Raw genomic sequence first — 70,673 nt, forward strand, 5'->3', positions numbered from 1 at the left:
CTCATCAAAAACATCACCACGACTAATGTAGACTCGTTCAGTGGATATATCTAAGCACTTATAGCCTTTGTGCAAGTTACTGTAACCAAGAAAGAGACATTGTAAGGAATGGTATTGAGGTTTGTGGGAATTGTATGGCCATAGGTTGGGCCAACATGCACATCTGAATATTCAAAGATTGGAGTAATCGGGAGTGGCACATGTTTGATGAAGATTTTGTTCCCAATCCTCGTGTTGCTGCTGCAGTCACCAATGTTCAACAAAATGATCCTAATTAGTACCTAGATATTGGGGCTATATACCACATTACCGACGAGTTAGAACAACTAACCACTCATGGGCGCTACAATGGTGTTGATCAAGTCTGTGCACCAAATGGATATTAACCACATTGGTGAATATGTTATACCCGCCTCCTTTCGACTCTCCATCTTAATAATGTTCTTTATGTTCCTCATACACATAAACAAATCATCTCTATTCATAAATTCACTCTTGATAATAACATCTTCATTGAATTAAATACTCATTTTTCCTGATCAAGGACCAGGTAACTAAAGAAGGTCCTGCTGCGCGAACCATATAGGCTGGTCTGTATCCTTTGCCTCACTTGTCGCCACATGCTTAGAAGCTCCTTCTTCCAGTAGTCAAGCTGACTCCTGATCGATGCATCACATATTAGGCCACCCCTCTAGCGAGATTCTATTTCGATCCATTAGGTAAACAATCTTCTATGTTCTTCTTTAGACAATAAAGAGGCAATATATATGTGATGCTTGCCTTCGTGCCAAGGCACATCAGCTACCATATCCTATGTCTATAAGTCATTCTAAAGCTCCTTTGAAGCTAATCTTTTCCCATGTATGGGGTCTAGATATTGACCATGAGTCAATGACGGTAACTACCTGTGTATTCGGTTGAAGTAAGAAAAAGCTGATGATCACAATGTTTACGGAGAGAGAGAAAAGCCAGCTACTGCAGCTTCAAGCTGAAGCGAGCGGGGAAGGTGAGAGTTTCTTAGAAAATTTTCGGCAAACTCACTGTCTTACCTCCTATTTCAAACTCTAATATGTGAACAATCTACAATATAAAATAGTTACGAGCACAGGCGGGTACGATTATGGGCCGTTCACGGAGGCACGAAATAGCCCATTTATAGGCACGAAAAGACCCATATTCATTTGGTCATTCGCTTCTAATCATGGAAATGGTTCACTCCAATTTAGCTAGCCGCATGTTTAATCATGGAGATGAGTTGTTAACCACCCATTGGTTTTGTATTCTTTGGTTTTTTTAATTATAAAGCTTGAAATTTTAATATCTACTAAATGATACATTTGTTTTGAATTTCGGGCTTTGTTGTGAATTTTAGGCTTTGATGTAAATTTTGGGCTTTGATAAGAATTTTGGACCCTATGCGAATTTCGAGCCAAAATTTGGATTTCAGGTTTCTTACAATTTCGGGCCGCCAGAAATAAGCCCGACATGTTTAACCAATAACGTGCCGGACCACGGGCTAAGCCCATGGGCTGGGCCGGCACGACACGTAATAGTTACAGGCCGGTCCGAAATTCAACTGTGCAGGGCTTTTTCGGGCTTGGACCGGGCTGGACGGCTCGAATATACACCTATACTTATAGCTATGGAATTAAATAAACAAGAATTTCATATAATCACATAATAATAAAAAATTTCTTTATTTCCCCTAAACTTTGGATATTACAACCAGTCATATCATCAACATAAATTTTCATCTTGGTATAAAATTCTGTCCTAGTATAAGCACCTTCCTTGGTGGTTGCCAGCGTGATGCGCATGTCGATAGATCTGGCTCGCGTTCTTGACACATACGTTGCGGCGAGAGCATTCCATACTTCAGTAGACGACGGGAGCGTCGCAACTCCAATAAGCACCTCTCTTGACAAAGATGATAGGAGGTAGCCTACTAGCATGGCTTGATCTCGAGTAATCCAACGAGCGAACTCCGGATTCGGTGTAGTCGCCGGTCTTGGTGCCAACTGTGGGCGAGAGGCTTCTTCTCATCGCCGGTGAGGAATCCTTCAAGTTGAGCAGCGGGAATCGCAGGCATAATCTGAGCATGCCATAGCACATAATTTGTGTGGGTAAGCTTCTCGGTAATGGGAATCGAGGAGGAAGGAATGATGAAGGAGACTTCTTGCGCCATTATTCTCGATGTGCTCGAGGGTAGTATGTGAATGTAATTGGATTGAAGCGTTCGGCCCCTGACGCCTCTCTCGCCTCCCATTTTGAGGGAGGATAACATTGTCTCAATCCTTAATCTTAAACCAAACATCTTATTTGAGAGATCGTTCCGTCCTGTCATTACAACCAAACACATCAGAGAAAAATTTAATCTTATTCTAAACTAACCACCAAAAGATAGAGATCAAAAGAGATTATAGGTTAGTTATAAGAGCTTAACATGTCCTACGTACTGGTCTCATCGCAGGCTCTTATAACTAACCTAAACCTGAACCCCAGGATTGAGGAGGGATTCCAATCTTCCTCAATTCACCTCTAACCGAATTCCAATCTTTCTCAATTTACCTCCAACCGAACAATATTCTCTAACAGCGATTACAAAGATATCCTACTCCTACCCAAACCCGACTGGTCCGCCCATGGCACGAACGAACATGTACATCCTACTGGTCTCATCTATATAAATACATAGAACGTCTGTCGTTGTTTCAAAAACCCCGTATACTAGTGCCTCTATATAAAAAAAAAAAAACTACCGCAACTCGATCGATCAGGCCCGCCGCAGGCCGCAGCCGTAACCATGTCCATGCGTCCTCGCTACACCTACGCCCACGGGCCGGACGGGAGCTACTCCTTAAACATCCAGCTCACCGCGCTGCCGTGCCCCGGCATGGCGCTCCACCTCAACACCGTCATCGACTGCACCCCGGGCAATGCCTGGCTGGACCGCATCCCGCCGATCACCATCGACTTCCTCAATAAGCTGCCGCAGCAGAGCGAGGCCCCGACGCCGGCATCAGCCGTTGCCGCCCAGCTGACCCGCCGCTTCACGTGCTCCACCGGCGACTTCGTCAGACAGCTCCAGCGAGTGGAGCCGATGGTCACGGCCGCGGGGCTGCCCCTGGAGTGCGTGCCCAGCGTGGAGGAGTTCATCCACCTGTCGGTCTCCAGCAACTCGTTCTACAAGGCAGTGGCGATCACCGTGGAGGCCGGCGCGTCCGTGGACGACGAGGACGAGGAGCTGCCGCCCGGCGCGGTCGTCGGGGAGTGCGCCATATGCTACAAGGAGTACCTGGTCGACGGACCCACGTCAGTGAAGCTGGCGTGCAACCACACGTTCCACCGCAGGTGCCTGGACCGCTGGACAGCCGTGTACCCGACATGCCCCTACTGCCGGGCGCCGGTGCCGGTGGAACAGGACTACTGGGACGACGAGGATGATTGCGACGACTCGGAGTCGGGGTATGATGACGTCACCAGCGAGGAGGGCGGCGACTCGGAGTTGGAGTATGACGTCCCCAACGAGGAAGACGACGGCTCCTCGCCGGCGCCCGACGGCGGTAGCCAGGAAGTCACCGCGGCCTCTCCGCCTTCTTCGACTCGAGTCTTTAAAATGGCGGCTTTGTTCGTACTAATCCTGCTTTGGTATGTTAGAGCATCTCCAAAACCAAAAGACTCTTTATTTTTGACTCTTTATTTGACTCTTTATTTGTCACTTTATAAATATTAAACTTTAAATATAACATCTCATTCCAACAGACTCTCTAACATGTAAGTTAGCTTGGCTAGCGAGATTTGCTAGCCAAATTTGGCTAGTGAGAGAGTTAATTTATAGAGCCGGATAGCTTGTCAAGTTAAATGGCTAGCCTGTTGGAGAGGTATTTTGCTATTAAGTAGCTAAAATTTAGCTTGACAAGCTATTTAGCTAGTTTCTTGGAGATGCTCTTAGTAGTTTGTTAGTTCGGTCAGGAATCTGTCCCTGATCTGTCAAATCTATACTACTTATTAAGAACGCAAGGGTAGCTTGCCTCCTTGCGTTCTGCCGTTAGACAATCTCAACCGTCCGTTCTATGCTTCTCTGATCTAAACCGTCCGATCCCACACAACAGTCCCACTCCTCGATCCTGCCCACCAGCCCCGAAGCCATTGCGCCCTGAAGCCGTCGCGGGTGCTGCTGCGGTGCGGAGGCCCGGGACCGAAATTGAACTACGGTTGGTGAGGTGGCGGCGGACCGGGTGGCGGCGGGGGCGGGGCCCAGCGTGGTAGGGCGGCGCCGGCATCCTGTTGTAGGGCACCTGCGGCGGCGGCGGCGTGTACGGATTCATCTGCGGCGGGTAGCCGCCCTGCGGAGGCGACGGTGCGTACGGCCTGTAAGACGCCATCGCGCGGCGGCTAGGGTTCCTCGGAACCCGAGCCCCAGCACACAGACACCGCGCCCGCGGACACTGCTCGCTCCCCCTTCTCCTTCGTCGCCGCCACCGCAGAAGCCTCTACCACTGCACGTTCGAGGCCACCGACACCTATTCTACCAAATCTATGGGAGCGCGAGGTAGTCGGCGTCTCGGCAATTTGGCGAGGAGCAGGAAGGAAGGAAGGGGCGATGAGAATTTCACGACAGCTTGCGAATCCTCGCTCAGGATGCCGACGGGCACGGCGCCCACGGAGGTCACCTTCTGCGCCTCTTCAAGGTGGTGCTCATCGGCTCCATAGATCTGGCACCATGCTTAGCCGACCATGGCGAGGCCATCAAGGAGGACACCAGCCACGATCCGTCAGGTTTCTCTCCCTCCTCTTTCCCTTTGTGTCTGTGATGTCGGGGTTGGATATGCATTGCAATGGGGGCGTGATGGTGCGGTTGGAACTCATAACCGTCCCCCATCCGTGTGAAGCGGTGGTGTGGGTGTCCCACTTGGGAGACTCGGGCACTGCGCATCCGGCAGCTTGTCTGGTGGGGGTCTATAGGGATTTTTTTACTTTCTCTACTCTCAACTCGAGTGTTTCAAAAGCATCTTACACCCGACTGTCAGATGGCTTTAAAACACTCGAAACTGGACAGATAACAGAATCGAGTGTTTATAGGCTATGGAACACTCAATTCTCATATCAGATAGAAAAAAACTAACCAGATTATTTCTATGGAAGCCAAATTGGAAGGTTTGCAGAGGGGAACCAAATAAAACATGCATACAAACAAAAATAGAACAGCAAGTGTCGGGGACCATAATTAGGGGTACCCTCAAGACGCCTAATTCTCAGCTGGTAACCCCCATCAGCATAAAGCTGCAAAGGCCTGATGGGTACGATTAAGTCAGGGATCAGTCCACACGAGTGACTCGATCACGTTTCACCCGAGCCTAGCCTCGGCCGAGGGCAGCCGACCTCGAGAGACTTCCGTCTCGCCCGAGGCCCCCCTTTTAACGGCGGACACACCACCGGCTCGCCCGAGGCCTTGGCTTCGCTCAGAAGCAACCCTGACTAAATCGCCACACTGACTGACCAAGTTGCAGGAGCATTTAACGCAAAGGTGGTCTGACACCTTTATCCTGACACGCGCCCCCCGGCAGAGCCGAAGTGACCGCCGTCACTCCACCGCTCCACTGACCAGTCTGACAGAAGGACAGCGCCGCCTGCGCCACTCCGACTGCAGTGCCACTCGACAGAGTGAGTCTGACAGGCAGTCAGGCCTTGCCAAAGGCGCCATAGCGAACTCCGCTCCGCCCGACCCCAGGACTCGGACTCGGGCTAAGACCCGGAAGACGACGAACTCCGCTCCGCCCGACCCCAGGGCTCGGTCTCGGGCTAAGACCCGGAAGACGGCGAACTCCGCTCCGCCCGACCCCAGGGCTCGGACTCGGGCTAAGACCCGGAAGACGGCGAACTCCGCTCCGCCCGACCCCAGGGCTCGGACTCGGGCTAAGACCCGGAAGACGGCGAACTCCGCTCCGCCCGACCCCAGGGCTCGGACTCGGGCTAAGACCCGGAAGACGACGAAACTCCGCCTCGCCCGACCCCAGGGCTCGGACTCCGCCCTGGCCTCGGTCAAACGATCTCCGCCTCGCCCGACCCGGGGGCTCGGGCTCGGCCTCGGCAACGGAAGACAGACTCGACCTCGGCTTCGGAGGAGCCCCCACGTCACCCTGCCTAGGGCACAGGCCCGCCACGTCAACAGGAAGCGCCATCATCGTCCTACCCCGAATCGACTCGGGTCACGGAGAACAAGACCGGCGTCCCATCCGGCCAGCTCCGCCGGATGGGCAATGATGGCGCTCCACGAGCTCTGTGACGACGGCGGCCCTCAGCTCTCTTACGGAAGCAGGGCGACGTCAGCAAGGACTCGACCGCTCCAACAGCTGTCCCTCCGCCAGGCTCCGTCGCTCCTCCGACAGCCACGACATCACGCCAGCAAGGTGCCAAGACCTCTCCGGCTGCCACATTGGCATGTACCTAGGGCGCTAGCTCTCTCTCCGCTAGACACGTAGCACTCTGCTACACCCCCCATTGTACACCTGGATCCTCTCCTTACGACTATAAAAGGGAGGACCAGGGCCTTCTTAGAAGAGGTTGGCCGCGCGGGACCGAGGACGGGACAGGCGCTCTCTTGGGGCCGCTCGCTTCCCTCACCCGCGTGGACGCTTGTAACCCCCCTACTGCAAGCGCACCCGACCTGGGCGCGGGACGAACACGAAGGCCGCGGGACTTCCACCTCTCTCACGCCCGACTCCGGCCACCTCGCCTCTCCCCCCTTCGCGCTCGCCCACGCGCTCGACCCATCTGGGCTGGGGCACGCAGCACACTCACTCGTCGGCTTAGGGACCCCCCTGTCTCGAAACGCCGACAGTTGGCGCGCCAGGTAGGGGCACGCTGCGTGCTGACGAACAGCTCCCCGTCAAGCTCCAGATGGGCAGTCTCCAGCAACCTCTCCGGCCCGGGACGGTGCTTCGTTTCGGGACTCTTGAGTTCATGTCCTTCGACGGCAGCTACGGCATGATACTTCTTCCACCGCCGCGCGACAACGACAATGGCGGCCGACAACCCGCCCGCCGGCGGCGGAATCGACGACACCTTCCCCGCGTGGTGGAAGAACAACATTCGAGCTCGCTCCGTTTTCTCCCCCGCCAACGGAGGAGGAGGCGGGGCCATCAAGGCCAAGCGGGAGGCCGCGCTTCGTTGGCCGTCGAGCGAATCGACGCCCCCGACGCCCCGACGGAAGGCACGCCGGGCGTCGACCTCGCGTTCGAGACGGAGGCAGGCACCGTCCCCCCGCGACACGCTGATCCCGAGCAAGAAGACGACGCCAGCGCGCTCGCGGAAAGCCTGCAGGACGTCGCCCTCGTACCTGAGATGATGGTGCAACCAGTCCCCGATGTGACTACGTCGCTCCTCGTCGACCAAAAGGTACCGACTAACTCCCATCTTACGTCATTTCGACTCGGCCTCAACCCGCCAAGCGACCTCGCTTTGGCGGGCACTCTCATTGAGGCGAGTGCAACCCCACTGGGGTTTCGTATGCGGTCGCCTTGGGACCGGTTGACGGACGTCTCAACCTACGGGCCCTCCGGGTCCGAGGAAGATGACGATCCCAGCATCTGTTGGGATTTCTCCGGACTTGGCAACCCTAGTGCCATGCGGGACTTCATCACCGCATGTGACTACTGCCTCTCCGACTGTTCCGACGGAAGCCGCAGCCTTGACGACGAGAGCTGCGGCCCAAGCCGCGAATGTTTCCACATCGAGCTAGGGGATCCCTCCGAAGGCAACCATCTCGGCATGCCGGAGGACGGTGATCTTCCTAGGCCGGTGCCTCGCGCCGACATCCCACGGGAGCTAGCTGTGGTCCCCGCTCCGGCGGGGGGTTACGACCCACAACTCGAGCAAGTCCGCGAGGCGCAGGCCAGGCTCAACGAGGGAACAGGAGCGCTTGAGCCGATCCGTCGGGACGTCGGGCAGGTATGGGCGGGCCAACCCCTGGCCAGAGAAATACGTCACCTGCCCCAAGGTCTCCAGCACCGCGTCGCCAACGATGTCAGGGTCAGGCCGCCGCCCGCATCCAGTGGGGTTGGTCAGAACCTGGCAACCGGAGCGATGCTCCTCCGCGCGATGCCGGAGCCATCAACCACCGAGGGTCGGCGAATCCAGGGAGAGCTCAAGAATCTCCTGGAAGGCGCTGCGGCCCGACGGGCCGAGAGCACTGCCTCCCGAAGGCAGGGATATCCCTCGGAACCTCATGCCGTGACTTCCCGATTCATGCTGGAAGCCTCGGTCTACACCGGGCGCACGCGTAACACCGCGCCTGCGGCCCCGGGCCACCTCGGCAACGAGCACCATCGACGCGACCGTCGGGCCCACCTCGACGAAAGGGTGCGCCGAGGCTACCACCCCAGGCGTGGGGGGCGCTACGACAGCGGGGAGGATCGGAGTCCCTCGCCCGAACCACCCGGTCCGCAGGCCTTCAGTCGGGCCATCCGACGGGCGCCATTCCCGACCCGGTTCCGACCCCCGACTACTATCACAAAGTACTCGGGGGAAACGAGACCGGAACTGTGGCTCGCGGACTACCGCCTTGCCTGCCAACTGGGTGGGACGGACGACGACAACCTCATCATCCGTAACCTCCCCCTGTTCCTCTCCGACACTGCTCGCGCCTGGTTGGAGCACCTGCCTCCGGGGCAGATCTCCAACTGGGACGACTTGGTCCAAGCCTTCGCCGGCAATTTCCAGGGCACATACGTGCGCCCCGGGAATTCCTGGGACCTTCGAAGCTGCCGGCAACAGCCGGGGGAGTCGCTCTGGGACTACATCCGGCGATTCTCGAAGCAGCGCACCGAGCTGCCCAACATCACCGACTCGGATGTCATCGGCGCGTTCCTCGCCGGCACCACTTGCCGCGACCTGGTGAGCAAGCTGGGTCGCAAGACCCCCACCAGGGCGAGCGAGCTGATGGACATCGCCACCAAGTTCGCCTCTGGCCAGGAGGCGGTCGAGGCTATCTTCCGAAAGGACAAGCAGCCCCAGGGCCGCCCATCGGAAGAGGCTCCCGAGGCGTCTGCTCCGCGCGGCGCCAAGAAGAAAGGCAAGAAGAAGTCGCAATCGAAACGCGACGCCGCTGACGCGGACCTTGTCGCCGCCGCCGAGTACAAGAACCCTCGGAAGCCCCCCGGAGGTGCAAACCTCTTCGACAAGATGCTCAAGGAGCCGTGCCCCTACCATCAGGGGCCCGTCAAGCACACCCTCGAGGAGTGCGTTATGCTTCGGCGTCACTTCCACAGGACCGGGCCACCCGCCGAGGGTGGCAGGGCCCGCGACGACGACAAGAACGAAGATCACCAAGCAGGAGAATTCCCCGAGGTCCGCGACTGCTTCATGATCTACGGAGGGCATGCGGCGAATGCCTCGGCTCGGCATCGCAAGCAAGAGCGCCGGGAGGTTTGCTCGGTGAAGGTGGCGGCGCCAGTCTACCTTGACTGGTCCGACAAGCCCATCACCTTCGACCAGGCCGACCACCCCGACCATGTGCCGAGCCCGGGGAAATACCCGCTCGTCGTCGACCCCGTTGTCGGCAACGTCAGGCTCACCAAGGTCCTGATGGATGGGGGCAGCTGCCTCAACATCATCTACGCCGAGACCCTCAAGCTCCTGCGCGTCGATCTGTCCTCCGTCCGAGCAGGCGCTGCGCCCTTCCACGGGATCATCCCTGGGAAGCGCGTCCAGCCCCTCGGACGACTCGACCTCCCCGTCTGCTTCGGGACGCCCTCCAACTTCCGAAGGGAGACCCTGACGTTCGAGGTGGTCGGGTTCCGAGGAACCTACCACGCCGTACTAGGGAGGCCATGCTACGCGAAGTTCATGGCCGTCCCCAACTACACCTACCTGAAGCTCAAGATGCCGGGCCCCAACGGGGTCATCACCGTCGGCCCCACGTACAAACACGCGTTCGAATGCGACGTGGAGTGCGTGGAGTACGCCGAGGCCCTCGCCGAGTCCGAGGCCCTCATCGCCGACCTGGAGAACCTCTCCAAGGAGGTGCCAGACGTGAAGCGCCATGCCGGCAACTTCGAGCCAGCGGAGACTGTTAAGGCCGTCCCACTCGACTCCAGTGGCGACACCACCAAGCAGATCCGGATCGGTTCCGGGCTCGACCTCAAATAGGAAGCAGTGCTCGTCGACTTTCTCCGCGCAAACGCCGACGTCTTTGCGCGGAGTCCCTCGGACATGCCCGGCATACCGAGGGATGTCGCCAAGCACTCGCTGGATATCCGGGCCGGAGCCCGATCCGTCAGGCAGCCTCTGCGCCTCGGTCATCAAGGAAGGGTCGGCCTCGCCTCGGCAGAGCCCGACCCCCCCCTCGGGGGCTAAAAAGGGGGAACCCCTCGGCGTCAAGATTGGGCATACTTCTCCGTGTCAAAAATTTTCAATCAAAAAAGGGGCCTCTTGCGTTCTCCCGGCTATGTCAGAAGCAGGGTCTCGAGGAGCGAACGCGGGTACATGTAAATGGCAAGGCCGACTGAGCCGAGGAACTCCCGTGCCTCCGGGTTAGGGATACCTCACTCATCACCTGCCACGAAGAATGGCCCAACTCGAGAAGCCACCCTATTATTGACAAGCCAGGACGAACATGCAGATGGAAAGAAAGGAGAGTACGACTTCATGCAAGAAAAACAAAGTGTTCAGGCCTCAGCAGCCGCGGTGAGACGCACATCCAACAAGAAATTGTTCAAACGAGAATTAGGCGCCGCCTTGGGAAGGAGCCGCGCCCTCAGCTCCATCCTCGCCGTCGGTGGGGTCCATCTCGGCCTCCGGTGACGTCGCAGGGGGAAGGATCTCCGCCTCAAAGGTGGCCGCCCGCACCGCGCTCGGACCCGCGGCGACCGCGTCAAGCCGCTGGACCTCCGCTAGGGCAGCATCGTCTTCGTCAGGAAGACAGTACCCCTCACTAACCCGCTCCAGGTCCACAACATAGTGGGAAGCAAGCACGGCAAAGGCCCGCCTGACGCCGTGGTGTAGCGCTTCGCGGACTCTACCGCGCGCGTGATCACCCAAGGCTCGAAGGCGGCTCTGAGGGGAGCTTCCTGAAGGGACGTCGCCGGAGCCGAGGACACGATAAAAGTCCGAGACGGCCTCGGACATGGCCGCGAGGTCCGCCTCCCTCTGCTCGGCAGCTCCGGCAAGCGCCTCGGCAAGCGCCTTGGCGGACTCGTCAAGGACGGACTCAAGCTCTGCAAGCAACCAGGAGAAATACCTCAAGCACAAGCAAAGGAAACGGACAAGAACAAGAACCAGGGAGGACCAAGACGTACCTCCGGCTCGGGCACGATGCTCCGAGGCCGCGACCTGGGCCGCGGCTAAGTCAGCCGCGAGGGTCTCGGCTCGGCTTTCGGCCTCGGCAGCCCGGCCCTGAGATCGGTCCCGTTCCTCGACGACCTGGACGAGCTCCGATCGCTGCCGTTGCGCCTCCGCACGCGCTACTGCCGCCTCGGCTCTCAGGTCGGCGCAGAGCAGCTAGAGGTCCGCCACCTTGGCATCCTGCTGAGAAAGGCGTGCGGTAGCCCCAGCGAGCGAGGACCTCAGGGATCGCAGCGAGCCCCAGACATCAACCTCGCGGCGGATGAACGACGACTTGGCGGCGCTCCGGTCCGTCAGATCCTGGGGAAAGGAAACAGGGCGTCACGACGAGTGTCTCGCTCACAGAAGGAAAAAAGGTATGCCCGAAACCGCTACCTGGAGGATTTTGGGGACGTCTCTGCAGAAAACCTCCAGCGACGACCGGAGCGACCCCACCGTTGCCTCTGCACACTCGCGGAGCTCACCCCAGGACTGGTCCTCCTGCTCATCATCAAGAACGAAGACAGGGTCCGAGGCCTCGCGGGTCCGGAATCGGAGCAACGGGCGCCGGGCCTCGGGGCTCCGCCGCACAGCGATGAGGCTGTCACCCGGCTGGACGGATTGCGCGTCCACGCCCACCTCTTCTGAGGTCTTGGGCGCCGACGCATCAGCCATCCCGACGCTGGCGGCAACTGGACGCCCTTCGACAGGGACGGCGGCAACCTCGACGGTGGCAGGCGCCGGCATGGCCGGCACGACAGGCGACCTCAGGGCCACGTGGGCGTCAGCCGCTTCCTCAACCACGATAGCCGCCTCGGCTGAAGAGCCGGCCTCGGGAGCCCGCTCCTCAGAGATTGGCGACGCCCGAGCCCCCTGCGGTGAAGTACCCCGCGAAAGGGTCGGCTGAATGGCGCTGGCCACACAGTCCGGCGCCGTCTTGAGGGCCTTCCGGGGTGCCAGGTCGGTCTGGCCATGACTTCGCTTGCTGGATATAAAAAAAAAGAGAGGAGGAAAGAAAGATCACGACCGAGACATATGAATGGGAAGCCAAGACGAAGACATTCCGAGATACTCACCCACTTCGGGCCATGATCCACCGCGCCTGGGGGGAGCCTTCCTGGATCCCGGCTCCCGAAACAGCCGCCGAGGTCCACTTCGCCGGCACCTTCGGCACCACCCTTGTTTGGGGCGCCCGGGAAGCAGATTCCCCGGGCACGGCCGCGACGACTTGAGGGTCACCCCCATGCGCCGCCGACACGAGCGGCGGCCCCTGGGGAACAGACGCCTTGGCCTGGACCTCCGGAGCTGCCTCAGCTCCTCCGGCTGAGGGGTCAGGTGACCTCTCGGTTCGCCCCCGTGCCTCGGGTCGGGAGCCCGACGCCCCGACTTCGGGGGCTGACGGAGTCGGCCCGCTCGGGGGCTGGCTCGACGGCTCCTGGCCACACCCCAAGCCGGGGCTGAGGCCGAGACGGGCGGCCATGTCATCCTCTTCATCATCATCATCGTCATCATCGTCGTCGGGCGTCTCCGGCGACGGCTCCCTCGGGAGTCCGTCCCTCTCCTGCTGGCGACGGCGCTTCTCCAAGGCGTCCCGAGCCCGCCTCCGCTCGCGGGCCCGGGCCTTCTCCACGTCCTTCTTTTTCTTCTTCTCCTCCGCGGCGACCCGCCGCGCTGCACGGTCCACCGCGTCCTCCGGGACCCGTGGCTGGGAGGGTTTGTGCCACCCCACATCCTAAAAGGAGGGGAGAAAGGAACCCGATCATAAGGACCCAGAGCGACCCGATATACGAAGAAGGAAGGAGCGAACACTCACCAAAGTTACACACCCCTGGTCGGGGCGCATCCGAAGCTGGGAGTATGCGTGAGGGTCCGGCTTCCCCATCGCAGCCAACACCCGCCATTAGAGGGCGTTGAAGGGGAGAGGATCAGGGGACATTCGCGAGCCCTCCCAGTCAGCTTCCGGGGTCATCTCCCAGAGCGGCAGCCGCCGCTCCGCCAATGGAAGCACCCTCCGATGGTGGATAGCGGCGATCACTTCCGCAGCGGTAAGTCCCCCCTCCCGCAACTCCTTCAGGGCCTGGAGAAGGGGTTCGAGATTCTTCTGCCTCTCGTACGGGGTCCCGTGGCGCCAGGCGTCGGTGGCAGCAGTAACTACTCGCTGGGAGAACGGTGGGAGCAACTCACCGTCATTCCGGAGGTAGAACCACCGGCGCTGCCACCCCTTGTTCGAAGACGCAAGAATGGCAGGAATGTACTGCAACGCCCGCGACTGCCTCAACAAGAGAATGCAGCCGCCGGCCCGCACCGCTGCACGGATCCTCCTCTCCCCCGTCAACAAGGCGAAAGGCTCGGCGAGGAAGAGATGAGTCCACAAATCCCAATGAGGGGCGATCCCCAAGTACCCTTCGCATACCGCTACGAAGATAGCGGCCTGCGAGATGGAGTTGGGGGAGATGTTGTGCAACTCCACCCCGTAGTGGAATAGGATGGCCCGCATAAAGCGGCCCGTCGGCACACCAAATCCCCGCTCATGGAAGGAGACGAAGCTCACGACGTACCCCGGCGGTGGGGACGGAGCGGCTCCGCCCACGGGAGGAATCCACTCTGGCCGCTGCTTGTCGGTGAGGGGGCGGAGCAAACCCTCGCCGACCAGCTCCTCCAGATCACTCGCCGTCACCGTGGAGAAGGGCCACGGATCGCGTGGGGGGATTATGGTCACTCGATCCGCCATCACCAAAATGGAGGAGATGGCGGCGCGGGGGGCAGGGAGGGCGGTTTTCTCTCTTCTCCGACTAAAGTTTCCCGGGTTGCGAAAACCTAAAGGGAAAAGAAGGGAGCAGAGCAAAGAACCGTCACCGGACCCCCTCTCAAGTATATGAAGGCCAGGGCGAAACCGTTTCCAGCACACCGCCCGGACCGGACGCGGGATTCAAAAAGCGCGAAGCGAAACAGCCGTTCCTCGAACGGCTCACGCACGCGCAACGGCCGCCCCGCCAACCACTCGCCCCGTCGCATTAACTCCGCGGCGGGACACGCGGCGCCTCTGGCGGGAGAAGCGCGCGACGCTTCGCCTTCGCCGTAATAACCGCGTCAAAAAAGGTACGCCACGTCGTTCGATTTCGTATCCTTTTCCTTTTTCCTCTTTCTCTATCTCTTGCAACAGGGACCGGGAAAGGGGGATACCCCGAAAAGGATCCTTCTCCGCGAAGGAACCGGGCTCCGAGCCCCCCCCTACTGATCAGGTGTTCGAAGACTAGCCCTCCGAAGGGTTCAACAGTCGCCTCAGATCGCGTGGGCCCGACACCCACTACTGGTCAGGGGTTCGAAGGCCAGCCCCCCGAAGGGTTCCATGGCCGCCTCAGGCTACTCGGGCTCCGCGCCCATTACTGATCAGGGGTTCGAAGGCTGGCCCCCGAAGGGTTCACAGTCGCCTCAGACACCGAGCGAGGGATGACCAGGGGTACGTTCGATACATAACCGAGGCTCGGGCTGCGCTCCCGAGGTACCCTAGGACATTTCCGAGACCAGCGGGAACGATCTTGTAACGGAATCCCATCGGAGGGAGGCATCGAGCCCTCGGACCCCGTCGCCAGGGGACCGGGTCCGGCAAATCACCCGCAGGTACTTTTGGGCGTGCCTCTGGGCCCCTAGCCGACCCCCAACGAACGGGGCACGGACGTCCACTCGGATTACCCGCTTGCAGCTCACCGGAGACACCATGTTCGGTGCCCATCGAGGGTAACATGGCGCTCTCCCCCCCTCCTCCTTGCGGAAAGGCGACGTAGGGGCGTATGTAAAAAAGCCGAGTCTGTCCCTGATCGTCCTCTCACCCTGTGCAGAGGCTCGGGGGCTGCTCTCGCAAAACCGGCTCCGGCCAAACCGTTGACAGCGTCAACATACCAGCCCGAGAGCTTGGGCCCCGACCGTGCACCCGGGCTACGACCAGTTCGCATGAGGGAACGACCAGACCAGCCGAAGCATTACGCAAGGCATTAAGACCTCGAAGGAGTGTAACCACTCCTCCGAGGCCTCGGGGGCTACACCCGGCGGGTGCGCTCGCGCGCACCCACCGGAAAAAATGCAACCGAGAAAGGCTGGTCCCCTTGCAAAAAAGTGCGACGAAAGCCTCCAAGCGAGTGCTAACACTCCCTTCGAGGCTCGGGGGCTACTGTCGGGGACCATAATTAGGGGTACCCTCAAGACGCCTAATTCTCAGCTGGTAACCCCCATCAGCATAAAGCTGCAAAGGCCTGATGGGTACGATTAAGTCAGGGATCAGTCCACACGAGTGACTCGATCACGCTTCACCCGAGCCTAGCCTCGGCCGAGGGCAGCCGACCTCGAGAGACTTCCGTCTCGCCCGAGGCCCCCCTTTTAACGGCGGACACACCACCGGCTCGCCCGAGGCCTTGGCTTCGCTCAGAAGCAACCCTGACTAAATCGCCACACTGACTGACCAAGTTGCAGGAGCATTTAACGCAAAGGTGGCCTGACACCTTTATCCTGACACGCGCCCCCCGGCAGAGCCGAAGTGACCGCCGTCACTCCACCGCTCCACTGACCAGTTTGACAGAAGGACAACGCCGCCTGCACCACTCCGACTGCAGTGCCACTCGACAGAGTGAGTCTGACAGGCAGTCAGGCCTTGCCAAAGGCGCCATAGCGAACTCCGCTCCGCCCGACCCCAGGGCTCGGACTCGGGCTAAGACCCGGAAGACGACGAACTCCGCTCCGCCCGACCCCAGGGCTCGGACTCGGGCTAAGACCCGGAAGACGGCGAACTCTGCTCCGCCCGACCCCAGGGCTCGGACTCGGGCTAAGACCCGGAAGACGGCGAACTCCGCTCCGCCCGACCCCAGGGCTCGGACTCGGGCTAAGACCCGGAAGACGGCGAACTCCGCTCCGCCCGACCCCAGGGCTCGGACTCGGGCTAAGACCCGGAAGACGACGAAACTCCGCCTCGCCCGACCCCAGGGCTCGGACTCCGCCCTGGCCTCGGCCAAACGATCTCCGCCTCGCCCGACCCGGGGGCTCGGGCTCGGCCTCGGCAACGGAAGACAGACTCGACCTCGGCTTCGGAGGAGCCCCCACGTCACCCTGCCTAGGGCACAGGCCCGCCACGTCAACAGGAAGCGCCATCATCGTCCTACCCCGAATCGACTCGGGTCACGGAGAACAAGACCGGCGTCCCATCCGGCCAGCTCTGCCGGATGGGCAATGATGGCGCTCCACGAGCTCTGTGACGACGACGGCCCTCAGCTCTCTTACGGAAGCAGGGCGACGTCAGCAAGGACTCGACCGCTCCAACAGCTGTCCCTCCGCCAGGCTCCGTCGCTCCTCCGACAGCCACGACATCACGCCAGCAAGGTGCCAAGACCTCTCCGGCTGCCACATTGGCATGTACCTAGGGCGCTAGCTCTCTCTCCGCTAGACACGTAGCACTCTGCTACACCCCCATTGTACACCTGGATCCTCTCCTTACGACTATAAAAGGGAGGACCAGGGCCTTCTTAGAAGAGGTTGGCCGCGCGGGACCGAGGACGGGACAGGCGCTCTCTTGGGGCCGCTCGCTTCCCTCACCCGCGTGGACGCTTGTAACCCCCCTACTGCAAGCGCACCCGACCTGGGCGCGGGACGAACACGAAGGCCGCGGGACTTCCACCTCTCTCACGCCCGACTCCGGCCACCTCGCCTCTCCCCCCTTCGCGCTCGCCCACGTGCTCGACCCATCTGGGCTGGGGCACGCAGCACACTCACTCGTCGGCTTAGGGACCCCCCTGTCTCGAAACGCCGACAGCAAGAAATAAACAGATAACTGTTCGTGCAATCCAAATGATCATTCTCAATAATAAACAACCGATTCACATCAGTCGGATACACAACTTACACACAAACACAGATAGTAAAGCATGCTATAGTAAGATGTAATACGAAACTACTGGGCCAAAGCAGACCGGACGTAATCAAATCGAAGAAGGGATTCACAGATTCAAATAAGAGATGGAATTGTCTAGTGCCTTGGATCGCTGATTGAGGTGATGCCAGGGATGAGCTAGAATTTCTTCAATACTTGATGCGTGTGTTGACTGTTGAAGACTACAACCCATCATGCATTTAGCTTATTAAAATAATGGTACCATTTTTGTAATGGCTTGATGAATCATTAAGCTGGAGTTTTGTAGTGGCTTATTTTGTCCATGCTCCATCCAAAACATATTCATACCCATGCCCTTCTCTAATCTGATCAAGCTATTCTTATCTTGAGTTCTTGGCTAACCTCAGCGTCTATCTGTTTGATTACTCATATTCCATAATAAATTGATGTATGTTTCTGCAATTTTGCTTATACATGCCTATTTTAATTATGGAGTTACTTACGTATCTGTAATTTTGTTTGTCCGCCCTGTGCAGATGATGGAGCCCACGAGCCATTTTCACGTAAACTTCTTGAAGATAAGCCTCGGATCACGTATGTTTAGAATTAGACCTTTTAAGTTTTTTGATGTATAAAATGAAAACAATGTGTGTCTTAGTCTGATGATGTTATTGGTTGACTATGCTGTGTATGATTTTGAAATACATTTAGAGAAGAAATGGTCCGTGGATATATGAGCAACACTGAGCTTGAGACTGCTGTACATGCCTTTGGAAGTCGTTGTTCCAATATCTCCAGGGTGTATAGGTACACGATGTATAATGTTTTACTTCTGTGATAATTACATTTGGAGCTTCTAAACAAACTTTTAAGACCATCAGTTTTTAAGGACATGTAAATGATTGTGTCATTGGTGGGTAGTACCGTAGTAATATAAGATCAGGAGCGACTGCGTTTTTGACAGACAAAGACCCAGCATGGACATCATCGTCATGAGAGCGAGAGCGGAGAGGGAGCTTTGGGAGATGGCTGGAGGCTGGAGCTAAGAGCATGTCTCTCCTTATGGCTCCGGCTCCAGGGTTGTAGGGTCCCCTTAGTAGCGATGTGGTCGCCATTATTTGTTTAGTCGTATGAGGTATGACCCCATTTTTTATTCTTGTTTTTGGCCACCGTAAGTGGTTTTATCTTGTAACGGCCGGCATGGACCTTAACCACTTTCTTCTTAATATAATGACGCGCAGCTCTCCTGCGCTTCCGAGAAAAATAAAGGATTTAAAAATCATTATCAACCATGAGAGAAACAACATTGCATGCAGTCATGTTGATAGGTAACAACAAATGGATAAAATGAAACATGTAGCTTTTTGAAAAAAAACTAATCATGAAGCGCCAACTTATAACATAATTATATCCATAGGATACATGTAGTAATTCTGTTTTACTTCAGATTGTTTTTGGAGGAGAAAACTGTAGGTTTTACTTCAGATTGTTGAAATGTTCCATGTTCATTGGCCATGATTAGCATTTTTAAGCATTTCCTGAGTAACAGAATAATTTGGTTTCAATCTCTTTATTCTATTGGTTTGTTATACAACTTCTGTACTGTCCTTGGTTATCTCATTTTTAAGTGCACTGCTTCTTTCTTTATTTTGTGCCCTCCAGTTTTCTCATATGTCCACACTTCACTTACATTTTATTTCTTCTCTCTTTGAGGGATAACACAAACCTGCTATCAGCATTGGAAAGAGTGTGAATCATTTTCCATTGGTACGTAACTTAATTGGGTTACATTTTTGTATGTTTTTCTTAGTATCAAATTTACACATTGGGGAACACTTCTGGTTATTCTTGTAGTGGGTGATTGAAATATCAGACAAGCCCAGGCAAAGGGAATCTGAACCAGCATTCAAGGTTTGTGGTGACATTTTCTTAACGCTATTGAGTGCGGCTTTCCTTTTTTGTAATTTCGACAGTGGAAATAAACTCTTGGTTGGAGATTTCCTGTGTCGATCTTCTATTTTTTTGTTTAACCCTTGTCTAAAAGGGTAGTTATGTTCAATGGCAATGCAATGCCTTACATCATTTTCTTGAATTCAACTTCCATGATGCCACATCTCGAGCACGGAGTAGCGTAGGCTCACACTTAACACATATTTCTGCAGTGGCAAACATGCAATCATGTAATGCCATATTGGCAGTTACTAAACACATATTTTTGAAAAGGATGTAATATACCCAAAGATTTAGTGTTGAATAGGAGCGAATGGAAAACAACTATCCACGTGCCTGAACCTTGATTTGTGGTTTCTGTTGGGTTTCAACTCTAGCCTACATCAACTTGCTTGGGACTAAAATACTTTGTTGTTGTTGTACACATGCAGTTCATTGGAAATGTTCATGGTGATGAGCCTGTTGGAAGAGAGGTTCTTATGCATCTTGCAAATTGTCTGTGTGATAACTATCTGAAAGATTCACTGGTAAGCAACATTCCTCTTTGTTACTTGCTCTTTGGTCACCCTGCAGTTTACCAATAGCCAATCTCTTGTAATTTTTTAGCTTTGCAATAACTACTTTTTGTTTTTATTGAGTTGTTGTTCTGATGATACCATACTTTTGCTACAAATACAATAACACGTGAAAGTTATTTGAAATATGAAATGAAATTCTAAAGGACACTGTTTTTACTTAGTTTCCAATATATTGTTCAACATTAAGATACTGTGTTCCATGTAACTATGATGTATAGCACAACATATTTTTATTAACTGTTAAAATGGTTGACTGTATATGGGAAAGGTCAGCAGCTGAACTAATTTTTGTAGGCAACTCTCATTATTGAGAACATGCACCTTCATATACTTCCGATAATGAACCCTGATGGGTTTGCTCTTAGATGGCGTGGTAATGCAAACAATATTGATCTCAACAGGGATTTTCCTGACCAAGTGAGTTACTTCTTTACATTACACCTCTTTTCCTTATGGAAGCTTCTACTTCCCTTTTTGTACTCATTTTTTCTTGTAGCCATTCAATTGACACTAGCCGAAATTGACAGTTCTTCCCCGTTAACAACGATATTGACTACAGACAGCCTGAAACTAGAGCCATTATGAATTGGGTAAAGCAAGAACACTTCACGGCTTCTGCTAGCTTGCATGGGGTAACTATTCTCACGTACTGTAGCTATAATATCAGCTACCCTGTTGAAATGAGATCCTATAGTTTTCTCTTATTTGATTTTGTTCTTCAGGGGGCTCTTGTTGCCAACTATCCATGGGATGGAACTAGAGACACAAGGTGATTTCTTCTTCTACTTAATTTCAAGTTTCTCAATTAATAGTGTTGGGTGTGTTTGGTTGCGGGACGGCCAGGACAGGGATGTCCCCTGGCGTCCTCTCTCGTTCCTCTAATTTTGAGGGATAACTGGGAACAACACTGGGATAGTCATGTCCCAACTCTTGACCCTGAACCAAACAACCTTATTTGTGGGATCGTCCCATCCCGTCCCGTCCTGTCATTGCAACCAAACACATCCTAAAACTTCTCATGAAGTATTGCCCAAAAACTATCTTTCCATGGTTCTAATGGTTATTTGAAGTTTGGATTGCAAGTAGGGGCCTTAATATGTCCTAATAAGATGTTTCCACTTTCCACTGTTAGTTGCATTTTTATTCTTTATATGAAAATGGTCTGTTTTACTATCACTGCCCTCTTGACACCTAAACAAAATTTTGACTCATTTTGCTCTCCCAAACTGTTTAATCTGGGCCAGTTCACCCCCTAATGAAAATATTCTATTTCCTTCTCCATGTTCAAATACTGATATACTTTTGTATCATAAGGTCTGTTGGCATCTATCATTTTGCAAATTTGCACCAACAACAGAACATGTACATGGCGAAGACAAATCATTAGGTGGTGACTTTTTTCTCATCACGGTAACACTGAATTTCATTATGGCAGCAACAAAGTTACAATATTCAGGTTTCATTAGGTGGTGTTTTTGTAACACCCTGAATTTGGGGTATAAAATTTCTTTTCTTATATCAACCAAATTCAGGTGTTACCTTCGTTTTCCTCTTTTTTCGCTCCTTTATTCATTTCTTCCCAAGTAATAGGGAATGTTACTTCAAACATAGTTGCTAATAAAACTCTATATGGATTGTTGTGGATGTATCATGCTGGAAAATATATTTTGATTGATGAATTTATTGGATGCGCACTCGCTTAGTTGTTTTTGTGCTCGACGTTAAATTTAAATGATAGATAAAATAAATAAAGAAAAGAGAAAGAAATAGGAAAAGGAAAAGCCCACCCTGTCCGGCCTGCTCGACCTGCCCAGCTCGACCACCCTGCACATGTCCCGCGGCCCAGCTCCAACCGCCCTGCCGTGCCTGTCGCGCGCGTGGGCAGTTGCATAGCACCGCCGCCATGCGTCGGGCCCGTCGGTCAGCCCGGTGCCACACTAAGTCTCCAACTTCTCTCATCCCCATTTCCTCCCCACGTCCCGTCGAGTTTTCTCGTGCCAGTTTCTCTCGCTCCAGTTCTCTCTCGCTCGTCGCCGCTGTCGGACGGGAGCTCAGCCGAGTTGATGTCGCGTGCTCGGCGACCGCACCGCCATGTCTCGCATGTCAAATCTGCAGCTGCGCAGGTGAATCCACCCCTTCACCTCTCCCCTCTCTCTCGTAATTCGTCGCAAGCGTCTTGCCATGGTGAGCCGCTGACCTGCCGTCCGCCGTGCAGCCGGCCATGGCGCGCAGCCGTACATCTAGTCTAGCCCCGCCTTGCCTGTGGCTATCGAGTCGCTATGGCTGTGTTTCGGCCGGCGAGCCTCGCCCCTGCCTGATGCCTGCTTGCGTCAAAGTCCTAGTCCCGCGTGCCCTTGGCCGATGAGCTCCACCCCAGCCGACGCTGCCCCACCCAGGCCATGTGACGCCGCTGGCGCGTCTTCCCTCCGTCGGCGAACCGGCGGTGAAACTGCTGCCGGGCCGGCTGCTTTGCATGTTCCTGCATTAGGGGAGAGAAGAAACGTGTGCAAGTGCGCTAGAAAAAAGGAAACTACTGTGGCACCACTTGCATGTCGTGTTTCCTCCCATATCTGGTTGCATGCAAGTAGAGAGAAAACATCTGCACCACTCGCATGGTCGTGTGTCGCCGTTTGGTTGGCTCATGAGTTCACGTTTCGCGTTCTAGCGCCCATACGAGATTAAACTGGCCCCACACTGGATCCTAGGATTTTCTGCAGCTGAGGTTCCGGGGCCCTCTGTGTGGTCCATCGTATGGTTAGCCTTCGACCAATAGAATCGTGCCACTTAGTTTAAATTAGAGAAACACTAGTTATTCAATATATATATTGCGTTGCGAGTCCGTCTCGACTTGTTTCAGTCGTAGCGACTTCGTAATAACCTCGATTACGTATTAGTAATATTATTCGGCCGCAACACATGTTTTCGTTAATTATGTAGTTAATCCGAGGTTTATTTGAACGTCATTTTAATTAAAATTAAGGTATAGTTTTAAATGGTGATTTTATAGATGCAAATTAATGTGCTTAGTGCCGACTTAGATGTTTTTAACTAATATTCATTTAATGTAAACATGTAGTCTATTTAGCTTATCTCACGTGTCGATCACATGTGTCGCACGGCGTGTGCGCGTAATAATAAATTGTTTTCGCTTATAAACACTCATGTTAATAGCGTTAATTTGTCAGGTCACATATTTTAGATAATTAACTTAAGGTTTGCTCGACTAATATTTATTAGTTTAATATCCCAATTAGATTAAATGTGTAGTGTTTAACTTGCGCTTTTATAACAAACATTGACATGGCTAATATTAACATAACTACTTTTTATTTAATTAATATGTGTTTAGTGTAAACATGTCACCTATTTAGTTTTTCTTGCCTGTCGCGTGTGCTGTTTCGCACGTGGTAACGTGCTGATTCGCGCGTCGTTCGCGCTGGTCGCGCATGGTTTCGTGCGTCGTTCGCGTGTCCGCACGTCGTTCGGCACGCTGTCGTGCTGTTTCACGCGTCATAAATTCGCATAGCTTAGAATCTCTCGGTTTTATTAAATTACGTATTTGACAGCTATTAGTGTAACAGATTTAATTAGAACTAAATAGCATTTATAATTTATATTTGATAATGTCTAATTAAATGTCCTGACTATTACTAGCGTAGCGTAAACGTTATAACTTGTCAAACGTAGCTTCGACTGACGCGTTTCTTATTCTCGCATAACAGTAGAAGCGAGCTCTATTTTAGGCTGCATGTTTTTAGAACATTTTATCTTGTATGGTGTAATGTTCTTATGCATATGTATATGTTTGTTTTCTTGTGCCTCTTCGTCTTCGCTTCGCGTTGCGATTAGATCGCGATTCGTTTCCGAGCTTCGAGGAATCGACGGTCAAGCTTCGGCGACCAAATGATTCAGTTCTTCGGGTTCTACGAGATCGAAGACCCTGAACATCTGTTTGGTGAAGGCAAGTGTCCTCTGACCCATTATGTCCTATCCACTTATAACTTACCATCCCGCATTACTTACTTGAAACCTAAGGATTGACTAGCTTTACACTTTACTTTATCCTTGCTGACCTTATGGGCTGTTATGGTTAGCATTCTGCTATTGCCTTAACTTAATCAATGAATATGATGTGACTATTTATGATACTGTTATCCTGATGATGTTGATGATCTTGTGATACTCTAGGGGGGCTCAGGTTGTTTCCTGAGTACCTCTCCGTAAGGACCTGTTCGTTGAGAGACCACCCGGGATAACAGTGCAACCATGAGGGTGGAATGGGGTGCCCTTAGCTAATTAATTAGAGGAACTAGAAGTGTAGTTGCTTCGCCGTCGTGCCGTCAATGGGGTCCAGGCACAGTGCTTGCTCTGCCGAGGCTGAGTGCCGAGGTTCTTTCGTTTTGCTTTTTAGTCACCCTCCTGCGGGGAGAGGTACTGTGTTTATCAAACTGGAGAAACCTAACGGGCAGCTATGACCTCTAGGGAATCTTTGTAAAGGCTTCGTAGTGAATCCCTGGCCATTCACCTTGGGAGTGAATAAGGGTCTTGCAAGCCCGGGCTAGAGAGGGAATCACGGCTCATGGGTAAAGTGTGCGACCTCTGCAGAGGGTAGTGAAACTGATATATCAGCCGTGCTCACGGTTAAGAGCAGCCTTGGGATCCTCTTTGATTAGAGATACTCCGGATACTCTTCAAATGATGACTTTAATGATGATGGTTAACGATGGTGACTTTAATTATGTTGTCTAGTATTTCTTCTCTGAAGAAGTACTTTTTGGGATTATAACTTGGGTTTTATGATAAAACCTGGCTCCTACTAATAATAAATACCTGACCAACTAAAAGCAACTGCTTGAGCCTAACCCCACATAAAGCTAGTCCACTTCAGCCAAACGGGACATTTGCTGAGTACGTTGATGTGTACTCATCCTTGCTTTACCACAAAACACCAGGTTGTCCGCATTGTAACCACTGCTCAGGAGAAGACGAAGTCGTGGAAGGAGACTTCCAGGAGTTCCAGGATTACGACGAGTTTTAGGTGTGGGTTGGCGGCAACCCCCAGTCAGCTGCCTGTGAAGGCCTTATCTTTACTGCGTTTCGCTAGCACTTTGATTTAACTGTTAAGTTGATGACTATGTGGATGTCTATGACTCTGTGATGTAATAAGTTAATACTCTTTTATGTTATTATTCGAGCACTGTGCGATGATGTTCATTTATGTAATCGCTGTGTACGTGAATTCTGATCCTGGCACGTACATGGTTCGCATTCGGTTTACCTTCAAAACCGGGTGTGACATAAGTGGTATCAAAGCCGTGCTGACTGTAGGACCGCTGATCTAGAGTAGCATTGGCCGTTTTAAGGACTTCTTGACTGTTACTTCACCTCATCCTTGATTCTGCTTCAAAATTTTAGTCATCTCGACTAATTCTATGTTGTGCTCCTATATGCCCCCTTGTCAAAAATTATTTTATTCTAGAATGGTCTATACTTCTCTCATTCTATTAGATCTGATCTCACCCTTGTGCTTGCGACATCTTTGTAGATGACCCCTGACCATAGCCTTTTGTATTTTGGGATTCTTTCCTATTTCGTCATTAAATTGCTACCATTTTGCAATCTTTATTCCCCTGGTATTGACATGCTCATATCCCTGGATTCTTTAATACTCTTGTTTCAATACCTACCTCTAATAAAAACTCTGCTGCCTACTTAAACATTTCAGTTATATGTCCATGACCTTCCTGTCTTTTGAGACCCTTTCCTATTCTATTGTTAAGTCGCTATATTTTTGGCAATTTGTACTCTCTTGGTCTTGGTATGCTCGTACCATTGGAATCTTGCGTACTCTTATTTTTATATATGCTCACCTTTATATCACAATGTCTATTTAGAGCATTTCAGCTTACATGCCCTTGACCACCCTTGTTTCTTAATGATCCATTAGTGGTCATTTTACTTTGCACATCCTTGGTAATCTCGTTGTTTCGTTGTAACTTCCCTTAGTTATGAATTTTTACTCTAACTCTTCCGTTGGAACCTCACTTATCTATCCTTGATTGTTTTCTCCTCTTCGTCACTTTGCGAGTATTGCCTTAACTCTGTTCATGGATTATGTTTTTCATCATTAGTACCTTTACTCTTATCACCTCTATATCTTACCTTGATGTTTATCTTATACCGGCCCTTTGAAATCTCCTCTTTTCATCTCAATCTGAGCGTTGTACTTTACTATTTTCCCTTGGTTGTATCCCCTTCCTTGTCGCTTGTGAGTTTTTAACTCCATTATTTGTTGTGCTCCGGTTGGGTATTGCCTTTACCTTTCTCATCTCTCGATCTTACCTTGGTAATTACATTATGTCTGTTATCTAAAATCTCCAATCTCCTATCCCAATTTGAGAGCGGTGTTTTACTCATCTTATCTTTGGCAACATCCTCTTCTTTACCACGTGTAAGCCTTGACATACCCCCATTCTTTATTGTACTTATACCACTGGCTCTTCTATGCCTTCATCTTTTCTCCTATACTCTCGTCTGTTATCGCCTTTGACCCTTGCGATATTTATGTCTTCTACCTAAATTCTTACCTTGAACTTATCCTTCAAAAGCCTTCCCTTTCCTTCAACTCAGTTTGAGAGCTGCGAGTTACCCATCTCTCCCTTGATTTCTTTTCACTCCTTGCCTCCTTACAAGTTTTATGTTAATTCCATCCCTTGCTATTTTTTTTATTTGCTATCACCCTCATCTTGTCGTCCATCGATCGTGAGTTGATACTCATCTTTATTCCTACTCAAAGATCTCCTCTCTTCCACCTCAATTTGAGAGTGGCAATTTACCTATCTGGCCCTTGGACGTACCCTCTCCTTTTCCATTTGCAGGTCCTGTCTTAACTCCATTATTTATGGTACTTATATCCTTTATCTTATGCCTATTTATCTCCTCTCATACATCCTTGTCCGTTATTACCTTTAAAACCCTCGTGATATCTATACCCTTACCTTCATGCTTACTTTGAACTTACCCTTTAAAGCCTCTTCTTTCCCATCCATGTTCGAGGATAATGCCTCATCTATTTCATAATTGACTGCTCCCCCTTCTTTGACATCTTGCAAGTCTTGCCTCAAATACACCCTCTGTTGTGTGTTTGCTCGTTATTACCTTAACCCTTGTCATCCCTCGATCTTTACCTTGATGCTTATCATGTACTTGCATTTTTATGCCTCCCCTCCCATCCTAGTTCAAGAGTGTTGTCTTACCCATCCCGCTCTTGTTTGTTCTCTTTTCCTTTGTCGCGTTGCAAGGCTTAGCTTTTGCTCGATATCACCCTTACCTTCCTAATATCTAGATCTTTCCATGATGCTTATCATATGCCTACCTTTGAAATATCATCTTTCCTATCTCGTTTTGAGAATGGTGTTTTACCTATCCTGACCTTGGTTGCATTCTCTCCCCTGTCGTTTACAATCCTTGCTTTAGCTCCATCCTTTATAGTGCTCATGCACCTATTCTGTATGTCTTATTATTCCCCTTGCCTTTCGATGGCCTTAGAATAGTTTCCCCTTGGTAAGGAAAGACCACCATTTAATTAAAAGTTACGTATAGCAACAAGATGTTTGTTGTTGTATGCTTGTGATGTTTGTCTTTGTGTGATGACTGATTTGCTTTTTTGTGATGAGTGTTGATGTGTTGTGGCCCTTGGTCCGCAATGACATCAGTTTACTAGCTGAGTGCCATAGAGTTAGGTAGCTGGGTGCTCTCCTTTTTTCTCTTTAATCTATCTATGCTTACCTTTTCTATCTGTATCCTTTCCTCTTGCACCTGCCCAGTTGGCAACCTCCAACCTCTCTTAATCAGTCAAGATCAAAATCGACAGCATCTTCACCAAGCGCGTATCAATGCTCCTGTTAAGGGGGTTAGTGGCTAACCCCAATGAAGACAATGCGATCAACATCAACCAACAAGATCAAAGTGGCACAGCGAAAGCGTGTGTGGGTCCTAACCCACAGGTCCAAAAGGTCCTCAAGAATTGCATCAATGGGTCGTGAACATCTGAAGGTCAAAGCAACCAATCCATAAGTTAAGCTGGCAGAGTTAAAACTGAGTTACAATAAGCTATGAAAGACCGATGAACCAATCTCATTTTCTTGCTAGCCTCTTCTTGAATCTCGAGGGCGAGATTCTGTTAAGGGGGTTAGATTTGTAACACCCTGAATTTGGGGTATAAAATTTCTTTTCTTATATCAACCAAATTCAGGTGTTACCTTCGTTTTCCTCTTTTTTCGCTCCTTTATTCATTTCTTCCCAAGTAATAGGGAATGTTACTTCAAACATAGTTGCTAATAAAACTCTATATGGATTGTTGTGGATGTATCATGCTGGAAAATATATTTTGATTGATGAATTTATTGGATGCGCACTCGCTTAGTTGTTTTTGTGCTCGACGTTAAATTTAAATGATAGATAAAATAAATAAAGAAAAGAGAAAGAAATAGGAAAAGGAAAAGCCCACCCTGTCCGGCCTGCTCGACCTGCCCAGCTCGACCACCCTGCACATGTCTCGCGGCCCAGCTCCAACCGCCCTGCCGTGCCTGTCGCGCGCGTGGGCAGTTGCATAGCACCGCCGCCATGCGTCGGGCCCGTCGGTCAGCCCGGTGCCACACTAAGTCTCCAACTTCTCTCATCCCCATTTCCTCCCCACGTCCCGTCGAGTTTTCTCGTGCCAGTTTCTCTCGCTCCAGTTCTCTCTCGCTCGTCGCCGCTGTCGGACGGGAGCTCAGCCGAGTTGATGTCGCGTGCTCGGCGACCGCACCGCCATGTCTCGCATGTCAAATCTGCAGCTGCGCAGGTGAATCCACCCCTTCACCTCTCCCCTCTCTCTCGTAATTCGTCGCAAGCGTCTTGCCATGGTGAGCCGCTGACCTGCTGTCCGCCGTGCAGCCGGCCATGGCGCGCAGCCGTACATCTAGTCTAGCCCCGCCTTGCCTGTGGCTATCGAGTCGCTATGGCTGTGTTTCGGCCGGCGAGCCTCGCCCCTGCCTGATGCCTGCTTGCGTCAAAGTCCTGGTCCCGCGTGCCCTTGGCCGATGAGCTCCACCCCAGCCGACGCTGCCCCACCCAGGCCATGTGACACCGCTGGCGCGTCTTCCCTCCGTCGGCGAACCGGCGGTGAAACTGCTGCCGGGCCGGCTGCTTTGCATGTTCCTGCATTAGGGGAGAGAAGAAACGTGTGCAAGTGCGCTAGAAAAAAAAAGAAACGTGTGCAAGTGCGCTAGAAAAAAGGAAACTACTGTGGCACCACTTGCATGTCGTGTTTCCTCCCATATCTGGTTGCATGCAAGTAGAGAGAAAACATCTGCACCACTCGCATGGTCGTGTGTCGCCGTTTGGTTGGCTCATGAGTTCACGTTTCGCGTTCTAGCGCCCATACGAGATTAAACTGGCCCCACACTGGATCCTAGGATTTTCTGCAGCTGAGGTTCCGGGGCCCTCTGTGTGGTCCATCGTATGGTTAGCCTTCGACCAATAGAATCGTGCCACTTAGTTTAAATCAGAGAAACACTAGTTATTCAATATATATGTTGCGTTGCGAGTCCGTCTCGACTTGTTTCAGTCGTAGCGACTTCGTAATAACCTCGATTACGTATTAGTAATATTATTCGGCCGCAACACATGTTTTCGTTAATTATGTAGTTAATCCGAGGTTTATTTGAACGTCATTTTAATTAAAATTAAGGTATAGTTTTAAATAGTGATTTTATAGATGCAAATTAATGTGCTTAGTGCCGACTTAGATGTTTTTAACTAATATTCATTTAATGTAAACATGTAGTCTATTTAGCTTATCTCACGTGTCGATCACATGTGTCGCACGGCGTGTGCGCGTAATAATAAATTGTTTTCGCTTATAAACACTCATGTTAATAGCGTTAATTTGTCAGGTCACATATTTTAGATAATTAACTTAAGGTTTGCTCGACTAATATTTATTAGTTTAATATCCCAATTAGATTAAATGCGTAGTGTTTAACTTGCGCTTTTATAACAAACATTGACATGGCTAATATTAACATAACTACTTTTTATTTAATTAATATGTGTTTAGTGTAAACATGTCACCTATTTAGTTTTTCTTGCCTGTCGCGTGTGCTGTTTCGCACGTGGTAACGTGCTGATTCGCGCGTCGTTCGCGCTGGTCGCGCATGGTTTCGTGCGTCGTTCGCGTGTCCGCACGTCGTTCGGCACGCTGTCGTGCTGTTTCGCGCGTCATAAATTCGCATAGCTTAGAATCTCTCGGTTTTATTAAATTACGTATTTGACAGCTATTAGTGTAACAGATTTAATTAGAACTAAATAGCATTTATAATTTATATTTGATAATGTCTAATTAAATGTCCTGACTATTACTAGCGTAGCGTAAACGTTATAACTTGTCAAACGTAGCTTCGACTGACGCGTTTCTTATTCTCGCATAACAGTAGAAGCGAGCTCTATTTTAGGCTGCATGTTTTTAGAACATTTTATCTTGTATGGTGTAATGTTGTTATGCATATGTATATGTTTGTTTTCTTGTGCCTCTTCGTCTTCGCTTCGCGTTGCGATTAGATCGCGATTCGTTTCCGAGCTTCGAGGAATCGACGGTCAAGCTTCGGCGACCAAATGATTCAGTTCTTCGGGTTCTACGAGATCGAAGACCCTGAACATCTGTTTGGTGAAGGCAAGTGTCCTCTGACCCATTATGTCCTATCCACTTATAACTTACCATCCCGCATTACTTACTTGAAACCTAAGGATTGACTAGCTTTACACTTTACTTTATCCTTGCTGACCTTATGGGCTGTTATGGTTAGCATTCTGCTATTGCCTTAACTTAATCAATGAACATGATGTGACTATTTATGATACTGTTATCCTGATGATGTTGATGATCTTGTGATACTCTAGGGGGCTCAGGTTGTTTCCTGAGTACCTCTCCGTAAGGACCTGTTCGTTGAGAGACCACCCGGGATAACAGTGCAACCATGAGGGTGGAATGGGGTGCCCTTAGCTAATTAATTAGAGGAACTAGAAGTGTAGTTGCTTCGCCGTCGTGCCGTCAATGGGGTCCAGGCACAGTGCTTGCTCTGACGAGGCTGAGTGCCGAGGTTCTTTCGTTTTGCTTTTTAGTCACCCTCCTGCGGGGAGAGGTACTGTGTTTATCAAACTGGAGAAACCTAACGGGCAGCTATGACCTCTAGGGAATCTTTGTAAAGGCTTCGTAGTGAATCCCTGGCCATTCACCTTGGGAGTGAATAAGGGTCTTGCAAGCCCGGGCTAGAGAGGGAATCACGGCTCATGGGTAAAGTGTGCGACCTCTGCAGAGGGTAGTGAAACTGATATATCAGTCGTGCTCACGGTTAAGAGCAGCCTTGGGATCCTCTTTGATTAGAGATACTCCGGATACTCTTCAAATGATGACTTTAATGATGATGGTTAACGATGGTGACTTTAATTATGTTGTCTAGTATTTCTTCTCTGAAGAAGTACTTTTTGGGATTATAACTTGGGTTTTATGATAAAACCTGGCTCCTACTAATAATAAATACCTGACCAACTAAAAGCAACTGCTTGAGCCTAACCCCACATAAAGCTAGTCCACTTCAGCCAAACGGGACATTTGCTGAGTACGTTGATGTGTACTCATCCTTGCTTTACCACAAAACACCAGGTTGTCCGCATTGTAACCACTGCTCAGGAGAAGACGAAGTCGTGGAAGGAGACTTCCAGGAGTTCCAGGATTACGACGAGTTTTAGGTGTGGGTTGGCGGCAACCCCCAGTGAGCTGCCTGTGAAGGCCTTATCTTTATTGCGTTTCGCTAGCACTTTGATTTAACTGTTAAGTTGATGACTATGTGGATGTCTATGACTCTGTGATGTAATAAGTTAATACTCTTTTATGTTATTATTCGAGCACTGTGCGATGATGTTCATTTATGTAATCGTTGTGTACGTGAATTCTGATCCTGGCACGTACATGGTTCGCATTCGGTTTACCTTCAAAACCGGGTGTGACAGTTTTTTACTAATATTTGAAGAGTTTGAGTTGGGCGACAGGGGGGTATTGCCAGCAACTGGTTAACGAACTGCTATGGCTGAAGTGAACCATTAATGTAGAGTTTGAGTTATTCTGTGTTGTCACAGACAACCGTATTTACACACACAGTATCTCGCCTACTCCTCCAAGTCTCCCTTTCTCAATATAAGCCTATTTCTAAATTCTATTTGTGGTCGCTTTCTTTGATTTGCTGATTGTCACCACTGGTTTTTAGGGCTCAATATTACTTTGTTTCACATTGTAACATCCTCAACAATGATTTTACTTCTTACAACAAACACTACTACGGATGTCCTGATGATAAGACATTCCAGCACATGGCATCTGTGTATAGTCGGTCTCACTATAACATGTCTTTGAGCAAAGAATTTGAAGGAGGGATAACAAATGGAGCATTCTGGTAAACAAACAATAGCAAGTTCATATTTCATAATTCGTATGAGATTTCCTTTATCTAGGTACTAGGTAGGTTGTGTATTTGTTGGCTTTGAATCAAACAACATCATTGCTTGTGGTCCAGGTACCCAATATATGGTGGTATGCAGGACTGGAACTATATACATGGAGGCTGCTTTGAGTTAACTCTGGAGATTAGTGACACAAAGTGGCCAAAAGCAGATGAGGTACCTTTGCATCGAGTTAGGTTCCACTTCTACTGTTGCAGACCTAGACCATTTTATAATTATTCTTCTGTAATGTTGTTTATCCTAACATTTTCCTACAACTTCCTATCATCTGGGAACACAATAGGATGAGTATGCTCAATCTTCTAGCAAGCCTAATAAAGGTAATATGTTTCCACAGTAGTCTCTTTATGCATTGCACAGGGTGATTTTTGCACCAATTGAATGGTTAGTGAATTGAGGCACTTGGTAGTTGGTTGCATATGTTTAGACTAGGGTCTGGATCATGTACTGTAACTGTTCGATTTTGACGCCTGCAGATTGCAAGAACGGGACTGCTAAGCAAGCTAAGATTTCAATGGCCTATTCCTTCATACATAGGCCATTGAGCGACGAGGAACGCCGCGTCAGCACTCCCGTGGTGGTCACTTGCAATGACCAGAGACGGGAGGTCTCCGTTGCCCAGAACATCGCTAACAAGGAAATTGACCGCACCGTTGCATTCGACAAGGTAGCTATTTTACTCCACTTGTTGGCCACTGCCACACCCCAGGCATTCACTTGATTGATTCATCACTTGGTAACCAACCGAACACGCAGGAGGTGCAGGAGGCCACAAGGCAGCAGCTCGAGAGGGAGCTCTCCCTGGAGGATCTCAATAGCATCCATGACCTCCCTGCCTGCAACCTTTTGTACAAATAGTACTAATGGTAGTTAGATTACTGTGATGTAGTCAAAAGGAAAATTGTATGATGATCAGGTTGCATCATAACCAGAATCATCAATCAGCCTGTAAAAAGAGAATATGTTAAAATTGTATTAAGATGAACTGACTACTGTTGAGGTCAAAAGGTTGTGTTTTGCGGTCATGTGAAGAAGGAGGAGGCGCTTTTTGACTGGATCCGCCCGGGAGCATACATAAGACAACTGCTAGCTTCCGATCCAATGGAATGAATGATCACTAAGCAGACCCTTTTGAGGCTGGTGGATTGTGTAGATTTAATATGCAAAAAAAGATAAGAGACATGTATTGTGTACGTCTGGTGATGCATGTGCTTGCTTTGTTCCCTTGTTCCAGATCCTCAATAGATGATTATTATTATTATTATTATTATTTTCATTATTAGTAGTAGTGTCGGGGACCATAATTAGGGGTACCCTCAAGACGCCTAATTCTCAGCTGGTAACCCCCATCAGCATAAAGCTGCAAAGGCCTGATGGGTACGATTAAGTCAGGGATCAGTCCACACGAGTGACTCGATCACGCTTCACCCGAGCCTAGCCTCGGCCGAGGGCAGCCGACCTCGAGAGACTTCCGTCTCGCCCGAGGCCCCCCTTTTAACGGCGGACACACCACCGGCTCGCCCGAGGCCTTGGCTTCGCTCAGAAGCAACCCTGACTAAATCGCCACACTGACTGACCAAGTTGCAGGAGCATTTAACGCAAAGGTGGCCTGACACCTTTATCCTGACACGCGCCCCCCGGCAGAGCCGAAGTGACCGCCGTCACTCCACCGCTCCACTGACCAGTCTGACAGAAGGACAGCGCCGCCTGCGCCACTCCGACTGCAGTGCCACTCGACAGAGTGAGTCTGACAGGCAGTCAGGCCTTGCCAAAGGCGCCATAGCGAACTCCGCTCCGCCCGACCCCAGGGCTCGGACTCGGGCTAAGACCCGGAAGACGACGAACTCCGCTCCGCCCGACCCCAGGGCTCGGACTCGGGCTAAGACCCGGAAGACGGCGAACTCCGCTCCGCCCGACCCCAGGGCTCGGACTCGGGCTAAGACCCGGAAGACGGCGAACTCCGCTCCGCCCGACCCCAGGGCTCGGACTCGGGCTAAGACCCGGAAGACGGCGAACTCCGCTCCGCCCGACCCCAGGGCTCGGACTCGGGCTAAGACCCGGAAGACGACGAAACTCCGCCTCGCCCGACCCCAGGGCTCGGACTCCGCCCTGGCCTCGGCCAAACGATCTCCGCCTCGCCCGACCCGGGGGCTCGGGCTCGGCCTCGGCAACGGAAGACAGACTCGACCTCGACTTCGGAGGAGCCCCCACGTCACCCTGCCTAGGGCACAGGCCCGCCACGTCAACAGGAAGCGCCATCATCGTCCTACCCCGAATCGACTCGGGTCACGGAGAACAAGACCGGCGTCCCATCCGGCCAGCTCCGCCGGATGGGCAATGATGGCGCTCCACGAGCTCTGTGACGACGGCGGCCCTCAGCTCTCTTACGGAAGCAGGGCGACGTCAGCAAGGACTCGACCGCTCCAACAGCTGTCCCTCCGCCAGGCTCCGTCGCTCCTCCGACAGCCACGACATCACGCCAGCAAGGTGCCAAGACCTCTCCGGCTGCCACATTGGCATGTACCTAGGGCGCTAGCTCTCTCTCCGCTAGACACGTAGCACTCTGCTACACCCCCCATTGTACACCTGGATCCTCTCCTTACGACTATAAAAGGGAGGACCAGGGCCTTCTTAGAGGAGGTTGGCCGCGCGGGACCGAGGACGGGACAGGCGCTCTCTTGGGGCCGCTCGCTTCCCTCACCCGCGTGGACGCTTGTAACCCCCCTACTGCAAGCGCACCCGACCTGGGCGCGGGACGAACACGAAGGCCGCGGGACTTCCACCTCTCTCACGCCCGACTCCGGCCACCTCGCCTCTCCCCCCTTCGCGCTCGCCCACGCGCTCGACCCATCTGGGCTGGGGCACGCAGCACACTCACTCGTCGGCTTAGGGACCCCCCTGTCTCGAAACGCCGACAGTTGGCGCGCCAGGTAGGGGCATGCTGCATGCTGACGAACAGCTCCCCGTCAAGCTCCAGATGGGCAGTGTCGGCGTTTCGAGACAGGGGGGTCCCTAAGCCGACGAGTGAGTGTGCTGCGTGCCCCAGCCCAGATGGGTCGAGCGCGTGGGCGAGCGCGAAGGGGGGAGAGGCGAGGTGGCCGGAGTCGGGTGTGAGAGAGGTGGAAGTCCCGCGGCCTTCGTGTCCGTCCCGCGCCCAGGTCGGGTGCGCTTGCAGTAGGGGGGTTACAAGCGTCCACGCGGGTGAGGGAAGCGAGCGGCCCCAAGAGAGCGCCTGTCCCGTCCTCGGTCCCGCGCGGCCAACCTCTTCTAAGAAGGCCCTGGTCCTCCCTTTTATAGTCGTAAGGAGAGGATCCAGGTGTACAATGGGGGGTGTAGCAGAGTGCTACGTGTCTAGCGGAGAGAGAGCTAGCGCCCTAGGTACATGCCAATGTGGCAGCCGGAGAGGTCTTGGCACCTTGCTGGCGTGATGTCGTGGCTGTCGGAGGAGCGACGGAGCCTGGCGGAGGGACAACTGTTGGAGCGGTCGAGTCCTTGCTGACGTCGCCCTGCTTCCGTAAGAGAGCTGAGGGCCGCCGTCGTCATAGAGCTCGTGGAGCGCCATCATTGCCCATCCGGCGGAGCTGGCCGGATGGGACGCCGGTCTTGTTCTCCGTGACCCGAGTCGATTCGGGGTAGGACGATGATGGCGCTTCCTGTTGACGTGGCGGGCCTGTGCCCTAGGCAGGGTGACGTGGGGGCTCCTCCGAAGCCGAGGTCGAGTCTGTCTTCCGTTGCCGAGGCCGAGCCCGAGCCCCCGGGTCGGGCGAGGCGGAGATCGTTTGGCCGAGGCCAGGGCGGAGTCCGAGCCCTGGGGTCGGGCGAGGCGGAGTTTCGTCGTCTTCCGGGTCTTAGCCCTAGTCCGAGCCCTAGGGTCGGGCGGAGCGGAGTTCGCCGTCTTCCGGGTCTTAGCCCGAGTCCGAGCCCTGGGGTCGGGCGGAGCGGAGTTCGCCGTCTTCCGGGTCTTAGCCCGAGTCCGAGCCCTAGGGTCGGGCGGAGCGGAGTTCGCCGTCTTCCGGGTCTTAGCCCGAGTCCGAGCCCTGGGGTCGGGCGGAGCGGAGTTCGTCGTCTTCCAGGTCTTAGCCCGAGTCCGAGCCCTAGGGTCGGGCGGAGCGGAGTTCGCTATGGCGCCTTTGGCAAGGCCTGACTGCCTGTCAGACTCACTCTGTCGAGTGGCACTGCAGTCGGAGTGGCGCAGGCGGCGCTGTCCTTCTGTCAGACTGGTCAGTGGAGCGGTGGAGTGACGGCGGTCACTTCGGCTCTGCCGGGGGGCGCGTGTCAGGATAAAGGTGTCAGGCCACCTTTGCGTTAAATGCTCCTGCAACTTGGTCAGTCAGTGTGGCGATTTAGTCAGGGTTGCTTCTGAGCGAAGCCAAGGCCTCGGGCGAGCCGGTGGTGTGTCCGCCGTTAAAAGGGGGGCCTCGGGCGAGACGGAAGTCTCTCGAGGTCGGCTGCCTTCGGCCGAGGCTAGGCTCGGGTGAAGCGTGATCGAGTCACTCGTGTGGACTGATCCCTGACTTAATCGTACCCATCAGGCCTTTGCAGCTTTATGCTGATGGGGGTTACCAGCTGAGAATTAGGCGTCTTGAGGGTACCCCTAATTATGGTCCCCGGCAGTAGCCCCCGAGCCTCGAAGGGAGTGTTGGCACTCGCTTGGAGGCTTTCGTCGCACTTTCTTGCAAGGGGATTAGCCTTTCTCGGTTGCATTTTGTTCCGGTGGGTGCGTGCGAGCGCACCCGCCGGGTGTAGCCCCCGAGGCCTCGGAGGAGTGGTTACACTCCTTCGAGGTCTTAATGCCTTGCGTAATGCTTCGGCTGGTCTGGTCGTTCCCTCATGCGAACTGGCCGTAGCCCGGGTGCACGGTCGGGGCCCAAGCTCTCGGGCTGGTATGTTGACGCTGTCAACGGTTTGGCCGGAGCCGGTTTTGCGAGAGCAGCCCCCGAGCCTCTGCACAGGGCGAGAGGACGATCAGGGACAAACTCGGCTTTTTTACATACGCCCCTACGTCGCCTTTCCGCAAGGAGGAGGGGGGGAGAGCGCCATGTTACCCTCGATGGGCACCGAACATGGTGTCTCCGGTGAGCTGCAAGCGGGTAATCCGAGTGGACGTCCGTGCCCCGTTCGTTGGGGGTCGGCTAGGGGCCCAGAGGCACGCCCAAAAGTACCTGCGGGTGATTTGCCGGACCCGGTCCCCTGGCGACGGGGTCCGAGGGCTCGATGCCTCCCTCCGATGGGATTCCGTTACAAGATCGTTCCCGCTGGTCTCGAAAATGTCCTAGGGTACCTCGGGAGCGCAGCCCGAGCCTCGGTTATGTATCGAACGTACCCCTGGTCATCCCTCGCTCGGTGTCTGAGGCGACTGTGAACCCTTCGGGGGCCAGCCTTCGAACCCCTGATCAGTAATGGGCGCGGAGCCCGAGTAGCCTGAGGCGGCCATGGAACCCTTCGGGGGGCTGGCCTTCGAACCCCTGACCAGTAGTGGGTGTCGGGCCCACACGATCTGAGGCGACTGTTGAACCCTTCGGAGGGCCAGTCTTCGAACCCCTGATCAGTAGGGGGGGCTCGGAGCCCGGTTCCTTCGCGGAGAAGGATCCTTTTCGGGGTATCCCCCTTTCCCGGTCCCTGTTGCAAGAGATAGAGAAAGAGGAAAAAGGAAAAGGATACGAAATCGAACGACGTGGCGTACCTTTTTTGACGCGGTTATTACGGCGAAGGCGAAGCGTCGCGCGCTTCTCCCGCCAGAGGCGCCGCGTGTCCCGCCGCGGAGTTAATGCGACGGGGCGAGTGGTTGGCGGGGCGGCCGTTGCGCGTGCGTGAGCCGTTCGAGGAACGGCTGTTTCGCTTCGCGCTTTTTGAATCCCGCGTCCAGTCCGGGCGGTGTGCTGGAAACGGTTTCGCCCTGGCCTTCATATACTTGAGAGGGGGTCCGGTGACGGTTCTTTGCTCTGCTCCCTTCTTTTCCCTTTAGGTTTTCGCAACCCGGGAAACTTTAGTCGGAGAAGAGAGAAAACCGCCCTCCCTGCCCCCCGCGCCGCCATCTCCTCCATTTTGGTGATGGCGGATCGAGTGACCATAATCCCCCCGCGCGATCCGTGGCCCTTCTCCACGGTGACGGCGAGTGATCTGGAGGAGCTGGTCGGCGAGGGTTTGCTCCGCCCCCTCACCGACAAGCAGCGGCCAGAGTGGATTCCTCCCGTGGTCGGAGCCGCTCCGTCCCCACCGCCGGGGTACGTCGTGAGCTTCGTCTCCTTCCATGAGCGGGGATTTGGTGTGCCGACGGGCCGCTTTATGCGGGCCATCCTATTCCACTACAGGGTGGAGTTGCACAACCTCTCCCCCAACTCCATCTCGCAGGCCGCTATCTTCGTAGCGGTATGCGAAGGGTACTTGGGGATCGCCCCTCATTGGGATTTGTGGACTCATCTCTTCCTCGCCGAGCCTTTCGCCTTATCGACGGGGGAGAGGAGGATCTGTGCAGCGGTGCGGGCCGGCGGCTGCATTCTCTTGTTGAGGCAGTCGCGGGCGTTGCAGTACATTCCTGCCATTCTTGCGTCTTCGAACAAGGGGTGGCAGCGCCGGTGGTTCTACCTCCGGAATGACGGTGAGTTGCTCCCACCGTTCTCCCAGCGAGTAGTTACTGCTGCCACCAACGCCTGGCGCCACGGGACCCCGTACGAGAGGCAGAAGAATCTCGAACCCCTTCTCCAGGCCCTGAAGGAGTTGCGGGAGGGGGACTTACCGCTGCGGGAGTGATCGCCGCTATCCACTGTCGGAGGGTGCTTCCATTGGCGGAGCGGCGGTTGCCGCTCTGGGAGATGACCCCGGAAGCTGACTGGGAGGGCTCGCGAATGTCCCCTGATCCTCTCCCCTTCAACGCCCTCCAATGGCGGGTGTCGGCTGCGATGGGGAAGCCGGACCCTCACGCATACTCCCAGCTTCGGATGCGCCCCGACCAGGGGTGTGTAACTTTGGTGAGTGTTCGCTCCTTCCTTCTTCGTATATCGGGTCGCTCTGGGTCCTTATGATCGGGTTCCTTTCTCCCCTCCTTTTAGGATGTGGGGTGGCACAAACCCTCCCAGCCACGGGTCCCGGAGGACGCGGTGGACCGTGCAGCGCGGCGGGTCGCCGCGGAGGAGAAGAAGAAAAAGAAGGACGCGGAGAAGGCCCGGGCCCGCGAGCGGAGGCGGGCTCGGGACGCCTTGGAGAAGCGCCGTCGCCAGCAGGAGAGGGACGGACTCCCGAGGGAGCCGTCGCCGGAGACGCCCGACGATGATGATGACGATGATGATGATGAAGAGGATGACATGGCCGCCCGTCTCGGCCTCAGCCCCGGATTGGGGTGTGGCCAGGAGCCGTCGAGCCAGCCCCCGAGCGGGCCGACTCCGTCAGCCCCCGAAGTCGGGGCGTCGGGCTCCCGACCCGAGGCACGAGGGCGAACCGAGAGGTCACCTGACCCCTCAGCCGGAGGAGCTGAGGCAGCTCCGGAGGTCCAGGCCAAGGCGTCTGTTCCCCAGGGGCCGTCGCTCGTGTTGGCGGCGCATGGGGGTGACCCTCAAGTCGTCGCGGCCGTGCCCGGGGAATCTGCTTCCCGGGCGCCCCAAACAAGGGTGGTGCCGAAGGTGCCGGCGAAGCGGACCTCGGTGGCTGTTTCGGGAGCCGGGATCCAGGAAGGCTCCCCCCAGGCGCGGTGGATCATGGCCCGAAGTGGGTGAGTATCTCGGAATGTCTTCGTGTTGGCTTCCCATTCATATGTCTCGGTCGTGATCTTTCTTTCCTCCTCTCTTTTTTTATATCCAGCAAGCGAAGTCATGGCCAGACCGACCTGGCACCCCGGAAGGCCCTCAAGACGGCGCCGGACTGTGTGGCCAGCGCCATTCAGCCGACCCTTTCGCGGGGTACTTCACCGCAGGGGGCTCGGGCGTCGCCAATCTCTGAGGAGCGGGCTCCCGAGGCCGGCTCTTCAGCCGAGGCGGCTATCGTGGTTGAGGAAGCGGCTGATGCCCACGTGGCCCTGAGGTCGCCTGTCATGCCGGCCATGCCGGCGCCTGCCACCGCCGAGGTTGCCGCCGTCCCTGTCGAAGGGCGTCCAGTTGCCGCCAGCGTCGGGATGGCTGATGTGTCGGCGCCCAAGACCTCAGAAGAGGTGGGCGTGGACGCGCAATCCGTCCAGCCGGGTGACAGCCTCATCGCTGTGCGGCGGAGCCCCGAGGCCCGGCGCCCGTTGCTCCGATTCCGGACCCGCGAGGCCTCGGACCCTGTCTTCGTTCTTGATGATGAGCAGGAGGACCAGTCCTGGGGTGAGCTCCGCGAGTGTGCAGAGGCAACAGTGGGGTCGCTCCGGTCGTCGCTGGAGGTTTTCTGCAGAGACGTCCCCAAAATCCTCCAGGTAGCGGTTTCGGGCATACCTTTTTTCCTTCTGTGAGCGAGACACTCGTCGTGACGCCCTGTTTCCTTTCCCCAGGATCTAACGGACCGGAGCGCCGCCAAGTCGTCGTTCATCCGCCGCGAGGTTGATGTCTGGGGCTCGCTGCGATCCCTGAGGTCCTCGCTCGCCGGGGCTACCGCGCGCCTTTCTCAGCAGGATGCCAAGGTGGCGGACCTCCAGCTGCTCTGCGCCGACCTGAGAGCCGAGGCGGCAGCAGCGCGTGCGGAGGCGCAACGGCAGCGATCGGAGCTCGTCCAGGTCGTCGAGGAACGGGACCGATCTCAGGGCCGGGCTGCCGAGGCCGAAAGCCGAGCCGAGACCCTCGCGGCTGACTTAGCCGCGGCCCAGGTCGCGGCCTCGGAGCATCGTGCCCGAGCCGGAGGTACGTCTTGGTCCTCCCTGGTTCTTGTTCTTGTCCGTTTCCTTTGCTTGTGCTTGAGGTATTTCTCCTGGTTGCTTGCAGAGCTTGAGTCCGTCCTTGACGAGTCCGCCAAGGCGCTCGCCGAGGCGCTTGCCGGAGCTGCCGAGCAGAGGGAGGCGGACCTCGCGGCCATGTCCGAGGCCGTCTCGGACTTTTATCGTGTCCTCGGCTCCGGCGACGTCCCTTCAGGAAGCTCCCCTCAGAGCCGCCTTCGAGCCTTGGGTGATCACGCGCGCGGCAGAGTCCACGAAGCGCTACACCATGGCGTCAGGCGGGCCTTCGTCGTGCTTGCTTCCCACTACGTTGTGGACCTGGAGCGGGTTAGTGAGGGGTACTGTCTTCCTGACGAAGACGATGCCGGGCGTCGCCAATCTCTGAGGAGCGGGCTCCCGAGGCCGGCTCTTCAGCCGAGGCGGCTATCGTGGTTGAGGAAGCGGCTGATGCCCACGTGGCCCTGAGGTCGCCTGTCATGCCGGCCATGCCGGCGCCTGCCACCGCCGAGGTTGCCGCCGTCCCTGTCGAAGGGCGTCCAGTTGCCGCCAGCGTCGGGATGGCTGATGTGTCGGCGCCCAAGACCTCAGAAGAGGTGGGCGTGGACGCGCAATCCGTCCAGCCGGGTGACAGCCTCATCGCTGTGCGGCGGAGCCCCGAGGCCCGGCGCCCGTTGCTCCGATTCCGGACCCGCGAGGCCTCGGACCCTGTCTTCGTTCTTGATGATGAGCAGGAGGACCAGTCCTGGGGTGAGCTCCGCGAGTGTGCAGAGGCAACAGTGGGGTCGCTCCGGTCGTCGCTGGAGGTTTTCTGCAGAGACGTCCCCAAAATCCTCCAGGTAGCGGTTTCGGGCATACCTTTTTTCCTTCTGTGAGCGAGACACTCGTCGTGACGCCCTGTTTCCTTTCCCCAGGATCTAACGGACCGGAGCGCCGCCAAGTCGTCGTTCATCCGCCGCGAGGTTGATGTCTGGGGCTCGCTGCGATCCCTGAGGTCCTCGCTCGCCGGGGCTACCGCGCGCCTTTCTCAGCAGGATGCCAAGGTGGCGGACCTCCAGCTGCTCTGCGCCGACCTGAGAGCCGAGGCGGCAGCAGCGCGTGCGGAGGCGCAACGGCAGCGATCGGAGCTCGTCCAGGTCGTCGAGGAACGGGACCGATCTCAGGGCCGGGCTGCCGAGGCCGAAAGCCGAGCCGAGACCCTCGCGGCTGACTTAGCCGCGGCCCAGGTCGCGGCCTCGGAGCATCGTGCCCGAGCCGGAGGTACTTCTTGGTCCTCCCTGGTTCTTGTTCTTGTCCGTTTCCTTTGCTTGTGCTTGAGGTATTTCTCCTGGTTGCTTGCAGAGCTTGAGTCCGTCCTTGACGAGTCCGCCAAGGCGCTCGCCGAGGCGCTTGCCGGAGCTGCCGAGCAGAGGGAGGCGGACCTCGCGGCCATGTCCGAGGCCGTCTCGGACTTTTATCGTGTCCTCGGCTCCGGCGACGTCCCTTCAGGAAGCTCCCCTCAGAGCCGCCTTCGAGCCTTGGGTGATCACGCGCGCGGCAGAGTCCGCGAAGCGCTACACCACGGCGTCAGGCGGGCCTTCGTCGTGCTTGCTTCCCACTACGTTGTGGACCTGGAGCGGGTTAGTGAGGGGTACTGTCTTCCTGACGAAGACGATGCTGCCCTAGCGGAGGTCCAGCGGCTTGACGCGGTCGCCGCGGGTCCGAGCGCGGTGCTGGCGGCCACCTTTGAGGCGGAGATCCTTCCCCCTGCGACGTCACCGGAGGCCGAGATGGACCCCACCGACGGCGAGGATGGAGCTGAGGGCGCGGCTCCTTCCCAAGGCGGCGCCTAATTCTCGTTTGAACAATTTCTTGTTGGATGTGCGTCTCACCGCGGCTGCTGAGGCCTGAACACTTTGTTTTTCTTGCATGAAGTCGTACTCTCCTTTCTTTCCATCTGCATGTTCGTCCTGGCTTGTCAATAATAGGGTGGCTTCTCGAGTTGGGCCATTCTTCGTGGCAGGTGATGAGTGAGGTATCCCTAACCCGGAGGCACGGGAGTTCCTCGGCTCAGTCGGCCTTGCCATTTACATGTACCCGCATTCGCTCCTCGAGACCCTGCTTCTGACATAGCCGGGAGAACGCAAGAGGCCCCTTTTTTGATTGAAAATTTTTGACACGGAGAAGTATGCCCAATCTTGACGCAGAGGGGTTCCCCCTTTTTAGCCCCCGAGGGGGGGTCGGGCTCTGACGAGGCGAGGCCGACCCTTCCTTGATGACCGAGGCACAGAGGCTGCCTGACGGATCGGGCTCCGACCCGGATATCCAGCGAGTGCTTGGCGACATCCCTCGGTATGCCGGGCATGTCCGAGGGACTCCGCGCAAAGACGTCGGCGTTTGCGCGGAGAAAGTCGACGAGCACTGCTTCCTATTTGAGGTCGAGCCCGGAACCGATCCGGATCTGCTTGGTGGTGTCGCCACTGGAGTCGAGTGGGACGGCCTTAACCGTCTCCGCTGGCTCGAAGTTGCCGGCATGGCGCTTCACGTCTGGCACCTCCTTGGAGAGGTTCTCCAGGTCGGCGATGAGGGCCTCGGACTCGGCGAGGGCCTCGGCGTACTCCACGCACTCCACGTCGCATTCGAACGCGTGTTTGTACGTGGGGCCGACGGTGATGACCCCGTTGGGGCCCGGCATCTTGAGCTTCAGGTAGGTGTAGTTGGGGACGGCCATGAACTTCGCGTAGCATGGCCTCCCTAGTACGGCGTGGTAGGTTCCTCGGAACCCGACCACCTCGAACGTCAGGGTCTCCCTTCGGAAGTTGGAGGGCGTCCCGAAGCAGACGGGGAGGTCGAGTCGTCCGAGGGGCTGGACGCGCTTCCCAGGGATGATCCCGTGGAAGGGCGCAGCGCCTGCTCGGACGGAGGACAGATCGACGCGCAGGAGCTTGAGGGTCTCGGCGTAGATGATGTTGAGGCAGCTGCCCCCATCCATCAGGACCTTGGTGAGCCTGACGTTGCCGACAACGGGGTCGACGACGAGCGGGTATTTCCCCGGGCTCGGCACATGGTCGGGGTGGTTGGCCTGGTCGAAGGTGATGGGCTTGTCGGACCAGTCAAGGTAGACTGGCGCCGCCACCTTCACCGAGCAAACCTCCCGGCGCTCTTGCTTGCGATGCCGAGCCGAGGCATTCGCCGCATGCCCTCCGTAGATCATGAAGCAGTCGCGAACCTCGGGGAATTCTCCTGCTTGGTGATCTTCGTTCTTGTCGTCGTCGCGGGCCCTGCCACCCTCGGCGGGTGGCCCGGCCCTGTGGAAGTGACGCCGAAGCATAACGCACTCCTCGAGGGTGTGCTTGACGGGCCCCTGATGGTAGGGGCACGGCTCCTTGAGCATCTTGTCGAAGAGGTTTGCACCTCCGGGGGGCTTCCGAGGGTTCTTGTACTCGGCGGCGGCGACAAGGTCCGCGTCAGCGGCGTCGCGTTTCGATTGCGACTTCTTCTTGCCTTTCTTCTTGGCGCCGCGCGGAGCAGACGCCTCGGGAGCCTCTTCCGATGGGCGGCCCTGGGGCTGCTTGTCCTTTCGGAAGATAGCCTCGACCGCCTCCTGGCCAGAGGCGAACTTGGTGGCGATGTCCATCAGCTCGCTCGCCCTGGTGGAGGTCTTGCGACCCAGCTTGCTCACCAGGTCGCGGCAAGTGGTGCCGGCGAGGAACGCGCCGATGACATCCGAGTCGGTGATGTTGGGCAGCTCGGTGCGCTGCTTCGAGAATCGCCGGATGTAGTCCCGGAGCGACTCCCCGGCTGTTGCCGGCAGCTTCGAAGGTCCCAGGAATTCCCGGGGCGCACGTATGTGCCCTGGAAATTGCCGGCGATGGCTTGGACCAAGTCGTCCCAGTTGGAGATCTGCCCCGGAGGCAGGTGCTCCAACCAGGCGCGAGCAGTGTCGGAGAGGAACAGGGGGAGGTTACGGATGATGAGGCTGTCGTCGTCCGTCCCACCCAGTTGGCAGGCAAGGCGGTAGTCCGCGAGCCACAGTTCCGGTCTCGTTTCCCCCGAGTACTTTGTGATAGTAGTCGGGGGTCGGAACCGGGTCGGGAATGGCGCCCGTCGGATGGCCCGACTGAAGGCCTGCGGACCGGGTGGTTCGGGCGAGGGACTCCGATCCTCCCCGCTGTCGTAGCGCCCCCCACGCCTGGGGTGGTAGCCTCGGCGCACCCTTTCGTCGAGGTGGGCTCGACGGTCGCGTCGATGGTGCTCGTTGCCGAGGTGGCCCGGGGCCGCAGGCGCGGTGTTACGCGTGCGCCCGGTGTAGACCGAGGCTTCCCGCATGAATCGGGAAGTCGCGGCATGAGGTTCCGAGGGATATCCCTGCCTTCGGGAGGCAGTGCTCTCGGCCCGTCGGGCCGCAGCGCCTTCCAGGAGATTCTTGAGCTCTTCCAGGAGGTAGTGGTCTGAGTCGTCGTCGTCGGGGTCTCCTCCAGTAGCTCCTCCAACAGCTCCTCCAACAGCCGGGGCGTCCCGCGGTGGAACAAGGGGCGCCTCCAGCTGGGCAACAGAGGAACGGGGCCTCACGGTTTCCACCTCCTGCTGGGGTGAGGAGGAAGAGCCCTGCTGCTCTCCGTGCTGGCGCCGGCGTTCCTGCTCCTCACGCAGGCGGTGGTGCAGCCTCTCCAGGTGACTCGACTGTCCGGACACTGTGCGGTGCAGAGGACGCTCCGCAAGTCGAGACGGCAGGAAAGGAATCACCGACTTACGTGCAGTGTGTCTAAGACGAGCCATCTACAAAAGACACCGTAAGCATAAGAGTAAGAGCAGAACTAATATGACAAGTGAATAAACCAAAGACAGAATAAGATAAAAATTTTAACAAGGTATTGTATAGATAGATAGTAAAATATAGGGTTGGTCGAGGTGACCGACTTTTTTGAAGTAACATCAGATGTCAAGGTGAGGGGGAGGGTCAATAGTCCTTAGTACGACCAGTGCTACTCTAGGTCAGCGGTCCTACAGTCAGCATGGGCTTTGATACCACTTATGTCACACCCGGTTTTAGAAGGCAAACCGAATGCGAACTATGTACGTGCCAGGATCAGAACTCACGTACACAGCGATTACATAAATGAACATCATCACACAATGCTCGAATAATAACATAAAAGAGTACTTATTACATCATAGAGTCATAGACATCCACATAGTCATTGTCTTAACAGTTAAATCAAAGTGCTAGCGAAACGCAGTAATGATAAAGCCTCCACAGGCAGCTGACTGGGGGTTGCCGCCAACCCACACCTAGAATTCATCGTAGTCTTGAAACTCCTGGAAGTCTCCTTCCACGGCTTCGTCTTCTCCTGAGCAGTGGTTACAATGTGGGCAACCTGGTGTTTTGTGGTAAAGCAAGGATGAGTACACATCAACGTACTCAGCAAATGCCCCGTTTGGCTGAGGTGGACTAGCTTTATGTGGGGTTAGGCTCAAGCAGTTGCTTTTAGTTGGTCAGGTATTTATCATTAGTAGAAGCCAGATTTTAGCATTAACCAACCCGTAAACCATTTCCTCATCGAGGAACATCATCATCATAGTTGAACCAAAACCATATCATAACCATTGTATCTCGAACCATCTGCATCTCTAATCAAAGAGGATCCCAAGGCTGCTCTTAACCGTGAGCACGGCTGATATACCAGTTTCACTACCCTCTGCAGAGGTTGCACACTTTACCCATGAGTCATGATTCCCTTTCTACCCGGGGAGAGCTAATCCCCATTGACCACTACCTAGGTGGTCCGGCAGGGCATCACTACGTAGCTTTTACAAAGATTCCCTAGAGATCGTAGCTGCCCGTTAGGTTTCTCCAGTTTGATAAACACAGTACCCCTCCCCGCAGGAGAGTGACTAACAAAGAGCAAAACGAAAGAACCTCGGCACTCAGCCTCGGCAGAGCAAGCACTGTGCCTGGACCCCATTGACGGCACGACGGCTAAGCAACTACACCTCTAGTTCATCTAATTAATCAGCTAAGGGCATCCCATTTCACCCTCATGGTTGCACTGTTATCCCGGGTGGTCTCTCAACGAACCAGTCCTTACGGAGAGGTACTCAGGAAACAGCCTGAGCCCCCTAGAGTATCACAAGATCATCAACATCATCAGGATAACAGTATCATAAATAGTCACATCATGTTCATTGATTATGTTAAAGCAATAGCAGAGTGCTAACCATAATAGCCCATAAGGTCATCAAGGACAGAGTAAAGTGTAAAGCTAGTCAATCCTTAGGTTTCAAGTAAGTAATGCGGGGTAGTAAGTTATAAATGAATAGGACATAATGGGACAGAGGACACTTGCCTTCACCAAACTACTGCTCAGGGACTTCCTCTGCAACTGCCTCGGGAAACACAGACTGCTCGTTGTCTACGTAAAGCAATCATTCACACTATGCACTTGGGAAAATAACAACAAAAACAATATACCAAACATATGCAGCAGAGAGAGGTCACAAGTTCATACTTGAAAAGGGATAGGCACTCTAGTGTTCCCTAGGTCTGGGGTAGAGGACTATACAAAGTGATTCATTATCCACTAATCAGGTTCAAGTCAGTGGTGGGATTAAATAATTATCTGGTTTAAGTTCCTAAACTTAAGTGTTTGAGTCCATAAACTTAAGTAATCCAACTTTTATTAAAGTCTACTCATTTCTAATTATCTTAAATAAGGTTTCAATAGTCTTAATCCTATCCTAGTGATTAGCTATTAATTAGTACATGGAAACAGCAGGGAAACATTGCATAAACAGATAGATAATAATATTATGAACATTTTGCAATTTGAAGCACCTAATTTGGAGTTCATATGACAAAGTTATGAATTTTACAAGTTTAGGGGGTTAAAATTATACCCTAAGGACTTATTTTGAATTAAATAAAAGGGCCAGGGACTTAACTGCGAGAAACCAGGGACGGCGGGCGCAATTTCCAGAAACCAGGGGGGTTCTTTAAGAAAATGCGCGGCGAAGGGGTATCGGGCGCCTACAGCCGTTGGATCTCAGATCGACGGCTAGGATTAGATCCCGCGGCGGGCGCGCGGGCGCGCGGCGGCGTGAGCGGCTGACACGCGGGGCCGGGCGGACAGCGCGGGCGCGGGGCTGACAGGCGGGGCCGGGCGGACAGCGCGGGCGCGGGCGACTGGCAGGCGGGACCGGGCGGGCAGCGCGCGCGAGCGGACTGACAAGTGGGGCCTAGCGGGCAGAGAGACGGGGTGAGGGGGCAGTGGGCCTGGGCCGCTGGATCTCTGGCGGACGGCCAGGATTAGGTCCGGGCGAGTTGAATCAGGACCGCCCGATCTGGGCTGAACGGCGGAGATCGGATGGGCGGCCTGGGTCTTCCCTACGGCTAGCTGGGGCGGCGGCGCTCGTCCCCGCGGCGGAGGGCTCGCCGGAGACGAGGGGCACGGACGACTGGCGGGGCTCTGGGGCAATCCGAGTGGTTGGGGAGGCTAGGGAGGGCACGGGGACTCCATTGGTGGGGTCTGGGTCAGGGCAGAGGCACCGGAGGGGGGCGGTTCACGGCGGGGCGGCTCGGCGGCGGGGTTACTCTACTCCGGCGAGCAATCAAACGCAACAGAGAGCAAAACAAAGGGCGATAGGGGCGGGAGAGGTCCCTTACCTCAAGGCGGGCTCCGGGGACTCCTCGGCGGCGACAGAGACGCGACGGGGACCCGGGTCGGCGGTGGCGGCTGCACGGCGGACGACGGGTGAGCGCGGGCAGAGAGAAATAGGGAGGGGAAGAGGGAATTGGGGTGCGTTCCGGGTTGCGGACGTCGGGGCGGAGCTCACCGGGGCTAAGGGTGCGGCGGAGCTCCAACGGCGACGAGAAATCGAGCTCGGGACGGCGGGGTTATGGCGGCGGCGCTCTGCGTGCGCGCAGCGAGGGGGAAAGAGGGTCTACTGGGGCGCAAATGGGGGGAGAGGGTGAGGGCGAGTGGGGCTCGGGGCACAAGTGGCCGAGGGCGAGGTGGGGCGAGTCCCACGCGCGACGTGGGCGCGGGGAAGGCGGGCGCGAGCAGCTCGGCGGCGGTTACGCGGGGACGACGGGGCTGACAAGCCGGGCCCGCGACGCAGAGAGAGAGTGCGGGCGCGAGAGAAGCGGGGCTGACGGGTTGGGCCCACGGGCAGAGAGAGGGCGAGGGAGCGGGCGCGCGCGGGGAAGCGGCAGCGCCGACAGGTGGGGCCGGGCGAGCAGAGAGAGAAGGAGGCGGGTACGCGGAAGGCGACCGCGCCGACAGGCCGGGCCCGCTGCGCAGAGAGAGGAGGGGAGAGAGGCGCGCGCGCGGGAATGGGCCGGCTGGGCCGAAAGGCCGAGGGGGCGGCTGGGTTGGGCCTCTTTGCCTTTTCTTTTTATTCTGAATTGTTTTTCCCTTTTCTTTTTACCTATTCTATTTGATTCAAATTCAAATGAGCCCCAAAATCCAAATTAGACTTTTTGATAATTATGCACCAAACAGAAGTGAAATCTAGGGTTCAACATGATGCAACAATTCATACTCCCTTAGGGTTTAACATAATAAACTATAACTACAAGTAAAATAAGCACTTAGCTCCTATAGAAATGAGAGAGACAAGAATTAGGAAGGATGAGAAAAGGAAGTAACACCTGAATTTGTGAATATGAGCAAAGAAATTTTATACCCCCAAATTCAGGGTGTTACAAACCTATCCCCCTTAAAAGAATCTCGCCCCCGAGATTCAGGGTTGGTCAGCAAAGAGTTCAGGGTATTTGGCTTTCAGATCATCTTCTCGTTCCCAGGTCGCTTCTTCCTCCGAATGGTGACCCCATCTGACTTTGCACATTCTGATGGTATTCCTCCGGGTGACTCTGTCTGCAAACTCCAGAATCTGCGTTGGCTTCTCTATGTATGTCAGATCCTCCTGGACTTCCAAACCCTCCACTGGCAACTGTTCTTCTGGTACTCGCAGACACTTCTTCAATTGCGATACATGGAACACATTGTGCACTGCTGTCAAACTCTCTGGTAGGTCAAGCTGGTAGGCCACTTCTCCACGCTTTGCTTGGATCTGATATGGTCCGACGTACCGGGGTGCTAGCTTGCCTTTGACTCCGAACCTTCTGACTCCCCTGATAGGTGACACCTTCAGATAGACGTAGTCTCCCACTTCGAAACTCAGTTCCCTTCTCCTTCTGTCAGCATAGCTTCGTTGTCTTGACTGGGCTGTCTTCAGGTTCTCCCGAACCATTTTGATATTCTCTTCGGCTTCAAGCAAGATGTCGGGGCCAAACACCTGTCTCTCTCCAGGCTGGTCCCAATGCAGCGGAGTCCTACAACTCCGTCCGTAGAGTGCCTGAAACGGTGACATCTTCAAGCTGGTCTGATAACTATTGTTGTAGGAGAATTCTGCATAAGGTAACCTTTTGTCCCATCCTGACTTGTCTTGCAACGCACAGGCTCTCAACATGTCTTCTAGGATCTGATTAGTTCTTTCAGTCTGACCGTCTGTCTGCGGGTGATAAGCTGAGCTGAAGTTCAAATGTGTGCCCAAAGCTTCTTGTAGCTGCTGCCAAAAATGAGAGGTGAACTGTGTTCCTCGATCTGACACTATCTTCTTCGGCACACCGTGAAGGCAGACTATCCGTGACATGTATAACTCAGCTAACGTTGCTCCAGTGTATGTCGTCTTCACAGGTATGAAATGGGCCACCTTTGTTAAGCGGTCCACAACCACCCAGATGGAATCGTAGCCGGCCCGGGTACGAGGTAGGCCAACTATGAAATCCATCCCGATCTCATCCCACTTCCACTGAGGAATCCGCAATGGCTGCAACAATCCGGCAGGCCTCTGATGCTCTGCTTTGGTTCTCTGACAGCTATCACAGATGGCGACATATTCTGCGATCTCTCTTTTCATGCCATACCACCAAAACCTCCTTTTTAAATCCTGGTACATCTTCTCACTCCCTGGGTGTATGGAGTAGGCTGTCTCATGAGCTTCCTTGAGGATCAGTTCCCGAATGGGTTTGAGGTCGGGAACACACAATCGGTCCTTGAACCAGATTACCCCCTCTCCATCCTCTCGAAAGTCTTTGCCTCTTCCTTCTAGGATCAGCTGCCGGATCTTGTTGATGTTTTCATCATCCTTCTGCCCTTCTTTGATCTCCCGCTCTAGGGTGGGCTCTAATTCCACTGTCACTCCTTGCGTACTATTCAGGAAACCGAGGCTCAGTCTGTCAAACTCCTTGGCTAACTCATACGGCATTGGGTGCGAGGCCAACATATTGACTTGACTTTTCCTGCTCAGAGCATCTGCAACAACATTGGCTTTGCCCGGATGGTAATGTATCTCCAACTCATAGTCTTTGATCAGTTCCAACCATCTTCGCTGCCTCATGTTTAACTCTGACTGGGTGAATATGTACTTCAGACTTTTATGATCTGTGTAGATGTCGCACTTCTGCCCATACAGGTAATGTCTCCAGGTCTTTAAAGCATGAACCACTGCTGCCAATTCCAGGTCATGTGTGGGATAATTCTTCTCATGGATCTTCAGCTGTCGAGATGAGTACGCTACAACTCTCCCTTCTTGCATTAGCACACATCCCAATCCGGTGTAAGAAGCGTCGCAATACACTGAGAATGACTTGTGAACATCAGGCAGGACTAACACAGGAGCTGTAGTCAATCTATTCTTCAGTTCTTCAAATGCTTCCTGACACTTTTGAGTCCACTTAAACTCAACTTTCTTCGCTAGTAACGCTGTCATTGGTCTAGCAATCTTTGAGAAGCCTTCGATGAAACGCCTATAATATCCGGCCATTCCAATAAAGCTCTTGATCCCACGAACGTCCTTCGGTGCTTTCCAGTTCAGGATATCTGCTACTTTCTTTGGATCCACTGCCAACCCATCTTGGTTTATGATGTGGCCCAGAAACAAGACCTCGTGAATCCAGAACTCGCATTTGCCCAACTTGGCATACAACTGATGCTCTCGAAGTCTTTGCAATACCATCTTCAAATGCTCTACATGATCTTCCTCACTTTGAGAGTATATGAGAATGTCATCGATGAACACTACCACAAACTTGTCCAGATAATCCATGAACACACTGTTCATCAGGTACATAAAGAAGGCTGGCGCATTTGTCAAACCAAAGGACATAACCGTGAACTCATATAACCCGTACTTGGTGATGAATGCCGTCTTCGGAATGTCCGAAGGTCGGATCCTGAGTTGATGATAACCAGATCTTAGATCTATCTTCGAGAATACGCTGGCACCTCTGAGCTGGTCGAACAAATCTTCTATCCTTGGCAGGGGGTACTTGTTCTTGACAGTGACTTCATTCAAGGCTTTGTAGTCTATGCACATCCTTTTGGTACCATCTTTCTTCTCTACAAACAACACTGGAGCGGCCCAAGGCGAGGTGCTTGGCCTGATGTAACCCTTCTCTAACATCTCATCTATCTGCTTCTTGAGTTCCACCAATTCTGGTCCAGACACTCGGTAGGCTCTTTTGGAAATGGGGGCGGTACCAGGGATAAGCTCTATGGCAAATTCGACTTTTCTCTCGGGTGGCATGCCTGTTAGCTCCTCGGGAAACACGTCCGGAAAGTCCGACACGACCTTGATAGCCTCGAGTGGGTTGGGCTCCTTACTATCCACTGAAATCTGGTGACAGACTCCCTCTTCTGACTTAGGCATCCTTAGCTCGGCCACTACCTCTTCTCCTGACGGGGACTTCAATGTTATGGTCCTCTTGTCACAACTAACATTTGCTTCATACTTCATTAACCAGTTCATCCCTAGAATAACATCTATCCCAGGGGTGTCTATTACTATTAAGTCACTGGGGAATCCTATCCCCCTTATTTCCACCATTATGTTTGAACATATTTTATCTGTTTGCACCTTGCCACCAACCGAATTAATCCTCATGGGTGGCATCATTGCCTCTACTGAGATGTTATGCAATTCTACCCATGTTGCAGTGACAAATGAATGAGTTGCACCAGTATCAAATAGCACTTTCGCGGAATGAGATTCGACTGAGAACATACCTACTGCCACATCTGGTGCATCCTGGATTGCTTCGGCCTCCAAGTGGTTCACCTTTCCACGGTTGTACGCTTGGTTACGATTGCCTGCTGCCGGCTGCAGTACACCTTGCCTTGCTGGGGCATTGGGGTTGGTTTGCTGCTGAGCCGTCTTCTTTGGGCACTGCATCGCCCAGTGGCCTTGATCTCCACAGTGGAAACATCCTCTGCCTCCTCCTTGTGCTGGGGCTGCTTGGTTGCTCTGATTTGCTGCTGGGGCAGGAAGGCGAGGTGCCTGGTTGTTCTGCTTCTGATACTGATTACCTCCCTGCTGGCTGTGCTGACGATACTGCTGCTACTGCTGCGGGTACTGCCTCTGAAACTGCTGCTGATGCGGACGCTGATTCTGATTCTGATATCCCTGTGGGTGACCCGGTCTGCCTTGCTGAGATGAACTGCCTGAGAAACGTGGACGGCTGATCCCTCCGGACTGGGGTCCACTCATCTTGCGCTTCCGATCCTCCATATCCTTACGCTTCTTCTCAGTCATAACTGCCCTATCGATCAGGTGCTGGAAGGTGGGGAAGGTGTGATTCATCAGCTGGTAATGCAGGGGATCCACCAAACCTCTCCTGAACCTGTACTGCCTTTTGGCATCAGTGTTGACATCCTCGGGTGCGTAACGAGACAGCTGCAGAAACTTGTCTCTGTACTCACTAACAGACAGGGGTCCCTGCTTCAGAGCCAGAAACTCCTCCTTCTTCACGATCATCAGTCCCTCTGGCACATGGTACCGACGGAAACTCTCGCTGAACTCTTCCCAGGTGATGGCTTCGGGGTCAGCATGGGTGGCGAGGTAGGATTCCCACCAGGACTGGGCTGCTCCCCTCAGCTGGCGGGGACCATACAGAACCTTCTCCCTGTCGTCGCATTGGGCGGTGCGCAGTTCCCTCTCCACTGCGCGCAGCCAGTCTTCTGCATCCATGGGGTCAGCAGAATGGGCGAAGGTAGGAGGATGCCCTCTCATGAACTCACCACGCTTATCTCGTGGCATCTGGGGCATCTGCACTTGCAATTGGGGTTGGGGTTGCTATTGAGCCTGCTGCATGGCTGCCAGAGTCTGCCCAATGGCCTGCACTGCCTGGGTCTGCATCAAGAACATCTGCTCCACTGACATTGGGGGTGGCGGGGGAGGCTGCCTCTGATTTTCCTCCTGCTGGTCATGCTGCTCTAGCTGAGCACGCCTGTTGCATCGGCGCCTGTTGTCAGACATCTGTGGAAGACAATCATACATCAGCATTGATCTTACAATCTTTCAGCATAAGAAAAGGGAATACAGAATTCTTCATGACACTGAGTGAACAAAAGAGCTTCACTGATCCTCATTCATGATTCAACACAGCTTCTCAGATAAATAAGGAAAGTAAGAGTAAATGGCTTCCCAACTAAACAACTGACTTCATTAATATTACTAGCTAAGCCGAACTGCAGGGGAAACCCGCAGGTTGGCAACAGTCATTACAAAGATTCGAATCCAGCACAGGTTCATCATAACAAGCATGCAAACAACTGATAAGCAAACTAAACTAAATGGAAGCAACTGATAAGCAAACTAAACTGACTACCTAAGACTGAGACACCTGACTTAAGAATTATTACAAACTTCGACGCTAACGATCTAAGGATCCAGATCTATCCTGGTCTTACAGACAGGGGAACCATAAGTGTGGTGACCACGTGGCGGTGAGCGGTATGGGTGCTGAGTCCCAACAGGTGCGGGAGAACCACCCTCCTGGTGGTGGCGCTCTGCCAACTCAGCACGCAACTCCGCAATCTCCGTTCGAGCCCTGCTTAGCTCGTCCAGAGAGTGATCCAGCTCAGTGTTAAGCACTGCGACTAGGTTGACTGTGCTGCTCAACCTAGGGTTAGCCTCACCAACAGGTGAGACAACCACACTCTCTGTGCTGCCAGTAGGGCGGCGGGGGTAGTACCGAAGGTTAAGACCGTCGGCCACCCCACCGAACAAAGAACAGTACTGGGAGAGTGCACGCCGTGCTGCATCCTGCATAGCCGCCTCTGCAGTGTCCCTCTCGGAGATGGAATAGTGCTCCGAAACGGCCTCCGCACCCCGGAGGTCATCCTCCGGACGGCGAACTAGGCAGGTAGCCTCCCAGCGGTCCGGGTACCTCCCGCGACTGTGCTGGTAGACCACACAACGATACTCGATCGACCAGGTGTGCCGGTCGAAAGCCTGGCGCAGCAAGGTGTCGAGTGCGTCGTGGAAGTGACAACCGCGAGCGGCGTCACGGGTGATGGGTCGGGCGACCCATCCTTCCGCCTCCTGCGGCTCAGAAGACTCCGTGATGTGGTCTGAGTCGTCGTCGTCGGGGTCTCCTCCAGTAGCTCCTCCAACAGCTCCTCCAACAGCCGGGACGTCCCGCGGTGGAACAAGGGGCACCTCTAGCTGGGCAACAGAGGAACGGGGCCTCACGGTCTCCACCTCCTGCTGGGGTGAGAAGGAAGAGCCCTGCTGCTCTCCGTGCTGGCGCCGGCGTTCCTGCTCCTCACGCAGGCGGTGGTGCAGCCTCTCCAGGTGACTCGACTGTCCGGACACTGTGCGGTGCAGAGGACGCTCCGCAAGTCGAGACGGCAGGAAAGGAATCACCGACTTACGTGCAGTGTGTCTAAGACGAGCCATCTACAAAAGACACCGTAAGCATAAGAGTAAGAGCAGAACTAATATGACAAGTGAATAAACCAAAGACAGAATAAGATAAAAATTTTAACAAGGTATTGTATAGATAGATAGTAAAATATAGGGTTGGTCGAGGTGACCGACTTTTTTGAAGTAACATCAGATGCCAAGGTGAGGGGGAGGGTCAATAGTCCTTAGTACGACCAGTGCTACTCTAGGTCAGCGGTCCTACAGTCAGCATGGGCTTTGATACCACTTATGTCACACCCAGTTTTAGAAGGCAAACCGAATGCGAACTATGTACGTGCCAGGATCAGAACTCACGTACACAGCGATTACATAAATGAACATCATCACACAATGCTCGAATAATAACATAAAAGAGTACTTATTACATCATAGAGTCATAGACATCCACATAGTCATTTTCTTAACAGTTAAATCAAAGTGCTAGCGAAACGCAGTAATGATAAAGCCTCCACAGGCAGCTGACTGGGGGTTGCCGCCAACCCACACCTAGAATTCATCGTAGTCTTGAAACTCCTGGAAGTCTCCTTCCACGGCTTCGTCTTCTCCTGAGCAGTGGTTACAATGTGGGCAACCTGGTGTTTTGTGGTAAAGCAAGGATGAGTACACATCAACGTACTCAGCAAATGCCCCGTTTGGCTGAGGTGGACTAGCTTTATGTGGGGTTAGGCTCAAGCAGTTGCTTTTAGTTGGTCAGGTATTTATCATTAGTAGAAGCCAGATTTTAGCATTAACCAACCCGTAAACCATTTCCTCATCGAGGAACATCATCATAGTCGAACCAAAACCATATCATAACCATTGTATCTCGAACCATCTGCATCTCTAATCAAAGAGGATCCCAAGGCTGCTCTTAACCGTGAGCACGGCTGATATACCAGTTTCACTACCCTCTGCAGAGGTTGCACACTTTACCCATGAGTCATGATTCCCTTTCTACCCGGGGAGAGCTAATCCCCATTGACCACTACCTAGGTGGTCCGGCAGGGCATCACTACGTAGCTTTTACAAAGATTCCCTAGAGATCGTAGCTGCCCGTTAGGTTTCTCCAGTTTGATAAACACAGTACCCCTCCCCGCAGGAGAGTGACTAACAAAGAGCAAAACGAAAGAACCTCGGCACTCAGCCTCGGCAGAGCAAGCACTGTGCCTGGACCCCATTGACGGCACGACGGCTAAGCAACTACACCTCTAGTTCATCTAATTAATCAGCTAAGGGCATCCCATTTCACCCTCATGGTTGCACTGTTATCCCGGGTGGTCTCTCAACGAACCAGTCCTTACGGAGAGGTACTCAGGAAACAGCCTGAGCCCCCTAGAGTATCACAAGATCATCAACATCATCAGGATAACAGTATCATAAATAGTCACATCATGTTCATTGATTATGTTAAAGCAATAGCAGAGTGCTAACCATAATAGCCCATAAGGTCATCAAGGACAGAGTAAAGTGTAAAGCTAGTCAATCCTTAGGTTTCAAGTAAGTAATGCGGGGTAGTAAGTTATAAATGAATAGGCATAATGGGACAGAGGACACTTGCCTTCACCAAACTGCTGCTCAGGGACTTCCTCTGCAACTGCCTCGGGAAACACAGACTGCTCGTTGTCTACGTAAAGCAATCATTCACACTATGCACTTGGGAAAATAACAACAAAAACAATATACCAAACATATGCAGCAGAGAGAGGTCACAAGTTCATACTTGAAAAGGGATAGGCACTCTAGTGTTCCCTAGGTCTGGGGTAGAGGACTATACAAAGTGATTCATTATCCACTAATCAGGTTCAAGTCAGTGGTGGGATTAAATAATTATCTGGTTTAAGTTCCTAAACTTAAGTGTTTGAGTCCATAAACTTAAGTAATCCAACTTTTATTAAAGTCTACTCATTTCTAATTATCTTAAATAAGGTTTCAATAGTCTTAATCCTATCCTAGTGATTAGCTATTAATTAGTACATGGAAACAGCAGGGAAACATTGCATAAACAGATAGATAATAATATTATGAACATTTTGCAATTTGAAGCACCTAATTTGGAGTTCATATGACAAAGTTATGAATTTTACAAGTTTAGGGGGTTAAAATTATACCCTAAGGACTTATTTTGAATTAAATAAAAGGGCCAGGGACTTAACTGCGAGAAACCAGGGACGGCGGGCGCAATTTCCAGAAACCAGGGGGGTTCTTTAAGAAAATGCGCAGCGAAGGGGTATCGGGCACCTACAGCCGTTGGATCTCAGATCGACGGCTAGGATTAGATCCCGCGGCGGGCGCGCGGGCGCGCGGCGGCGTGAGCGGCTGACAGGCGGGGCCGGGCGGACAGCGCGGGCGCGGGGCTGACAGGCGGGGCCGGGCGGACAGCGCGGGCGCGGGCGACTGGCAGGCGGGACCGGGCGGGCAGCGCGCGCGAGCGGACTGACAAGTGGGGCCTAGCGGGCAGAGAGACGGGGTGAGGGGGCAGTGGGCCTGGGCCGCTGGATCTCTGGCGGACGGCCAGGATTAGGTCCGGGCGAGTTGAATCAGGACCGCCCGATCTGGGCTGAACGGCGGAGATCGGATGGGCGGCCTGGGTCTTCCCTACGGCTAGCTAGGGCGGCGGCGCTCGTCCCCGCGGCGGAGGGCTCGCCGGAGACGAGGGGCACGGACGACTGGCGGGGCTCTGGGGCAATCCGAGTGGTCGGGGAGGCTAGGGAGGGCACGGGGACTCCATTGGTGGGGTCTGGGTCAGGGCAGAGGCACCGGAGGGGGGCGGTTCACGGCGGGGCGGCTCGGCGGCGGGGTTACTCTACTCCGGCGAGCAATCAAACGCAACAGAGAGCAAAACAAAGGGCGATAGGGGCGGGAGAGGTCCCTTACCTCAAGGCGGGCTCCGGGGACTCCTCTGCGGCGACAGAGACGCGACGGGGACCCGGGTCGGCGGTGGCGGCTGCACGGCGGACGACGGGTGAGCGCGGGCAGAGAGAAATAGGGAGGGGAAGAGGGAATTGGGGTGCGTTCTGGGTTGCGGACGTCGGGGCGGAGCTCACCGGGGCTAAGGGCGCGGCGGAGCTCCAACGGCGACGAGGAATCGAGCTCGGGATGGCGGGGTTATGGCGGCGGCGCTCTGCGTGCGCGCAGCGAGGGGGAAAGAGGGTCTACTGGGGCGCAAATGGGGGGAGAGGGTGAGGGCGAGTGGGGCTCGGGGCACAAGTGGCCGAGGGCGAGGTGGGGCGAGTCCCACGCGCGACGTGGGCGCGGGGAAGGCGGGCGCGAGCAGCTCGGCGGCGGTTACGCGGGGACGACGGGGCTGACAAGCCGGGCCCGCGACGCAGAGAGAGAGTGCGGGCGCGAGAGAAGCGGGGCTGACGGGTTGGGCCCACGGGCAGAGAGAGGGCGAGGGAGCGGGCGCGCGCGGGGAAGCGGCAGCGCCGACAGGTGGGGCCGGGCGAGCAGAGAGAGAAGGGGGCGGGTACGCGGAAGGCGACCGCGCCGACAGGCCGGGCCCGCTGCGCAGAGAGAGGAGGGGAGAGAGGCGCGCGCGCGGGAATGGGCCGGCTGGGCCGAAAGGCCGAGGGGGCGGCTGGGTTGGGCCTCTTTGCCTTTTCTTTTTATTCTGAATTGTTTTTCCCTTTTCTTTTTACCTATTCTATTTGATTCAAATTCAAATGAGCCCCAAAATCCAAATTAGACTTTTTGAGAATTATGCACCAAACAAAAGTGAAATCTAGGGTTCAACATGATGCAACAATTCATACTCCCTTAGGGTTTAACATAATAAACTATAACTACAAGTAAAATAAGCACTTAGCTCCTATAGAAATGAGAGAGACAAGAATTAGGAAGGATGAGAAAAGGAAGTAACACCTGAATTTGTGAATATGAGCAAAGAAATTTTATACCCCCAAATTCAGGGTGTTACACCAGGGCTCGGACTCGGGCTAAGACCCGGAAGACGGCGAACTCCGCTCCGCCCGACCCCAGGGCTCGGACTTGGGCTAAGACCCGGAAGACGACGAACTCCGCTCCGCCCGACCCCAGGGCTCGGACTCGGGCTAAGACCCGGAAGACGGCGAACTCCGCTCCACCCGACCCCAGGGCTCGGACTCGGGCTAAGACCCGGAAGACGACGAAACTCCGCCTCGCCCGACCCCAGGGCTCGGACTCCGCCCTGGCCTCGGCCAAACGATCTCCGCCTCGCCCGACCCGGGGGCTCGGGCTCGGCCTCGGCCTCGGCAACGGAAGACAGACTCGACCTCGGCTTCGGAGGAGCCCCCACGTCACCCTGCCTAGGGCACAGGCCCGCCACGTCAACAGGAAGCGCCATCATCGTCCTACCCCGAATCGACTCAGGTCACGGAGAACAAGACCGGCGTCCCATCCGGCCGGCCGCGCCAACTGTCGGCGTTTCGAGACAGGGGGGTCCCTAAGCCGACGAGTGAGTGTGCTGCGTGCCCCAGCCCAGATGGGTCGAGCGCGTGGGCGAGCGCGAAGGGGGGAGAGGCGAGGTGGCCGGAGTCGGGCGTGAGAGAGGTGGAAGTCCCGCGGCCTTCGTGTTCGTCGCGCGCCCAGGTCGGGTGCGCTTGCAGTAGGGGGGTTACAAGCGTCCACGCGGGTGAGGGAAGCGAGCGGCCCCAAGAGAGCGCCTGTCCCGTCCTCGGTCCCGCGCGGCCAACCTCTTCTAAGAAGGCCCTGGTCCTCCCTTTTATAGTCGTAAGGAGAGGATCCAGGTGTACAATGGGGGGTGTAGCAGAGTGCTACGTGTCTAGCGGAGAGAGAGCTAGCGCCCTAGGTACATGCCAATGTGGCAGCCGGAGAGGTCTTGGCACCTTGCTGGTGTGATGTCGTGGCTGTCGGAGGAGCGACGGAGCCTGGCGGAGGGACAGCTGTTGGAGCGGTCGAGTCCTTGCTGACGTCGCCCTGCTTCCGTAAGAGAGCTGAGGGCCGCCGTCGTCACAGAGCTCGTGGAGCGCCATCATTGCCCATCCGGCGGAGCTGGCCGGATGGGACGCCGGTCTTGTTCTCCGTGACCCGAGTCGATTCGGGGTAGGACGATGATGGCGCTTCCTGTTGACGTGGCGGGCCTGTGCCCTAGGCAGGGTGACGTGGGGGCTCCTCCGAAGCCGAGGTCGAGTCTGTCTTCCGTTGCCGAGGCCGAGCCCGAGCCCCCGGGTCGGGCGAGGCGGAGATCGTTTGGCCGAGGCCAGGGCGGAGTCCGAGCCCTGGGGTCGGGCGAGGCGGAGTTTCGTCGTCTTCCGGGTCTTAGCCCGAGTCCGAGCCCTGGGGTCGGGCGGAGCGGAGTTCGCCGTCTTCCGGGTCTTAGCCCGAGTCCGAGCCCTGGGGTCGGGCAGAGCAGAGTTCGCCGTCTTCCGGGTCTTAGCCCGAGTCCGAGCCCTGGGGTCGGGCGGAGCGGAGTTCGCCGTCTTCCGGGTCTTAGCCCGAGTCTGAGCCCTGGGGTCGGGCGGAGCGGAGTTCGCCGTCTTCCGGGTCTTAGCCCGAGTCCGAGCCCTGGGGTCGGGCGGAGCGGAGTTCGCTATGGCGCCTTTGGCAAGGCCTGACTGCTTGTCAGACTCACTCTGTCGAGTGGCACTGCAGTCGAGTGGCGCAGGTGGCGCTGTCCTTCTGTCAGACTGGTCAGTGGAGCGGTGGAGTGACGGCGGTCACTTCGGCTCTGCCGGGGGGCGCGTGTCAGGATAAAGGTGTCAGGCCACCTTTGTGTTAAATGCTCCTGCAACTTGGTCAGTCAGTGTGGCGATTTAGTCAGGGTTGCTTCTGAGCGAAGCCAAGGCCTCGGGCGAGCCGGTGGTGTGTCCGCCGTTAAAAGGGGGGCCTCAGGCGAGACGGAAGTCTCTCGAGGTCGGCTGCCCTCGGCCGAGGCTAGGCTCGGGTGAAGCGTGATCGAGCCACTCGTGTGGACTGATCCCTGACTTAATCGTACCCATCAGGCCTTTGCAGCTTTATGCTGATGGGGGTTACCAGCTGAGAATTAGGCGTCTTGAGGGTACCCCTAATTATGGTCCCCGACAGGCAGTCTCCAGCAACCTCTCCGGCCCGGGACGGTGCTTCGTTTCGGGACTCTTGAGTTCATGTCCTTCGACGGCAGCTACGACATGATACTTCTTCCACCGCCGCGCGACAACGACAATGGCGGCCGACAACCCGCCCGCCGGCGGCGGAATCGACGACACCTTCCCCGCGTGGTGGAAGAACAACATTCGAGCTCGCTCCGTTTTCTCCCCCGCCAACGGAGGAGGAGGCGGGGCCATCAAGGCCAAGCGGGAGGCCGCGCTTCGTTGGCCGTCGAGCGAATCGACGCCCCCGACGCCCCGACAGAAGGCACGTCGGGCGTCGACCTCGCGTTCGAGACGGAGGCAGGCGCCGTCCCCCCGCGACACGCTGGTCCCGAGCAAGAAGACGACGCCAGCGCGCTCGCGGAAAGCCTGCAGGACGTCGCCCTCGTACCTGAGATGATGGTGCAACCAGTCCCCGATGTGACTACGTCGCTCCTCGTCGACCAAAAGGTACCGACTAACTCCCATCTTACGTCATTTCGACTCGGCCTCAACCCGCCAAGCGACCTCGCTTTGGCGGGCACTCTCATTGAGGCGAGTGCAACCCCACTGGGGTTTCGTATGCGGTCGCCTTGGGACCGGTTGACGGACGTCTCAACCTACGGGCCCTCCGGGTCCGAGGAAGATGACGATCCCAGCATCTGTTGGGATTTCTCCGGACTTGGCAACCCCAGTGCCATGCGGGACTTCATCACTGCATGTGACTACTGCCTCTCCGACTGTTCCGACGGAAGCCGCAGCCTTGACGACGAGAGCTGCGGCCCAAGCCGCGAATGTTTCCACATCGAGCTAGGGGATCCCTCCGAAGGCAACCATCTCGGCATGTCGGAGGACGGTGATCTTCCTAGGCCGGTGCCTCGCGCCGACATCCCACGGGAGCTAGCTGTGGTCCCCGCTCCGGCGGGGGGTTACGACCCACAACTCGAGCAAGTCCGCGAGGCGCAGGCCAGGCTCAACGAGGGAACAGGAGCGCTTGAGCCGATCCGTCGGGACGTCGGGCAGGTATGGGCGGGCCAACCCCTGGCCGGAGAAATACGTCACTTGCCCCAAGGTCTCCAGCACCGCGTCACCAACGATGTCAGGGTCAGGCCGCCGCCCGCATCCAGCGGGGTTGGTCAGAACCTGGCAACCGCAGCGATGCTCCTCCGCGCGATGCCGGAGCCATCAACCACCGAGGGTCGGCGAATCCAGGGAGAGCTCAAGAATCTCCTGGAAGGCGCTGCGGCCCGACGGGCCGAGAGCACTGCCTCCCGAAGGCAGGGATATCCCTCGGAACCTCATGCCGCGACTTCCCGATTCATGCGGGAAGCCTCGGTCTACACCGGGCGCACGCGTAACACCGCGCCTGCGGCCCCGGGCCACCTCGGCAACGAGCACCATCGACGCGACCGTCAGGCCCACCTCGACGAAAGGGTGCGCCGAGGCTACCACCCCAGGCGTGGGGGGCGCTATGACAGCGGGGAGGATCGGAGTCCCTCGCCCGAACCACCCGGTCCGCAGGCCTTCAGTCGGGCCATCCGACGGGCGCCATTCCCGACCCGGTTCCGACCCCCGACTACTATCACAAAGTACTCGGGGGAAACGAGACCGGAACTGTGGCTCGCGGACTACCGCCTTGCCTGCCAACTGGGTGGGACGGACGACGACAACCTCATCATCCGTAACCTCCCCCTGTTCCTCTCCGACACTGCTCGCGCCTGGTTGGAGCACCTGCCTCCGGGGCAGATCTCCAACTGGGACGACTTGGTCCAAGCCTTCGCCGGCAATTTCCAGGGCACATACGTGCGCCCCGGGAATTCCTGGGACCTTCGAAGCTGCCGGCAATAGCCGAGGGAGTCGCTCCGGGACTACATCCGGCGATTCTCGAAGCAGCGCACCGAGCTGCCCAACATCACCGACTCGGATGTCATCGGCGCGTTCCTCGCCGGCACCACTTGCCGCGACCTGGTGAGCAAGCTGGGTCGCAAGACCCCCACCAGGGCGAGCGAGCTGATGGACATCGCCACCAAGTTCGCCTCTGGCCAGGAGGCGGTCGAGGCTATCTTCCGAAAGGACAAGCAGCCCCAGGGCCGCCCATCGGAAGAGGCTCCCGAGGCGTCTGCTCCGCGCGGCGCCAAGAAGAAAGGCAAGAAGAAGTCGCAATCGAAACGCGACGCCGCTGACGCGGACCTTGTCGCCGCCGCCGAGTACAAGAACCCTCGGAAGCCCCTCGGAGGTGCAAACCTCTTCGACAAGATGCTCAAGGAGCCGTGCCCCTACCATCAGGGGCCCGTCAAGCACACCCTCGAGGAGTGCGTTATGCTTCGGCGTCACTTCCACAGGGCCGGGCCACCCGCCGAGGGTGGCAGGGCCCGCGACGATGACAAGAACGAAGATCACCAAGCAAGAGAATTCCCCGAGGTCCGCGACTGCTTCATGATCTACGGAGGGCATGCGGCGAATGCCTCGGCTCGGCATCGCAAGCAAGAGCGCCGGGAGGTTTGCTCGGTGAAGGTGGCGGCGCCAGTCTACCTTGACTGGTCCGACAAGCCCATCACCTTCGACCAGGCCGACCACCCCGACCATGTGCCGAGCCCGGGGAAATACCCGCTCGTCGTCGACCCCGTTGTCGGCAACGTCAGGCTCACCAAGGTCCTGATGGATGGGGGCAGCTGCCTCAACATCATCTACGCCGAGACCCTCAAGCTCCTGCGCGTCGATCTGTCCTCCGTCCGAGCAGGCGCTGCGCCCTTCCACGGGATCATCCCTGGGAAGCGCGTCTAGCCCCTCGGACGACTCGACCTCCCCGTCTGCTTCGGGACGCCCTCCAACTTCCGAAGGGAGACCCTAACGTTCGAGGTGGTCGGGTTCCGAGGAACCTACCACGCCGTACTAGGGAGGCCATGCTACGCGAAGTTCATGGCCGTCCCCAACTACACCTACCTGAAGCTCAAGATGCCGGGCCCCAACGGGGTCATCACCGTCGGCCCCACGTACAAACACGCGTTCGAATGTGACGTGGAGTGCATGGAGTACGCCGAGGCCCTCGCCGAGTCCGAGGCCCTCATCGCCGACCTGGAGAACCTCTCCAAGGAGGTGCCAGACGTGAAGCGCCATGCCGGCAACTTCGAGCCAGCGGAGACGGTTAAGGCCGTCCCACTCGACTCCAGTGGCGACACCACCAAGCAGATCCGGATCGGTTCCGGGCTCGACCTCAAATAGGAAGCAGTGCTCGTCGACTTTCTCCGCGCAAACGCTGACGTCTTTGCGCGAAGTCCCTCGGACATGCCCGGCATACCGAGGGATGTCGCCAAGCACTCGCTGGATATCCGGGCCGGAGCCCGATCCGTCAGGCAGCCTCTGCGCCTCGGTCATCAAGGAAGGGTCGGCCTCGCCTCGGCAGAGCCCGACCCCCCTCGGGGGCTAAAAAGGGGGGAACCCCTCTGCGTCAAGATTGGGCATACTTCTCCGTGTCAAAAAATTTCAATCAAAAAAGGGGCCTCTTGCATTCTCCCGGCTATGTCAGAAGCAGGGTCTCGAGGAGCGAACGCGGGTACATGTAAATGGCAAGGCCGACTGAGCCGAGGAACTCCCGTGCCTCCGGGTTAGGGATACCTCACTCATCACCTGCCACGAAGAATGGCCCAACTCGAGAAGCCACCCTATTATTGACAAGCCAGGACGAACATGCAGATGGAAAGAAAGGAGAGTACGACTTCATGCAAGAAAAACAAAGTGTTCAGGCCTCAGCAGCCGCGGTGAGACGCACATCCAACAAGAAATTGTTCAAACGAGAATTAGGCGCCGCCTTGGGAAGGAGCCGCGCCCTCAGCTCCATCCTCGCCGTCGGTGGGGTCCATCTCGGCCTCCGGTGACGTCGCAGGGGGAAGGATCTCCGCCTCAAAGGTGGCCGCCAGCACCGCGCTCGGACCCGCGGCGACCGTGTCAAGCCGCTGGACCTCCGCTAGGGCAGCATCGTCTTTGTCAGGAAGACAGTACCCCTCACTAACCCGCTCCAGGTCCACAACGTAGTGGGAAGCAAGCACGGCGAAGGCCCGCCTGACGCCGTGGTGTAGCGCTTTGCGGACTCTGCCGCGCGCGTGATCACCCAAGGCCCGAAGGTGGCTCTGAGGGGAGCTTCCTGAAGGGACGTCGCCGGAGCCGAGGACACGATAAAAGTCCGAGATGGCCTCGGACATGGCCGCGAGGTCCGCCTCCCTCTGCTCGGCAGCTCCGGCAAGCGCCTCGGCGAGCGCCTTGGCGGACTCGTCAAGGACGGACTCAAGCTCTGCAAGCAACCAGGAGAAATACCTCAAGCACAAGCAAAGGAAACGGACAAGAACAAGAACCAGGGAGGACCAAGACGTACCTCCGGCTCGGGCACGATGCTCCGAGGCCGCGACCTGGGCCGCGGCTAAGTCAGCCACGAGGGTCTCGGCTCGGCTTTCGGCCTCGGCAGCCCGGCCCTGAGATCGGTCCCGTTCCTCGACGACCTGGACGAGCTCCGATCGCTGCCGTTGCGCCTCCGCACGCGCTGCTGCCGCCTCGGCTGTCAGGTCGGCGCAGAGCAGCTGGAGGTCCGCCACCTTGGCATCCTGCTGAGAAAGGCGCGCGGTAGCCCCGGCGAGCGAGGACCTCAGGGATCGCAGCGAGCCCCAGACATCAACCTCGCGGCGGATGAACGACGACTTGGCGGCGCTCCGGTCCGTCAGATCCTGGGGAAAGGAAACAGGGCGTCACGACGAGTGTCTCGCTCACAGAAGGAAAAAAGGTATGCCCGAAACCGCTACCTGGAGGATTTTGGGGACGTCTCTGCAGAAAACCTCCAGCGACGACCGGAGCGACCCCACCGTTGCCTCTGCACACTCGCGGAGCTCACCCCAGGACTGGTCCTCCTGCTCATCATCAAGAACGAAGACAGGGTCCGAGGCCTCGCGGGTCCGAAATCGGAGCACCGGGCGCCGGGCCTCGAGGCTCCGCCGCACAGCGATGAGGCTGTCACCCGGCTGGACGGATTGCGCGTCCACGCCCACCTCTTCTGAGGTCTTGGGCACCGACGCATCAGCCATCCCGACGCTGGCGGCAACTAGACGCCCTTCGACAGGGACGGCGGCAACCTCGGCGGTGGCAGGCGCCGGCATGGCCGGCACGACAGGCGACCTCAGGGCCACGTGGGCGTCAGCCGCTTCCTCAACCACGATAGCCGCCTCGGCTGAAGAGCCGGCCTCGGGAGCCCGCTCCTCAGAGATTGGCGACGCCCGAGCCCCCTGCGGTGAAGTACCCCGCGAAAGGGTCGGCTGAATGGCGTTGGCCACACAGTCCGGCGCCGTCTTGAGGGCCTTCCGGGGTGCCGGGTCGGTCTGGCCATGACTTCGCTTGCTGGATATAAAAAAAAGAGAGGAGGAAAGAAAGATCACGACCGAGACATATGAATGGGAAGCCAAGACGAAGACATTCCGAGATACTCACCCACTTCGGGCCATGATCCACCGCGCCTGGGGGAGCCTTCCTGGATCCCGGCTCCCGAAACAGCCGCCGAGGTCCGCTTCGCCGGCACCTTCGGCACCACCCTTGTTTGGGGCGCCCGGGAAGCAGATTCCCCGGGCACGGCCGCAACGACTTGAGGGTCACCCCCATGCGCCGCCGACACGAGCGGCGGCCCCTGGGGAACAGATGCCTTGGCCTGGACCTCCGGAGCTGCCTCAGCTCCTCCGGCTGAGGGGTCAGGTGACCTCTCGGTTCGCCCCCGTGCCTCGGGTCGGGAGCCCGACGCCCCGACTTCGGGGGCTGACGGAGTCGGCCCGCTCGGGGGCTGGCTCGACGGCTCCTGGCCACACCCCAAGCCGGGGCTGAGGCCGAGACGGGCGGCCATGTCATCCTCTTCATCATCATCATCGTCATCATCGTCGTCGGGCGTCTCCGGCGACGGCTCCCTCGGGAGTCCGTCCCTCTCCTGCTGGCGACGGCGCTTCTCCAAGGCGTCCCGAGCCCGCCTCCGCTCGCGGGCCCGGGCCTTCTCCGCGTCCTTCTTTTTCTTCTTCTCCTCCGCGGCGACCCGCCGCGCTGCACGGTCCACCGCGTCCTCCGGGACCCGTGGATGGGAGGGTTTGTGCCACCCCACATCCTAAAAGGAGGGGAGAAAGGAACCCGATCATAAGAACCCGGAGCGACCCGATATACGAAGAAGGAAGGAGCGAACACTCACCAAAGTTACACACCCCTGGTCGGGGCGCATCCGAAGCTGGGAGTATGCGTGAGGGTCCGGCTTCCCCATCGCAGCCGACACCCGCCATTGGAGGGCGTTGAAGGGGAGAGGATCAGGGGACATTCGCGAGCCCTCCCAGTCAGCTTCCGGGTCATCTCCCAGAGCGGCAGCCGCCGCTCCGCCAATGGAAGCACCCTCCGACGGTTGAAAACCGCGATCACTCCCGCAGCGGTAAATCCCCCCTCCCGCAACTCCTTCAGGGCCTGGAGAAGGGGTTCGAGATTCTTCTGCCTCTCGTACGGGGTCCCGTGGCGCCAGGCGTCGGTGGCAGCAGTAACTGCTCGCTGGGAGAACGGTGGGAGCAACTCACCGTCATTCCGGAGGTAGAACCACCGGCGCTGCCACCCCTTGTTCGAAGACGCAAGAATGGCAGGAATGTACTGCAACGCCCGCGACTGCCTCAACAAGAGAATGCAGCCGCCGGCCCGCACCGCTGCACGGATCCTCCTCTCCCCCGTCGACAAGGCGAAAGGCTCGGCGAGGAAGAGATGAGTCCACAAATCCCAATGAGGGGCGATCCCCAAGTACCCTTCGCATACCGCTACGAAGATAGCGGCCTGCGAGATGGAGTTGGGGGAGAGGTTGTGCAACTCCACCCCGTAGTGGAATAGGATGGCCCGCATAAAGCGGCCCGTCGGCACACCAAATCCCCGCTCATGGAAGGAGACGAAGCTCACGACGTACCCCGGCGGTGGGGACGGAGCGGCTCCGCCCACGGGAGGAATCCACTCTGGCCGCTGCTTGTCGGTGAGGGGGCGGAGCAAACCCTCGCCGACCAGCTCCTCCAGATCACTCGCCGTCACCATGGAGAAGGGCCACGGATCGCGCGGGGGGATTATGGTCACTCGATCCGCCATCACCAAAATGGAGGAGATGGCGGCGCGGGGGGCAGGGAGGGCGGTTTTCTCTCTTCTCCGACTAAAGTTTCCCGGGTTGCGAAAACCTAAAGGGAAAAGAAGGGAGCAGAGCAAAGAACCGTCATCGGACCCCCTCTCAAGTATATGAAGGCCAGGGCGAAACCGTTTCCAGCACACCGCCCGGACCGGACGCGGGATTCAAAAAGCGCGAAGCGAAACAGCCGTTCCTCGAACGGCTCGCGCACGCGCAACGGCCGCCCTGCCAACCACTCGCCCCGTCGCATTAACTCCGCGGCGGGACACGCGGCGCCTCTGGCGGGAGAAGCGCGCGACGCTTCGCCTTCGCCGTAATAACCGCGTCAAAAAAGGTACGCCACATCGTTCGATTTCGTATCCTTTTCCTTTTTCCTCTTTCTCTATCTCTTGCAATAGGGACCGGGAAAGGGGGATACCCCGAAAAGGATCCTTCTCCGCGAAGGAACCGGGCTCCGAGCCCCCCCTACTGATCAGGGGTTCGAAGACTGGCCCTCCGAAGGGTTCAACAGTCGCCTCAGATCGCGTGGGCCCGACACCCACTACTGGTCAGGGGTTCGAAGGCCAGCCCCCCGAAGGGTTCCATGGCCGCCTTAGGCTACTCGGGCTCCGCGCCCATTACTGATCAGGGGTTCGAAGGCTGGCCCCCAAAGGGTTCACAGTCGCCTCAGACACCGAGCGAGGGATGACCAGGGGTACGTTCGATACATAACCGAGGCTCGGGCTGTGCTCCCGAGGTACCCTAGGACATTTCCGAGACCAGCGGGAACGATCTTGTAACGGAATCCCATCGGAGGGAGGCATCGAGCCCTCGGACCCCGTCGCCAGGGGACCGGGTCCGGCAAATCACCCGCAGGTACTTTTGGGCGTGCCTCTGGGCCCCTAGCCGACCCCCAACGAACGGGGCACGGACGTCCACTCGGATTACCCGCTTGCAGCTCACCGGAGACACCATGTTCGGTGCCCATCGAGGGTAACATGGCGCTCTCCCCCCCTCCTCCTTGCGGAAAGGCGACGTAGGGGCGTATGTAAAAAAGCCGAGTCTGTCCCTGATCGTCCTCTCGCCCTGTGCAGAGGCTCGGGGGCTGCTCTCGCAAAATCGGCTCCGGCCAAACCGTTGACAGCATCAACATACCAGCCCGAGAGCTTGGGCCCCGACCGTGCACCCGGGCTACGACCAGTTCGCATGAGGGAACGACCAGACCAGCCAAAGCATTACGCAAGGCATTAAGACCTCGAAGGAGTGTAACCACTCCTCCGAGGCCTCGGGGGCTACACCCGGCGGGTGCGCTCGCGCGCACCCACCGGAACAAAATGCAACCGAGAAAGGCTGGTCCCCTTGCAAAAAAGTGCGACGAAAGCCTCCAAGCGAGTGCTAACACTCCCTTCGAGGCTCGGGGGCTACTGTCGGGGACCATAATTAGGGGTACCCTCAAGACGCCTAATTCTCAGCTGGTAACCCCCATCAGCATAAAGCTGCAAAGGCCTGATGGGTACGATTAAGTCAGGGATCAGTCCACACGAGTGACTCGATCACGCTTCACCCGAGCCTAGCCTCGGCCGAGGGCAGCCGACCTCGAGAGACTTCCGTCTTGCCCGAGGCCCCCCTTTTAACGGTGGACACACCACCG

At 55.7% G+C, this 70,673-nt stretch overlaps 2 protein-coding genes across 2 annotated transcripts; both read left to right on the forward strand.

Moving 5' to 3' along the window:
• The first annotated feature begins 2,138 nt into the window (after window positions 1-2,138).
• On the forward strand, window positions 2,139-3,783 carry LOC103628752 (uncharacterized). The gene is made up of 3 exons (XM_023300164.1): window positions 2,139-2,205; window positions 2,778-3,648; window positions 3,780-3,783. The coding sequence occupies exons 1-3, from the start codon at window positions 2,139-2,141 to the stop codon at window positions 3,781-3,783; spliced, it is 942 nt and encodes a 313-aa protein (XP_023155932.1).
• Window positions 3,784-4,638: 855 nt separating this feature from the next.
• LOC109939978 (carboxypeptidase SOL1) lies at window positions 4,639-33,469 on the forward strand. The gene is made up of 14 exons (XM_020538590.2): window positions 4,639-4,779; window positions 17,734-17,791; window positions 17,909-18,004; window positions 18,934-18,964; window positions 19,052-19,108; window positions 19,579-19,674; window positions 20,020-20,142; window positions 20,253-20,357; window positions 20,448-20,494; window positions 32,091-32,216; window positions 32,337-32,439; window positions 32,541-32,603; window positions 32,760-32,950; window positions 33,040-33,469. The coding sequence occupies exons 3-13, from the start codon at window positions 17,916-17,918 to the stop codon at window positions 32,826-32,828; spliced, it is 909 nt and encodes a 302-aa protein (XP_020394179.1). The 5' UTR covers window positions 4,639-4,779; window positions 17,734-17,791; window positions 17,909-17,915; the 3' UTR covers window positions 32,829-32,950; window positions 33,040-33,469.
• The last annotated feature ends 37,204 nt before the right edge of the window (window positions 33,470-70,673 follow it).

This window comes from Zea mays, chromosome 5 (genome assembly GCF_902167145.1).
Source record: "Zea mays cultivar B73 chromosome 5, Zm-B73-REFERENCE-NAM-5.0, whole genome shotgun sequence".
NCBI lineage: Eukaryota > Viridiplantae > Streptophyta > Magnoliopsida > Poales > Poaceae > Zea > Zea mays.

Excerpts from the sequence above, each read along its gene's own strand:
- LOC103628752 (XM_023300164.1), top strand. The coding sequence starts at position 2,139 with ATGGGAATCGAGGAGGAAGGAATGATGAAGGAGACTTCTTGCGCCATT. Across the intron at positions 2,206-2,777 it reads TATTCTCGATGTGCTCGAGG|GCCCGCCGCAGGCCGCAGCC; the intron begins GTAGTATGTGAA and ends TCGATCGATCAG.
- LOC109939978 (XM_020538590.2), top strand. The coding sequence starts at position 17,916 with ATGGTCCGTGGATATATGAGCAACACTGAGCTTGAGACTGCTGTACAT. Across the intron at positions 19,109-19,578 it reads AATCTGAACCAGCATTCAAG|TTCATTGGAAATGTTCATGG; the intron begins GTTTGTGGTGAC and ends GTACACATGCAG. Across the intron at positions 32,440-32,540 it reads AGTGGCCAAAAGCAGATGAG|CTTCCTATCATCTGGGAACA; the intron begins GTACCTTTGCAT and ends ATTTTCCTACAA.